We start from the raw sequence: 63,306 nt of genomic DNA, 5'->3' as shown, positions 1-63,306 counted from the left end.
CTGGCCTTATCGTACACCGTGATTTAAGCAACGCAGCTGCAGTTAATGGAATTAATAATGGTGTGTGAGATTTAGGTGGGCCTATGTGGACGCCAGGTTGTGGTTACTTATATTAGCTTCAGCTGCATTGTTTACATCATGGTGCACTATGAGGTCAGAATGCAATGTTTTTTACCCTTCTGTAGTTTTTAACCCTTATAGGAAAACAAACCACAAGCCTATAGGGTTTCTTGGCCATTTAAACACTGGCCTAAATTCTATTGATGGGGTGTGGACGCTGGACGGAGGGATCGTTATAGAAAACCTGTGTTTCTTTGAATGTTATGTAGGGAAGTAGTAGTATTGGGTGACACTCACTATGCGAACAAACTAGTTTGAAATCATCAGTTTGTGATTCAGATGAGTCTGTGAAAAGCAAACCTGGAATGTAGAACATGTTGAGCTTCCATCATGTAGCTGTAATATTGAGTGCCTGTTTATATTGAGACACTGTAATCTTTTTTTATGGTCTATATATTTCGGTAATTAATTTGCTCATTCAAGGGTGGTTAAACTTGAGTATTACCCAGCTAAATGGCACTTCTGAATTCTGACAGGTGAATTTAATTGTATTGCACCCCTGAATGTGCACCACTGTCTGTCTGTTCTTGTGTGTGTTGTAGGATAAAGCTGTGTCTGTCTGTCTGTCTGTTTGTCTCTGTCTCACAGCTGTGTTCTCAGCTAGTGTTTTTTGATGCTCAGAAATGGTGTTAGTTTGTATCTGTGTGCAACATAATCAATTGTGAAACGGTTGGAAGAAGGCATACAGAACATCAATAAAGCTTCCCCACATTTCAGAAGCAATCTCCTCTCTTGTGGTGGTCTGTCTATACAGTTTGTGCCGTGAGTCGACTCGTGAGTGACACAGCGGTGTTTTGTTGCACTGTCATGCTTGACTCACACTCCGTCGTACGATGGTGTCGCGCGCCAAAAATATCAGATCTACAAGCTCACAATGCCTCTCGTCTATGATGCATTCATTTGTGAGCCTGTAGACCAGCTTGTAGATACTGTCGTACTACAAAGCATAAATCTGACTTCCGTCCACTCCCCTTTCTGACACAGCTCTGACACAGACTGATGCACAGTGGCTGAAGATGATTTGTATTGATACCTCCCATATCTACGTGTGTGTGTGTGTGTGTGTGTGTGTGTGTGTGTGTGTGTGTGTGTGTGTGTGTGTGTGTGTGTGTGTGTGTGTGTGTGTGTGTGTGTGTGTGTGTGTGTGTGTGTGTGTGTGTGTGTGTGTGTGTGTGAGAGACAGGCGACACCACGGACGTGTGTGAATCACTGGAGAGGTGGCACGACAAAAGCCTCACTTATGCATCATCACATGGCCATGTCGCAGAAAATCAGTTATTTTCGGCGAGTGACGTGGTTGTCACGGTGACGTATGGTAAATTAGCCGAGAGGGACACATGCCAGACATGTAGAACACAAGACCATAGGGAGCAGTCTCATATCCTCCACATCTGTGTGTGACTGTGACCGAGGTTGAACACAGAGCTAAGAGCGGATGAGAGACCCTGTGAAAACCGGGTTGTTGTCCCTGCAAATTATGCCTCCGTGTTGGCAGTCCATGTCTGATTAATTTCAAATGAGCTCTCCGCAGGCCACTGTCGCATTGGCAACCGCTACGTTGCGACCCTACAGGCAGGGCGGGACGTCCCCTGGGTGTTACTCTTTTAATTATCTTTTCTACGGGAGCTCTCCAGGGTGCCCTTCTGTCGTTAACACCGGAGCACTTCAGGGCTTTTGACCTATGCGCGATAGATATGTTTCTCATCGCTTCCTGTTGTGATGTAATGGCATCACTTTCCTGGTGCTACTTGCGAAACATGATGATGGTCGTTATTTTACCGTTTTTTCCCTCATAATACAAGGTCAAACGGGTAGGATTCCTATACATTTTAACCACATGAACCCTATAGCATCTGGAGTGAACATTTTGCTAATAAATAGGTCTATAAGCTCACTGCAACGCATTGCAATATCTTGTAGATCTACTATTTTTTGCAAAGAGATTTGCTGTTTAGGGCCAACAAAAAAAGTTGCAGACCTGGTATAGAACCCTGGGGGAGGATCACGGTCAACTAAATAGGGATTAAGTGTTTTTTTTAATAATATATTGATATTGTGATATGAGACTAGATATATATAATATCGTGATATATCATATATGGCATACAGTAAGTGCTTTATTTTCCTTTTTTATGCTGTGGGACTCAGTGGGTGTATGTATGGAAAAGCACTGTGTAGTTTCTGATAGAGGAATGAGGAGTGCAGTGTGGGATTATGTCATCTACGTCTGCAGTGGAATGTAAAGTGTCCCAGTGTAGAAAAGATTCTCTTCGAGAGGCGAATCCAACAGGAACTCAAATTGTATTCCAAACTGTTGAGGCAATGCACCTGAAACCAAATCTGTCAGCATAGGTAATGAGGAGGGTTTTAGTTTTTTGCATGAAATGTTCTTGGGTCTTCAGTGCTACTATCACACAAATACTCCAGCGTAAAACACACATTCACAGCTATATGTTGGACCAAAATGTGTCATTGAAGCATACTGCGAAGATGCTTGACTTGCAGTTTTATTGCAGTGCAGTTTGAAAACATGAGTTAACAAGTTAGAATATGACGTGCCATGGAGATGTCATATTTAACACAATATATCTCACAGTTTGATGCCTTGATTCTCTAAGACAGGGATGGTTTGAACACAAGTTGCAGTAGGCAGCTTCTGCAGAGTTTCATTATATAATGTATGGGTTGTTAGCCTACCGAATTTGTCCATCCATCCATCCATCTATCTTCAACGAGTCGCGGGGGCAGCAGCTCCACCAGAGAGCTCCAGACTTCCCTCTCCAGAGCAACATTAGTAACTTCCTCCTGGAGGATTCTGAGGCGTTCCAAGGCCAGTGAGTCGATGTGATTCCTCCAACTGTGCCTTGGTCTGCCCCGTGGTCTCCTCCCAGTGGGACGTGCCTTGAGGACCTCCCTAGGGAGACGCCTGAGAGGCATCCTAACCAGATGCCCGAACCACCTTAGTCCTTTCCAGGCGAAGCAACAGCGACTCTACCCCGAGTCTCTCTCACGTGACTGAACTTCTCAACCTATCTCTAAGGGAGATGCCAGCCACCCAACAAAGAAAACTAATTGCGGCCGCTTGTATTCACGACCGTATTTGTGTTATTTATTTTATTTTATTTACAATCTTTTTCTGATCTATTTTTGACACTATTGGGAACTCGATATTTCAGCTTTTTTTCACGAAAGTATCAGAAATAGTAGATCTACAAGCTTGTAGAAATGAAATGAAATAATTACTATATTTACCCAGGGTATCTGGGCTAAGCTCAAGAACTTGTTTCCAGCCAGGCCCTGCTCATAGAACATTTCATCGTAGTGGTTCAATGCCTTGTTCAAGGGCACTTCAGCGGTGGTAATTTGAACGTGTCGGACCGCTGATTCGAACTGGCGACCTTCCGGTATCAAGACCGCTCCGCAATCCGTTCGGCCACCGCTGCCACTTCCGTTCGGCCACCGCTGCCACTATAAAACGTTTGCCTATTGCCTGTAATGATGAGCCTGCATGGTGCGTTCAGACGGGCAGATGAAATGATGCAAAAACGCATCACAACATAATTTGCGGCAGCTTCACGCGTCATTGCTGCTTCATGTCGCTGGCTTCCATTGACAATGAATGGCAAACTGCATCGTTTCATCTGCCTGTGTGAATGCAATAAGATTATCAGACTGAAGCTTTGTGAGGCAGGTCCACTCAGCGAGTGGGCTGGGTCTATGTTCTGGAGCCAGGATATATAATGACATGACCAAAATAGGGATGTCAGGTGGTGGGTCTGTGGGTTTATTTAACCAATGAAACACAGGCTCTGGGCATGCAAGAGCATGAATTAACTGGTCTGGTCCCTATTATATACCTTATACCAAGATCATGACTAAGATGTAGAAAACGCATTCAGAACAGATCCATGACTGTAAGGCAGGCTGTGCTTACAGCATTATGTCATCAGCACTTCCCTGATTAATGCTCACAAGCTGTTCTGGTCCAGTAAAATGTCAGTCGCAATTATTACACAATCGCCTGATCGCAATTATTTGAGATAATCACAATTATTTTTGCATAATGGTCGCCGTCTTTTCCTTTCCGCTGTTCCCTTTAGCTGGGTCGCCATGGCGAATCATCTGCCTCCATCTCACCCTGTCCTTTCACATGCCAACTAACTTCATGTCCTTTCACCACATCAATAAATCTCCTCTTTGGTCTCTTCCTCTAGACCTGCCTGGCAGTTCCAACAGCAGCATCCTTCTACCGATATACTCACTATTCCTCCTCTGTACATGTCCAAACCATCTGGCCTCTCTGGCATGATCTCTAAAACATGTAACATGTGCTGTCCCTCTGATATACTTGTTCCTATTGTTACTTTGATTGATTGAAATATGTATTAACAGTTTGCAGAATTACAGTACATTTCAAGCACAAACTCAATACAAAGACTGTTAACTGTGAGTGGACGACCCAATTAAGCATTACACTTGTTTACAAGAGGGTCCACCATGTTCAATTCATCAAAATGCCAGAGAGAACCTCAACATTTTAGTCTCTGCTACCTCCAGCTCTGCTTCCTGTCTTTTCCTCAGTGTGTCATGAAAAACGAATGAATGAAATTGTGGAAATAGTAGCTCTACAAGCTCACAACCCATCGACGCATTGTGACCACGTAGGTCAGCTATTTCCAATCATTTTAATTATAATTTTTATCCCACGATTTTCGCAACCCATTTTCTCACCCAGTGTCAATAATTATTATCCAATAATGTAATCCTGGGCGCTACATTTCCTCGGACTGACCTCATGCTTCCTTCCATGCATGAGGAGTCCAAGCTGCTTCTTTTCACCTGACGGGGGAGAGTTTCCCCGGCCGGACGTAGCGCGTGGAAGGAACACGTTATTCCTTTCCCCTCCATCAGGCGCCCCGGCTGGCCAGGGGGAGGTAGTTTAGAGACCAGGATTACTGCATGTTTTTTGTGAGGGTACCTACCCTAGGGCCTAGGGGACACGGGCAGAACATGCAAACTCCACACAGAAAGGCCCTTTCGCCAACCCCGCCTCGGGTATGGGCACTGATGACTATTTCCAATAATTTTAAACAATTTTGAAAGTAAAGATAATAAAAATATGCCAGTAATGTCTTTGTATATTTTAGGAATACCTGCCCTGTGCCATTTCTGTTTACGGACCCTAAAAGCCAAACAGAAATGTATTTAACATGTTCCAATGTTAAATGCCAAAAACACTTACATGTTAATCATCCAGTAATATTTCATGATCGTGACAGCCCTATCTACTAGTAATGTTCATAATGGAAACTCACAGAATTAGACAACCGCTAAGCTTCCTGTAGGCTACAGAGCAGAACAATGCCTACTGATGCATATGCTCTGTATGCATATTATAATTGAAAAGGTTACTGTAAGCAGCTTTTCATATTGTTCCCCTTCATAGCAATCATGCATGTTAAACAATGGCATATTGAAATACAGAAATTCCTTTGTTGGCAATAGTGTAATATGTCACTCCTCCTGTACCTGCTATGTCATGTGCTGGGTAACCATTCTCAGATGAGTATTCTCCCGAGTTTAGCAGTACTGATTTTGCATCATAATTATTATATGCTTCTTTCTTCCTTTTGGCAGTCTATTATCCCGACAGTACTCCCCACTCACCATCGCAACATCCGTGCCTTTGTGTAAGTTTGAAAAAAAAAATCTGATTTTGCTCTGTTGTTTTAATTTAACCTTGATCTGCACAGCACTTTATCACTTTATCACTAGTATTATTCTAAAGATAATGGATCTTAGTATAATATTTAACAACAACAACAACAATACTGATAATCTTGTTAGCCAGTGTCTATGTCAACCACTTTCAACCTGGCATCCATATTTTGGCCCTGTCATATAGACAAAACAATGAAATGTCAAAATGCACTGCAAAGTGTTGTTAGCTTGTACATTTGTACGATGAGGTATGAAGTGTTTAAGTGGAGCTACTAAACAAATGGGTCTTATTTAGCTTGTTTGATGAAACATCTTTATATCTGTCATATCTGCACTCATCAGCCTGGGTTCAAAGGTCACAAGGTCAGCCATGCATGGCCTCTGGCCATAACTGTTACCTCTGATAATATACCGCACGCTCCTGCATCGACAGATGTGTGGTCTCTCCAGCAGGCAGTAAGGGCTTATTGGAATGATGTCAGTTACTCTGTGTCATCTTTATTTATGGACACCATTGTAGTGTTATATTCCCTCTCCAGGTTTCCCTTTTTTCCTCGATATATCACTGTAGCACTTGCCCTAGCCTTGACGACCTTGCAGGCTTCTTCAAAGGCTAAGATGTAGCCTTAGATAGCATGTTGTGTAGATAGATGCCAGGTCATTTGTAGACCTGGTATTCTATAGTCATAGTGTGTATAGTTTCAATAAACAGATTTCTTGATATTATACTGTTTACTTTAGATGGATCTTGGTTTACCTATGATCCTATATTACTATTTATATCTCGTGTTTTCCTTGCTTACTGTAAATCACTCTGGATTAAGAGGGTCGGCTGCTAAATACCTGAATTGAAAATGGTAAACAAAATGGTGCTACTACTGTAGCACTAAACATACTGTATGTTTTTTGCCTCATAACAATAATTGGGGAACATATTTTGGAGCGTTAAAGGCACCTATATCTCAATATAAAAGCATCAGATGTGCCTAAACTATAAGCTGAACGACCAGGATAGAACCGTAAAGAACTATTATGCAGAAATGGCAGCGCTAGCACAGTATTATAGTCAACACCTCAACCACCCCAAAGCACAGCTGAAGAACCACCGTGTTTGTGTGCATTGCAGTGTGTGATACTGTGTGGGGCTTTTCAGTATAGCAGCATAAGAACAAATCCTCCACACACACACACACACACACACACACAATCCAAACAGGCGTCCTCAGAGCGAGTCAGCTGAAAATAGCCGCGAGTGGCATTCATTGTGTAATGTGTTCTCTTCTCTTCTCGTTGTGCTGCTGATGAGGCTGCTCTCAGATCAATACACCTCCCTCACACACTGCTCTAGAAAGCACACGGCCATGCAGGCTGCTCTTGTTGTTTACATCAATGGTTCTCAACCTGTGGGCCGGGGCCTACTGGTGGACTGTGAGGCAATACTAATGGATTATTAGTATTACATTTTTTAACAGTATACACATTTCTAAACCTTGAAAATTGATTCTTCATTGTGATACATTCATGTGATGCATAATTTTAGCATTGGCTATTCAAAAGTACGTAGCAGATAATACAAGCTCGCAGCGTGTCGCTTCGTGCCGCGAGCTTGTACATCTGTGTACATCAAGTGTGAGAACTACTGATTTAGAAGGTATTTGAATAATCAACCTCAGGTCTTACACAGACGGTGATTTACATCCTGTGGTCTTTTCAGTGGTTTATGATAGATAGATCGATAAAACCGATAAAAATGAAAAATGAACCAGACGTGAAAAAGACCATCCGCCTCAATGTAAACAGATTTGTTTAAATGCATTTATCTCGGATCAATCAATTGATTGATCATAATATGCTATGATATGAAAATGGGGCCCAAGTGTGATGAGTGGGCCGCTAACCCTTTTGAGATTTCCAAGTGGGTCCTGATCCAGAAAAAGGTTGAGAACCACTGGCTTCCACCTCATAGTTAACACGTGTGACCACCAAGGGATTCTGTTCAGACTCCAGTCTGAACTGTAGTAAAATTCTGAGTGTTCATTTAACTCTGAGTGTAAAAATGGAGCCTTACCGTATAGGCTACTCAAGAGCTAACAACTATACTTAGTTAACCGGATTCCCAAGGGCTCTATACTAGGCCCCCTCCTGTTTTCACTCTACACTAAATGGTGGCCGAAGCTTAGTGGGTAGAGAGGTAAAGAGGTAAAGGTAGAGTCTGGTAAGCATGCCATCACCGGTTCGCCTCCCAACCCCAGTCTGTGTGTGTCAAAGTGTCCCTGAACAAGACACTGATGGCCATCTGAGCAGCCATCAGCTGAATGAAGCTAAAGTTGAATATCCCCCACAGGATTTTTGATGAAAATAGACGATCTACAAGCTCACTGTTAGGCCCAGAATAGGGATGCTTGCCAGCAGCCAGGGCTCAAGTGGTCAAGTCAACACAGAGACATCAATATGTCTGTTATACTGTTCTTATACGGTTCCGTTATACTGTTCTTATTTTGATATAGGACCCAATTACTGAATGTCAAGTCTCCAAGCTTTCTTCAGAATATGTCTGACACTTATTTACTACGACACTGTAATATGTATGGCATATTAGGAGTCCCAACTAGTGGTTCTCTAATGTTTTATTTGCAAGGACCCCCTTAACCCATTCAGGCCTGACGTCGAAATTTAAAAAAAAAAAGTTTTCTAAATCATGACAATTTTCGGAAAGATTTGAGGCACATTTTAACAATTTTTCAAAAATAGCAGACCTACAAGTTCATAGCGCGCCACTCGGTGGCGCGCTATGAGCTTGTAGATCTGCTATTTTTCAATAGCTAAATTATAACAATGTTTAAAACACCAAAAGGGATTCCCGCCCCAAAATGGGTTAATGGTTAATGTGGTTAAACGCTAACGTGACATGGATGCGTTCCAGGTCTCAATGGATTAACTCTGAGTGTACAAACGGAATCAGATGGACGCATAAGGGTCCATTTGGTTGGACGCATGAGGGTCCATTTGGTTCCAGTTGTACACTCCAGGGTTACAGACCTGTTATGGTCATTCATGATTCAGGGCTAGCTCTTTGTGTTTCTGGTCTGCTCATTTTGTATGTCTGTGGCAAAAATGGAATTTTGACAACAAATGACCCCTGCACAGAGGATGTGACTGTACTGCAGTTCACAGAGGTTTGATGCTGTAAACACATTGATCTGATTAGATCAATGTGAGGCCAAAGACCTCAGATTGGTCGTAAAGCGGCTGTCCTTTGGGCTGACAGAGCTATTATTAATGGCTGCTTCAAATCAATTAAGTCCAAGGGACAGTTGAGATGAATGTTGCCAACAGCCATCTTTAGATCCATATCTATGCGGTATGTCACATTTCATTAAAACCACTCAAGCCATATACTCTGATGAATGTAAAAAAAATAGCCTATGTATGTAAGCCCATCGATTGTTGAGTTTTCCCCCCATTTTTGGGACAATTTTCACCTATAATGACATACCGTACAAATAAGGATACCATGTGAAAGTGGTAAAAGACCACCATGGCGTTTTTAAAACAGATGTCTATAGTATCTATTATATAGGACTAGAATTATTTCTAATTTAATACCGTACGTAAAATAACATTGAATATGGATCAGCTTTGAATGTTTAGCCTGTAAACTATTATCATAAAACCATAGCAAATTCATAATTTTATAAGGATGTTTATTTGCATCTTGTGAGCTATATATAATCTATCATACATACTGTATATTTAATAAAAAGTATCTAATTACACTTAAAGTTCATCAAGTTCAAAAGATGTACACCTGCTTTATGTACATTACCAAATACACATGACATTTACATACCGCGGTTATATCCACATACCTGAGCGTAACTCAATAATGCAGGGTCCTCTACCATACGAGTCCAGAATGTATCCATGAAAATATAGAGCCTATAAAAATGCAATAATATAATATGCAACATTAATTTGAGACCAGTTGGATGGCAATGATGTAGCTTGTTGTGGTCCCATTAAATCTGTCAGGTTATATGCCTGCGCCTCGAGTCGTGCAAATCAAAAGCCTGTATTCTATACTTAACAAAATAATGTAATTGTGTACACTGAGATCCATATATTGACAGGGTATAAGAGAAGACCCGACACACTTGACCTAAAAGAGAACGCATTGTTCTCTAGGGACTCGGGGAGAGCCGATATTAATTTGAAGCAGTGAGAATTCTCATTCATGGATATTGAAAATAACAGTTTATAGGCCTACAGTGCACGCGGCCTGTGCCATTCAGCATCCATACAGTACATCCATAACGCGCTCTACAAAATGCTTCAAGAAGACCATCCGACCGGCGGCGTTTAGTCCATGAAACCCTCCTGGTTCACCAGAGCATACGGTGGCTTTCAATGTGAGGGTCCAGGCAGGGAGGGACCCCCATCCCCTTGTTTCCTTGCGGGGGTTCCAAATGGACCCCAAACTCAGGTATACATCTAACTGAGAGCTACAAGTGGAACCAATGGTTTCATCTGTATTGCTCTCGGGGTTCTGGTATGGGGGTCCTTGGCTTGAAATGAAGAGGCCTGGGCTGGGATGTGATGGGATGTGATGGGATCAGTCTGCTGTGCGCTGCAGGCCGGCGCGCCTCGTCGCGGCTGCGGGCTCATCGGCAGAACCAGCGGCCGTATCTGCGGCTGTTTGCGCAGGATTGCGCTTATTATTGATCGACCTGCTGTGCTCGCCAGATACCTGTTGTTGAGATGCATGTCTGTCCCGTATACTCGCGGCGTCCGGTCTCGTCGTGGTGGTGGTGGTTGTTGTTGTTGTTGTTGTGTGACCGAGAGAAGACTCGTAGAGTCCCTTATTCTCCGAGTTCTCGTGTTGTTGTTGCTGCTGCTGCAGGGGGGAGCCGCGCGCTGCACCTCCCGAGGACACCGCCGCTGTCTTCGCCCTGCTGTCGTCCCACTGGAACGCACGGCTCTGCCGCGGGACCGATGTCGCGTTCAGCGTGGCGTTTATAGTCTGAGTCTGCGTGGAGTTGTTCCACGTCTCCGAGACATTGCTGCTGGAGATGTTATTAGTTGAGATGTTCGCGGGGACGGCGGTGACCTCTTCGTGCACCCCAGGTTTCCCATGCACGGTGGAGGAGGATGAGCCGGTGGGCTTCCAGATCAGGCTGTAGTACACGGCCAGGATGATGGCTGCCAGCGACACGGACAGAACATATGCAAAAACTGTGGCCAGTCTCACCCACTTCTTGTTGGTCTTAGCTGCCATCTTAGCCTTTTTGTCTCCCGTGTAAGTGGCAGGTTTGCCCCTCTCCATATTGGGCATGAAGTCCCGCTCCCTCATGTTGCCCCTGTTTTTCCCTCGATGCTCCACCACCCCGTCCGTCTTGAAGCCGTCTTGTTAACCACAATCCAGGAGAAGTCAGTTGAAAATCAATGCAATTATACAGCCTCTATGCCCGTCTCGAACCGCCCGCAACGCTGCACTCTATTTGCTCCTCTCTCAATTGATTTGTGTGCAATTCATTTCATGGCAGAAGGAAAGGAAGGCTCGGCACTGCGCCTGATCCCAGTGCAGCATTGATGCGTGTCACCGTGCGTGGACACGGAGCGCATCCATCCACCCGGCTGCTGTTGCGCGTTTCAGCATCCGACAGGCGACATGCAGTGATGCAGACAGCTATAGCGACGAGACGAGACAGGGACCAGCCTGTTGCTGCATGTATAAGGCGAGACGTGCGCTAGATTTGATATCATTTATTAAAAAGAACCTAAGTGAGATCATAACGGTACACAACTGCCTGTGGAGTGTGGCTGCCTGGCTAAAAATACACGAGAGGGGCGGGCGGAGGCTCTTAAAGACGCAGCATCTGTGCAGACGCAGCCTTTAATTGAGTAGCCTTCTAATCTAACCCCATCGTGAAACGGAGCATAAACTAGAAAAAGTGCCCCTCGGGTCACAGGTCTCCACCAGGCCAGGTCGTGGCCTCCTGGTGGCGCTATAATAGGCCAATGTGAAAAGCGTGCCATTTGTTCTTAACACCATTGATGGCAATTGGATGATTTGAGGCATTTTGTTCCAAAAATGTGTTTTGCAAAAATCCACCTGTTGGTGGCGCTATAACAGGTTGGCATCCAGGGAGTGTGTGTGCAAAATTTGGCATCGACTGGGTAAACGGTGCCGGAGATTAGCTGTTCACGGACGAACGGACGGACACACGGACGGAGGACGGAGTGCAAAACATACTCTCCCCCCATGCCTTCGGCCTGGTGGAGACAATTAGGCATGAACCCAATGGATGAAAATGATGCTGCACATGGCCAGCTGCGGTAGGCTATAGGCCAATGAGGATGGACATTGACATTGTCTATTATTAGCCTTCTTGTGATTAAGTGATTCTATTTTTTGCCATTTTAAACCATTTCATTAAGCTATACAAGGCCAATTCGTGTCACAGACAAAAAGTAACTGATTAATCTCCACTTAGATGTTATGATCTATTCTAATGTAACTTCTGCCACCATCAGTGGTGGAAAGTATAGGCTACTACATTATTTTACTCAAGTATAGGCTACTCTACTTAAGTACAATTTTGAGGTACTTTTACTTTATTTGAGTATTTTAACTTTTGGGGTTAAAAAAAAGGTTCAATTATTACAACCTTTGTCGATTTTTGATATTTTGATGCCACATTGTAAATTGTAATAGGATTTTTACTTGTAAGAGTTACATTTTAGTATTGCTACTTTTACTTAAAGGGATATTTCACTTTCAAACATGTTTGGGGGTAATTGTAACGTCTACTCTATGGCTTTTGTGTGAGGGAATGTCAGCACCCCTGCAGACAGATTTAAAGTTTCTTGATTCAGTATAGGCATGTGATATACATTTTTATCAGACATGCCCCTTCCTATACCCACTGTATTGGGCTACCTCAAAATTGTACTTAAGTACAGTAGGCCTACTTGAGTAAATGTACTGAATTACCTTACACCACTGATCAGGTAATACTAGTGTGTCTGTGGTAAACAACAAATGTGTCTCTGTCTGCAGCTAAATTAAAAACGTCCACAGCCTAGCTGAAGAATTAATCCTGTCAGTAGATGAGGACAGCCTCAGGTTGTGAGGTGCTGCAGGTCAGACACATAACCACATGCACGCATGCATGGATAGGCCTACACACACACTGGCAGAGATGCAATGTTGGTGGTGAAATCCTATTCACTTCATAGCCTAGCCTAGCCTAGTCTTTATACCTAAAAGGCTGCATTAAAGCTGTGAGGACTGAACAACAGGTCACTGTTAATGGGTAAGTTTGATGATTTTAGAAACAAGAGTTAGCCATTTGCTGTAATCATGTGGTGTTAGGCTAACTTGCTAGCATGTTGTTAAAGACATGGCTAGTTAAACATGTCTTATAGGCCTACCGGTATGTCAAAGCAACTTTAAAAAACTAAGTGAGCATGATGTGCGTAAAAAGTTGAGATTCGTGTACATTATTCAAATGAGTTATGATTTTTGATAATGTTAAACAGGAATAAACTAAGGATGGCAATGTCAGTTGCTTGGTTTGTCCATCCAACACACTTCTTCTGTTGGATTGCCATGGCATGTACTGTACCATCATGATCCCCAAAGATCCCCAGAGGGACATTACAGATGTTTTTATGAATGGCCTTGTGCTACCATTAGGCCTAATCTTCCACTTGCGCAAAGTTTGTAATTTTGCTGTACTTGTAATTTTGCTGTAATTTTGCAGAATGGCCCCTATTGTAGGGACCACTGGCCTTTCCTTTAGTGCTACAATTAGGCCAAAATGTCCAGTTACACACAAGATATCTCAAATTGGGCAGATTGCCTTGAAACCTTCCCAGTGCATAATGTGCATTCATGCTTCCCTCAGTTCCTGGAGGAAGAGCCCTAACTATTTGATCTTTCCTCTAGGCCCAGCCCTGAAACATGACTGTCGAGCATCATGTGAACCATGGCTACTCTAGGCCAAGATGTAAACTCTTGATATCTCAGGATGATCTCTACTGATTTTGGTGTCCCCTCTGGTGTCATCTTAAGACCAACATTTGGATGTAAGGAGCAACATGAAGGGCTGCTGCTGAAGGGATTTTGGACTGGTAAGGCATTTCACACTGCAGGCACGATGAATAAACACTTACAAATGGGCTAATTTATTTGAGGTGTGCACTGCAAGCTCTGAAAATCAAGCTGGTTCTGAATAAAACATGTCACTTTATCGCTGTTTAATATATATTATTTGTGAATGGACTCATGAGTCATGATACAAACAACAGTTTGGGGGAAAAAAGCATAGCTCACAAAGTAATTTCAGGGGAAAAAAATCCCCAATGTGTAAGGACCTTTAATCCATGGTGCAGCATAGACTGCTGCTAGTGTGTTTACCACTTAAACCTTCCAGTCTTAGAGAACCGGACTTGAGTTACAAATGACAACTGTAGGCCTACTTGACCGTTTCTTCTGTCTCTACACCAGATTTCTTCACCCAACATAGCTGATCTATAGCCTCGGCCCTCGGCCCCAGCCTTACTCATCTGCGAAGAGAAAAGGCCAATCTACAAGCTCACAATGCGAGCTGTGAGCAAGTTGCTTGTAGATCAGCAATTTTTGTTGAATGTTCCCCAAAGAATATGGATGCTGGGGTTCAAGTGGTTAACTGTGTAAACTGCAGTAAGGTCAGTTTATAAACAATACCATGTTGAGCTGGCTAGCAGGAACAGATTGTCATTTCAGATCTTTCGGATCCCGCATTACTCACAACACAACTCCCACCCTTGTTGGACTTTTAACAACACACTAGCAAATTGGCACTCGTCATTCGAGCGGAAAGGGAAAAGAATGTTTGCAAGAAAGTGCACGGAAGTACGTAAGAAAAAAAAGTGTAAGAAAGTTTTCAAAAGTTTCAGTTCAAGCTATCTTCAAATATGCAAATAGTTATCCACAGTTAATGTTTAGATCGTTTGTCGTGAAGTGAAGACACAGAGAAAGTTATTTAATGTTATGTGTATTTTATACAGAAATTCCAGGCAGAACACTATACATTATCTTTGTAATCATATAAATACGGGGATTTCACCTCATTAACTGAGTCTGAAGTGATTTACTTGGTGCCAGTCCTCGTTTGGCTTACATTTGCATTAGATATTGCAGTCTCCGGGTTAATTTGCATAATATTCAAATGACAGGGCTCAGTCTGTAGACACTGAGTATGATACAGCATTCTGCCCCGGATATTGGCATGCCTCATTTATTACGATAAGTTATCAGGCAATTGAATTGAAATCTAGATGACTTGCTGTTTATGTAAATATGTAAAGCTGTAGCATAAAAAGATTTTGGAAGAAAACAATGGAACATTGTTTTCAACTAAGCTTGCAGTAGGGGTTTCCATACTCCGACTACGTATTTGTGTTGTTGGTTAAGATGGTGCTTTCTCCAAGTAAATATAACCAATGTACAAATACAATGAAATCAGAGTTCGAAGTTATTTCTGTCTGTGTCAAAGTGTCCTTGATGTGCGTGCGTGCGTGCGTGCGTGCGTGCGTGCGTAAGAAATGTACGAGGTGTAAGAAATGTCCCACTCCTAAATAATCCATTCACCTGAATGTTTTTCCTTTTTTCTTATGTTAATCCCATGGGGGATTCACTTTCTGTTTCATCCAGCTGATGGCTGTTCAGAGTGGTGTCGGTGACCTTCTGATTACCAGACCCCTCTCTACCCACTACACTACAGTCGCCCGCCCCATGTGACAGATGAACAATTAGTACGACCCAATTAGTCTGACCCTCTCTTTTTAAAGATATCTAGGATAAGACACACCAGCTGGTCAGAACAGTGGCATCCCTGCAAACAGAAAATCGCTTGACTTTGAAATGAAAACCCTGTTTGAGAACTAACCAATGGCTTTCTGTTTCATACACTTTCTCTTGCCAGCTTTGATGGAGTGATTCATGGGAATCAATCTGACCAAAAAAATAACGATAATAATAATCCAGGAACCAGGGTGAGGTTCATGCTGTTTTTCTTTCAACTGATGTGGTCCTGATGGCACGGTCCGAGACCTTCAGCTCTCACTAGACTGATAGTTGTACATTTAAAAAGTGTGTACATTGGTGACTATAACTATAATCTATCTGATTTTGAGGCCTACAAAAAAAAACACCTTTTTTTTTCTTATCAACTAGTAACAACAAGGTCGACTAGTGGATTTACTAGTCGACTAGTTGAATAGTCGACTAGTTGCTTTAAGCCCTAGCCTGCACGGTGTGTTTTGTCACTGTCAACTTCATTTGCAATGCATATTTGTTGGGGTGCGTCCTGCCATGGGCAGCCTGAGGTCAGCACAGCAGTGGAACTCCTGCAGTTCATCCTATGAGCAGGAACTAAAGGCTCTGGCTGCAACCAGTAAAAAAAAAAGATGGTAAATATGTGTTACATATAGCATTGCACTGGAGAGCACGTTAGAGAGGGACCGAGAAAATGAACAAGAAAAGATACTCTCTGGATCCTCCAGAGATTAAAAACTACCTGGTCAAAGGGGAGAGGTTTACGAAATGGTCTGAGGTGAGTGAAGATTTCATACATTAAGGACATGAAAAGGATCAGCAGTCATTGATTTATAACCACAATAACCATGGCAGTCCTATTTTTTTGGTTTGAACATTTGTTTTAAATGTTCATCAAAACATAGCAATACAGTGGCATAATGAATCTTGATTTGATATATGGTTGGTATAAGTGTGAATGTCCTCCCCAAAACTAGGATTCGACCAAGACCAGCCCTGTCACCATGAAGATGGACAGTAAAGGTTATTATGTCTACTGGACCAACCAAAGCAAGGTCAGAATATTCAAGGTTTTTGAAAAAGGATAATGGCAGTTTGGTCTCACAATTAACCCATTAAAACCGTGAAAATATTTCAGAATTTTGCGTTGGCTATTGGAAAAATATCAGATATACAAGCTCACAGCATACTTTTTTGTCATTTATTTTTTTAAATCTTGAAAGTGATTGAAAAATCTTGAATACTTTTGAAGTACGAAAAAGTTTGAGAACTACTGATTTAGAAGGCATTTGTATAGAATTGGCCTCAGGCATTAATGGGTTATGGTGTTTAAAGGTACTAAGGTCTACGACGTACAAGCCTCTTATTCCTGAAGTGTAAACATCAATTTGGGAGAGTGTCCTTGACATTGTTTATTATTCACATGTGTAACTCAGCTGTAGGATAAACAACAATTTTCATACCAAAGGAAACGGCTGAAACCGAACACAGCAAAAATCCGGAGTGCACTTTATCTGTATTCTTCCCTACTCTCTGAAACTGATTGTGGGGTTCTGTAGGGGCAGATGAACCATTGATTTAGGCACAGTCCCTCCAGAAATGATTTACATTATTGAACGCCATTGTACAGCCATCACCTTCATCATATTCACAGGGTGTTAATAATATTAATGCTTGAGAACAGGGCCAACACTTTCAAAGACAGGACCATTTTCGTTCCATTTGTACACTCCAGGGTTAAATTGACACCAAGGATTTCACTGTGTGTACTGAGCCGAGACTTGCATTGAGTCTCCCAATCCCAGCAGCCCGCCTGGCAGAGGTTATTGATTGGTGCAGGATCTGGCTTCACCAGCCAGCCTCGCTGTGTGCTCGAACCCTCACTGTGATGCTGACTGGATTGGAAGAGGGCTATCTGTCTTTATACCTATACTTTATGTTGTTAGTTTCTCTCCGCCCACCCACTCAGGCAGGCAGGCAGGCAGACAGACAGACAAGAAAGACACACACACACACACACACGCGCACGCACGCACGCACGCACGCACGCACGCACGCACGCACGCACACACACACACACACACACACACACACACACACACACACACACACACACACACACACACAGAAACGTATTGCTTTATGATACTAGTATACACACAAGAACATACAGACAGTGGTGCACATTCAAGGGTGCAATACAATTAAATTCACCTGTCAAAATTCAAAGTGACACACACACACACACACACACACACACACACACACACACACACAGTATACTCTCTTTCTCTCTCCCCTATCTCCCACCCCCATTTGTTCTTATTTTCTCTCTCCACATCTTGTTCTGTCTCTCACACCAAGAGACAGAAAATGATGTGTCTGGATTTCAGGTAATTGGTCTGAAATTCACAGGAGCTTAAAATCTAGTTGCGCATGCATTGTGTGAACTCTCACTCAGTAACATGCACGGCTGTGAGCAGACAGACAAAAAAAACCTTTCCTTTTTTATGTTTAATTTAGTTATAAATGAATGTGAAAATTGCAGATCTACAAGCTTGTAGATCGGCTATTTTAAACATATTAAAATGTTTTTGGACGGTTTTACTTTTGGACATACAAGGTTTAGACTTTCCACCTGACAGCAATGATTACACCTTCCAACAGAATTAGATGAGATAGAGACTAGAGATTTAAGTTGTTTAGGCTTTGTTCAGACTGAAGGCAAATCCGATTTGTTTCTCAAATCTGATCTGTAGTAAATCTAGACACAGTGTGTCTAGATTTGGATGGAAACAATAGCCGCTCTAAAACTCACGGCACGTCAGATCATGATGCATTGTGGGCCTGTAGATCGTATATTTTACAGAAGGCGACGTAATGTAAATGTAGTTCCGGTGTCCATCCGCATTTCAAAGACATGGTTCATATCTGATTCACAAAAGTTTCAGTGTTTTTAGTTTTTAGTTTTATTTTTGCTGTTCAGTGTTCAGCAGTTTGTATTTACACAGAAATAAAAATATGCTGTAATTAGTGTTTCACCAATCACCAACTACAGCATAACATGAGAGTACTGGATGTGTATTTCTCGTTCTTAGGAGAGTACTTTCCTGGATGTTGCCACTATCAGAGACACCAGAACAGGAAAATATGCAAAACTTCCTAAAGTGAGTATTATTATTATGTGTGTGTGTGTGTGTGTGTGTGTGTGTGTGTGTGACTGTGTGTGTGTGTGTGTGTGTGTGTGTGTGTGTGTGTGTGTGTGTGTGTGTGTGTGTGTGTGTGTGTGTGTGTGTGTGTGTGTGTGTGTGTGTGTGTGTGTGTGTGTGTGTGTGTGTGTGTGTGTGTGTGTGTGTGTGTGTGTGTGTGTGTGTGTGTGTGTGTGCCTACATTAGTGGGAGACCAGAAGTGGTGTATTTGCATTGCAAAAAATGACATACACACAGCATGCCCTACCCCTCAAAGATGCACGCATGCTGCGCGCACACAGACACTGCGTGATGTTGTGATTGCCGTATGAGTTAATCTGTAGGATTTCAGTTCATCATAGTTTTGCAGCAGTGAGGGCTGATCCAGTTTGACAGCATGAAGCCTCTGGTTCCCTCATGGTGTTGCTACGACGGTGGATCCATCATTTGGAACTAAATGGACCCTTACGGGAACATTTGGTTCCATTTGTACTTACTGTATGGTGGTCCGTGAAATGAAAACGTTTGAGGACCACTATGTAAGGAGTATAAACTCAAATATTTCAATATATTATGTCCCTAATAAAGGGACATAATAGTTGTAAAATTAGTTGAGTTGTAAAATTAGTTGTGACATAATTTGGCGGTGCAATTTCTGATCATTAGTTGCCACTTGGCAACCCTAATCCTCCATCTCTCTCTCCTGCCATTGCCTCCACTGTTGCTGTCAAATAAAGCTCCAAAATGCCACCCAAAAATAACATCTCCATCAGCTGCAGAGTTTAGATCTGTTCCACAGGGACAGGGAGAACAGAACAACAGAACAAACACAACGACAGCTCATGTCATTCTCTGTTTGTCCTGTAATGTACTACTGTGCCAACATTAACTCCGTGGTCACGGGGGGACTGCCCATAACTTCAACATCCCATTAGTCCGAACATACGTGGCTTCTGCGTGCGGTTAGGGTTAGGGTTACAACAAGTGAAGTCACTGCTGCTTTGCAGGAATAGGAATACATTCCTATTCCTGCAAAGCAGCAATGACTTGAGTAATGTAAGAATGCATTGCACGTGCGCATGTGTGTTTGTTTTGCATGCTCTGATCAGTAGATTTGCCTACAATGTACAAGCTCTGCCCAGGTGCTCAAAAAAGGTTCGCCTTAGCACCCAGTCCCATGCATACTACCTGCATAATATGGGACTTATGGATTATTGGCACAATGGATATAAATTGTGAAAAAGTGAGAACACCAACATCAAAATTGCATTTTCATGATGATGATCATGATAGGTTAAGTGAAGTAATCCATGACCATGATCCCTGATTCCCTGTGGATCTTGAGCTTCCATTACAGTCTTTCAGTTTTTATTAACAATGTCACTGAACGTATATTCAACTATGAAAACGTCCATTTCCCGTCAGTCAGTCAGTCGGTCACTTATTATCTCCATAGATGGTCTCGTGACATCACGTGACATCATAGTAAATGTGACCTGTCACAATTAAGCCCATATATGGAGATCCCTGATGTCATCAATATTGGCCAGCAACTCAATATCTGACCTCAAACCCTTAGATCTCCATATTATATGTCAGAAGTTAACCTGCTCTGACATTCCATATGTTGATCCTTCCCCATCCATCCTTCCCCTTCGATGTCTCCCTTTTAACTGATACCTGTCCATTCAAACTCTAGACGGGCCTGCCCCAAAGTTATTAGTGCAGCCGCGCCCGGCAGCCGGCGAAAACTAGAGTTCTCGACAGGCCCGAAATCTTTGGAGATGATATGCAGCATAGACTCTCGGGTCGGATTTGAACCTGAGCCACCTGCAGGAAGGACTGTAGCCTTAATTATGTCATGTGATATACTATGCAGTATGTGCTCTTACCAGGTGATTCTCCGGGAACCCTCGATTTATATTTTTGCTGAAATGCGTAACAACCTGCTTCATCTCCATATCCACAGCACCCCAAGGTCCGCAACGTGTTCGACATGGACATGCCAGACAGCAACCATCTGGCTAAAACCCTGACCATTGTCACAGGCCCAGATGTGGTCGATCTCACCTACCACAACTTCTTTGCTTCTAAAGAAAAAATGACACAGGTAATAATGTGTACTTCCATCAAGCCCTATTTCAAAAATCTTTCAAAAACAACCAAAATGTTCTCTAAATCTCTTTATAATATATTTTCTGAAAGTAGTACAAGATCAGTTGCATCATGGCTGACTGTTATATTTAAATAAGTTTTCTCACCCACAAAGACATGCCAAAAATAGGAATACCAGCGTGCTAGTGATTACCTCCCTATTAACTATCAGTATCTGTTTACTATTCTAGTCTCTCTGTCCCAGATCCATTTTAATTGCTTAAAGACAGCCGCAGGCCGTCATACATTATACAGTGAGCCTGCTCTTCCTCTAACAAAACTGTCCCTTCACTCTTTATTGGACTTTATGACTCCAATATCCAGATTTAATCAGCTGTATGTAATGAAATCACAATTGTGTTGTGTTCAAAGTCAACATGCAAGTCTCCTGCTTCCTGAGGCATTGATCATATCAATACGCTCTAGTAGTTGATATAAGGGCTTGATATTTAGTGTTATGTAATTGCCATTTAAGGTTGTTTTTTTATTGTGGGAGGGGGGGACTTTTTGTGTGGTTCTATATTTAGATAGGATAGTAGATGGACAGGAAACTGAGGGCAGAGAGCGGGGAAAGGACATGCAACATAGGTCTGCAGCTGGAATTGAATGGAATTGAACCGGTAACATTGCAATGGAGTGGTTGACTCACTATTAAATGGTAAATGGTGCATTTATATAGCGCCTTTATCCATGGTGCTTTACATAGATTGTGCATTACATTCACCCATTCACACACACATTCATACACCGATGGCGGAAACCATGCAAGCCACCAACCTGCACATCGGGAGCAATTAGCGGTTCAGTGTCTTGCTCAAGGACACTTCGACACTAACTCTGGGGGAGCCCGGGTTCGAACTGGCAACCTTGCGGTTTCCATCCAGCCACTCTACCCCTGAGCCACCGCTGCCACTATCCGGTCAGCTACCAATGTGCTCCTTTTATGTTTTCTTGCAACACAAATCATTGCAGAACTGGGCAGCCGACATTCTCACCATCGCCTACAACCCTGCGAGAAACAACGCATGCAGACAAGTGTTCCTTGATAAAATGTGAGTCACCAAGGTCGACGGTGTACACATATAATTATGTTATGTTCTTGCATGTGCTGATCATGGACAACCCTCTGCTTTATTTGTCCCAGATATGTGCGCCTCTCTCTTCATACCAACAAGGACGGAAAGATACCGGTTAAAAAGTGGGTATACTGTGCTTTTGAATTGCTGTGTAGCCTGTGTTAGTGCAGGGGTTCTCAACCTGTGTTAGTGCAGGGGTTCTCAACCTGTGTTAGTGCAGGGGTTCTCAACCTGTGTTAGTGCAGGGGTTCTCAACCTGTGTTAGTGCAGGGGTTCTCAACCTGTGTTAGTGCAGGGGTTCTCAACCTGTGTTAGTGCAGGGGTTCTCAACCTGTGTTAGTGCAGGGGTTCTCAACCTGTGTTAGTGCAGGGGTTCTCAACCTGTGTTAGTGCAGGGGTTCTCAACCTGTGTTAGTGCAGGGGTTCTCAACCTGTGGGTTCACATGATTTTGGCTGGGTCCCCAGATGACAGTGAGTGACAATTTAAGACTTTTTATTTAATACCTAAACAAAAAAGAGAGAGAAAATAAAAAATACCATTGCATCAAATGTAATCAACAAACTATACAATAAAAACAGGTCAAACATTGGCCAAATTGTCAAATTATAAATGAAAGATATAACAATCTATTAATTCATATTGTGAAAATAGCCGATCTACAAGCTCACAACGCCACAACGAGGCGTTGTGAACTTGTATTTTCACAATGTTTATCTGTGGAAAACTAAATGTAATGCCTCAACTCCTACAATTCCTGGTGCTTATCAGAATGAGGGAGGGGTCCCCAGTTCATATATGATTATTTCGATTGTGTCACAGCCTGAAAAGGTTGAGAACCACTGCTGTATACAGTATTTATGTTAGATTCCTATCCCCACTATATTAATGTTCAATGGCCTTGTGCTGTATCTACTGTATGTCGTCTCCCTCAGTATCTACAAGATGTTCCCGGCTGATAAGAAGAGAGTAGAGAGTGCTCTGTCCGCTGCACACCTCCCTAAAGGAAAGGTGAGAAGAGGGATATCCTTTTATTTACTGTAGCCCTGTATCCAAACGGCTGCATGTTCATTTTTCTCTCAGAACAAGCCATCTGCTGGCTGGCTGCAGAAAAGTATTCAAGATTCAAGAATGTATTGTTACATCTTTAGAATGATGTTGTTTTGGTTCCTCAACATTGTACTGTAGCATGAATAACGACAATAATGAAGACATCACAAAGAATAGGAAAAAATATATACAAAATTACATTATTCATAGCACACTTGGTGCTTGAAGGTGCTGCATGCAATTTATACTCAATGTTATCTATTTGACATGTTTATCTACACACAATTACAATCACCCAGCGCCGATACAGTACTTCCATTATACTCGTTTCTTCATGGCAGATAAATCCTAATTTTCTCCTCTCAGTTCTTTAATTTGCCATGTCTCTGACAGCTGTCCGTAAATTCCACCTACTTTACAATCCCACACACACACTGTCCTCCTCGCAGGCACAATGTCAGATAGAATAAATGATTCTCTTGACTCCTTCTTTCCTCTCTGACGTACACCTGCATAAGAAATATCGGATGTCAATTATTTTCTTTTTTTTCTCTCTCTCTCCTTTTCCTACCAGTACGACACCATGAAGCCTGACGTGTTCAGCGAGACGGCCTTCAAGACCTTCCTGACGAATCTCTGTCCCCGGCCTGAGATTTATGAGATCTTCACATCCTAGTGAGTCCTCGTGAGAATCTACTTTGTCACATCACAGGTTCACAGGGTGTATAAAGAAGTGGGGGAAAGTAAATCTTTGTTCAAGGGGACAGGAAGAGCAAGGAGAAAACGATAAAGAAACATGTCAGTGAGAGGCAAAAATCGAAGATATCTACATACTGTATATAGCATGAACTAGAAGGTACCGTACTGTACATGAGGTTAGACATAAGGTGCAAAGTGGCAACACTTTAATAGGTCCACATACTGTAGCAGCAGGCCAGGTAACCATACAGTATGAGATTAGACATTAGGGTGCAAAAGAGAACCAAGGCATTATACATGAGTTTAGACAAAAGACTGTCAACACATTGTCAGGTTCACATAAAAATGTAGAATAGAAGACCACATTCGGCGGTAACTTTCACATAAAGTAAACTTTACTCCACATAGTAGAGCCACGTCGTACGAGCAAAAGTAAGGACCATGGCCAGTCTGGTGATAGGCGGTGGTTGGGTGGTTGCCGCTGTCGTGTGATATATTTTTGATTACAAGCAAGTACTCCAGTATTTTAGTGCAAGTACACGTTTGGCTGAGCAACCTTGACTTGCAGTTGAGTGATATCTGACCGGGAGTATCTATACTTTGACTCAAGTACTGGACTTGAGTACTTTGTCCACCACTGGTGCCTGTCATCATGGCTGACTAACGATGTGTTTCCTAAGCTCCTCCAAACCCTACATGACCAAAGAGAACTTCACCAAATTCCTCAATGAGAAACAGAGGGACTCTCGGCTCAATGAAGAGTTGTTTCCTCGCCTCCGACCGGACCAGATCAAGGCTCTGATTGACAAATATGAACCCAACACCTCCAACTCCAACAAAGGTGAGCCGCACTGAGGGACACAGCGGATGAGTTAATCACGGCACGTGGTGGACAGTAACAAAGTCCAGTAGTCCACCTACTTGAGTACTGTATTTAATTACATCTTTTGAGATCCTGTACTTTACTTGGGTTCATTGAGTGTAGCTTTTGGAAACATAGTTTGGCGAACCAATAGTGAGCCGTCGTCCGTTTCCAGTGCTAGTTTGATAATAATAATAATAATAAACCTTTATTTATATAGCACCTTTCAAAACGAGGTTACAAAGTGCTTTACAAAAAATAAAATAAGAACAAATGCAGTGCACACCAAAAACAGTTTACAATAAAAAATAATCTGCCCCTCTATGCCAAGAAAGGGGAGCGTTCTTTTCAGGCTACCTAAACTTTGACTCAAGTGCGGGGGCTGAGTCCTTAATTTTGTCCACCACTGTCCCGTTGTGAATTCATCCATGTTGTTTTGTGCAGGTCAAGTGTCACCAGATGGCCTCCTGTTCTACCTGATGGGTCCAGAGACATCAGTGATCATACTGGACCACCTGGCTCTGTGCCACGACATGACCAAACCCATACCGCACTACTTCATCAAGTCCTCCCACAACACCTACCTGACAGGTCACTCACATCATCACAATTCATTTCAAATTGAAGCTTGCAGATGGCCTATTTTCACTAGTTTGGGTCCCAGGCAAACGTCTAATTTCTCCTTCGGGTCTCAAGCTAAAACGTTTGGGAATCACTGACTGTAGGGAGTGTAGTCTATGTAACGTGGGATTGTGCTTGCGTGTGTTGCCGTGCAGCTGGCCAGCTGTCAGTATGTAACGTGTGATTGTGCTCGTGTCTGTTGCTGACTGTGCAGCTGGCCAGCTGTCAGTATGTAACGTGTGATTGTGCTCGTGTCTGTTGCTGACTGTGCAGCTGACCAGCTGTCAGTATGTAACATGTGATTGTGCTCGTGTCTGTTGCTGACTGTGCAGCTGGCCAGCTGTCAGTATGTAACGTGTGATTGTGCTCGTGTCTGTTGCTGACTGTGCAGCTGGCCAGCTGTCAGTATGTAACGTGTGATTGTGCTCGTGTCTGTTGCTGACTGTGCAGCTGGCCAGCTGTCAGTATATGTAACGTGTGATTGTGCTCGTGTCTGTTGCTGACTGTGCAGCTGGCCAGCTGTCAGTATGTAACGTGTGATTGTGCTCGTGTCTGTTGCTGACTGTGCAGCTGGCCAGCTGTCAGTATATGTAACGTGTGATTGTGCTCGTGTCTGTTGCTGACTGTGCAGCTGGCCAGCTGTCAGTATGTAACGTGTGATTGTGCTCGTGTCTGTTGCTGACTGTGCAGCTGGCCAGCTGTCAGGCGTGTCTTCTCCAGAGATGTACCGTCAGTGTCTGCTGGCGGGGTGCAGGTGTCTGGAGCTGGACTGCTGGAAGGGCAAACCCCCGGAGGAGGAGCCCATCATCACCCACGGCTTCACCATGACCACGCAGATCCTCTTCAAGGTGCTTGTTGTCGACGCACACAATACCTTAAGGCCTATTCATTCATACTCCAGTTTTAGCTGATAAGGTGACCACCGTAGTAAAAACAGAGAGACGTGTTGGGGTGAGCGGTGAGTCGCTTATCACCGCTGCGTGACGTACAGTAGTTTTCGGTGAGTCACCTAAAACTGGAGTATGAATAGGCCTTTACTGTACTGTACAACAGTTGGTTCTTAAATGTTTTTTTTTGTGGCTTTCGCCTTTATTTTATATTTTTTTATGGAGGGACAGACAGTAGGCTGACAGGAAATGGGGAGAGAGATGGGGGGAAGACATGCAGTAAAGGCCGTCGGGATCGGGAGTCGAACCCGCGGCACACTGCCAGACTGGATTACCAGCCAAGGTGCCTGGACCACTGAGCCATCTTAACCTTTTCTGGACCACCAGGGTCCACTTGAACATCATGAAAGTGTTCGTGGCCCACACGTCGGATGGATGGGTGGGCCGCATGCATTTTTAGAGCATGTTTATTTTAAAGGAGTTGTTCACCCAAAGAATGACTTATTTTTATGACCTATTTTGACTTCGCCTGTCATCAGATTATTGGTTTAGGAATGTGACAAAAGTAAATCTCCATGAATTCAAGGCTTCATGGGGTAGTTACTTGATAGAAAATAAGTAATTTTTTATTGGCTTGGACCAATGGGACTAATGTAGTGTACTTTCAACTTCTTATTTGGTGTCACTAGGAAAACACCTTTTTTAACTTTTTTAAGAATATAGAAGGAATAAAAGGAATACAAAAATACCAATAAATATAGCCAAATTGTGTGCTTGCACCTGCATAGACCGTAAATAGTAAAACTGTGATCCCGTACTGTCATACAGTACAATAGGCTATACTATACAGTAATATACAGTACATACTGTAGCTGTGTATACATAACTATTTAGGAATACACTAACAGTAACATACTGTACTCAAGTGGCTGCGGTGTTGATGTTCAGTGAACATTCTAAAGTGCAGTTTGGGCACGTCATTATCTAGAGAGGAAGATTTATATTTATTTCACAAGTAGTTAAAAAAAATAGCACATCTACAGCCTCACAAGCTTGTAGATCAGCTACAGTATTTGCACTGTTCTTCATACGATGAAGTTGCCTATACAGTATACTGTCTGTCTTTCTGGAGAGATACTGAAAGAAATGGCAATAAAATAGCAAAAGGGCAACACAAAGTGGATACTCATGCACCTTGCTCACTCAGCAGGATTCAGTCTCTTGACCCTTGACTATGAAATGCTAACTAAATCTATGTAATATTTCACATTAACATCAATCTTCTTAAAGACTTTCAACCTGGGATCCCTGGGCAAGTCATTATAAGTGAGAGTTTGCAAAATATATATATTTTTTAAACAAATCCATAATAGATGATCTACAAGTTCACAATGTGTCATGCCACAACGTGCACTTGCACTAGCCTCGACGACGTTACAGGTGTATACAAAGGCTAAACTTATGTAATTTAGATAGCATTTTATGTAGACATAGCTCTCTGTAGTGTACTCATAGCTTCATTGCGCTTGCTTATGATTATTGATTACTATTTCTATGTATTTTGTATTACCAAGTCACTCTGGATTAAGAGCCTCTGCTAAAAGCCTAAATTGTGTGCTGAGCTTGTGGATCAGCTATTTTCACTGCGGGCCAGTATAAAATGGTACAAAAATAAAGTAGTTATTATCCCATTATCCTCACATTCCTTTGTAAACAGCCTTACAATTATACTATGTTGTATTTAAGTAATGTACAGTACATCATCCACAGCCAGTGCATTGAACACATCTGTACCTCGCGTGATGATGTGTCATCAATTCTGGACTCCATGAACAAAACTTTAGCATCACGTGAATGGAGTGTTTTTTGCCTCAGGACTTCCTGTGTGTAGACTTTCCAAACGGTGTCCGTACTCGCTGCAGGCGACTGCAGAGAATGTCACGGTGTGTATAGGCTACTATCATGGGAGGCTGTGCGTTCACTCCAGGAGTTATTTATGTTCACGTTAACTACAAAAGTCACAGAGTGAGTAACACTTCAATGACTTATGGCATATAAACAAAGACATCCACACCCACATGCTCAAGTTACATACAGGCAGCAGGTTCCCAAACTTTTCATGTCGACGACCCCACCAAATGTATTTGGGGGTATGTAAAAAAATAAATACATAAATAAAGAAATAATGTATATATTCAAAACATTTTCTATATTTTTCTAAAAATAAAATAAAAACAAGCTTGTAGATCTGCAGTTTTTGAATAGCCAACATATAAATGGATAAAAGTGGTTAATATATTTGCAATGCTGTATTAAAACATTTTTCTGGGGACCCCCTGGAACCCCCCAGACCCCACTTTGAGAGAGCACACACACACACACACACACACACACACACACACACACACACACACACACACACACACACACACACACACACACACACACACACACACACACACACACACACACACACACACACACACACACACACACACACACACACCTTCATCATCCCCTCTCATTCGGGCACTTCCATTTAAGGGCCTCTCTCCAGAGCTCCAGTCTGGCACAGCATCAGAATCCATCAGTCCGGTTTAGTGTCAACCTCTGGATGAGTCTCCACTGCTCTCCAGCTCCAACAGTTCAGTTGTGCTGTTTGTCATCCTGTCCCTGCTCGTGTTTGGGGACTCTCTTCATGAACACTTCTGTCTGTGTATATTTCTTACGTGTGTGAATTGCTGCGTGTTATTTGTTAGTGTGTTTGTAAGTATGTTCTTTGTGCGTGCGTGCGTGTGCTTGCGTGCGTGTGCGTGCATGCATGCATGCATAAAATGACCCGTACACCGTCTACACTTGCACAAATTTGGACAAATTATCTATTTCGGTCAATAGATCTTCTTCAGGCATCCATACTTAGGCTATTCAAAAATAGCAGATATACGAGCTTACTGTATAGCCGCAGCGAGTCACTTCGTGCCATGATATGAGCTTGTAGGTCTGCTATTTTGGAGAAAAGAAACGTGGGAATTTGTGAAAATCTTATTTTGAACATTTGCCTTCATGGTGAATGAAGAATGCAGAAATGGATGACAACAATCTCACACAACTCTCACAGTATATAAGTGTCTTGTATTCATGTTTATACTCGGTACTTCCAAAACATTGTTTTCACTCAAACGTAACTTTCTAAAACACTTCCGGTGTAATCATGCACGAACGATGGCCGTGCCTTAGTTGGCGAGTGCATGCCTGTGCCAGGTGCCTGCGAAAATGGTCAGTGTTTTGGAAGTACTGAGCATACAATGATACAACTGAATAGACACCGAAAAGACACTTGGATTATACTGTGAGAGTTGTGTGAGATTTGATAAAACAGATACACAGATTTTTCATTTCTTAATTTTTTATCCCACATTTTTTCACCCGGTGCCAATTGCCTAAGAAGCTGTAATCCTGGGTGCTACTCTCCCTCCGCCAACCTGGGGAGAGCCCCGAACTGAGCTCATGCTTCTTTCATTGCATGAGGAGTGAGCAGGCCGCTTCTTATCACCTGACGGGGGAGTTTCCCCAGTAGAACATAGCGCGTGGAAGGAACACGTTATTCCTTTCCCCTCCATCAGGTGCCCCGGCTGACCAGGGGGAGGCAGTATAGACTCTATACTGCCTCCCCCTGGTCTCTATACTATAGAGACCAGGATTACTGCATGTTTTTTGTGAGGGTGCTGCCTAATGCCTATCCTAGTGGGACACGGTGAGAAAATGCAAACTCCACGCAGAAAGGCCCTCTCGGTAACCCCACCTATGGTATGGGCAGCTAGATAGACAGATATTTTTCGTTCACCATGCAGAATGCGACATGAATTCACCATGAATTTAATGCAACCATGGGGTGAGTAATTGAGAGAAGAAACGTCCTTCTGGGAATGAAGTATTCCTTTAAGTGAAATAATATAATGTCCATGTCTGCATGTTCGTGTGTGTTTGTGTGTGACAGGATGTGATTGAGGCCATCGCTGAGAGTGCCTTCAAGACGTCACAGTATCCTCTCATCCTCTCCTTCGAGAACCACGTGGACTCGTAAGAATGACCCCCCCCCCCCCCCTCATAATTGATCAAATGTAATAATACTTTAATACTGCTGGATATGAATGAGCCTCCGGCACTGTGAATCAAGCGCCACTTACTGTACACTCTGTGGTATGAAAGTGTCACTTGTGTCGGCATTCTTAAGATTAAAGTAAGGGTTATTGTTCTTTTGATTCAGGGTGAAACAACAAGAGAAAATGGCCAACTACTGTAAAACCATTTTTGGTGATGCTCTACTAACGGAACCACTGGAGAAATACCCTGTGAGTAGTAGATTGAAAGGATTTTTTTAGGACAAAAATGGTATATCGTATGATGTGGACTTCTTGGAGTATTATGAAAACTAAACAAACTGCAAAAGTACACACACTATATGAGGTGGAGATGTCATCCCAAAATGTTTATTAACCAAATAACCGCTAACCAATTTTGTGTGGGTGAAACAGAGGAAGCAATGAGCCCAGAGATGAGCTCATGCACGTAGACATCTGTACACACTACAGCAGGGGTTCTCAACCCGTGGGTCGCGACCCCTCGGGGGGTCGCCAAATTATTTTAGGGGGTCCCCAAATTATAAAAAAAAAAAAAGATTTATTTTTAAAATTTTATTTTCACGATTTTTCAAAAATAGCAGACCTACAAGCTCGTAGTGCGCCACTCGGTGGCGCGCTATGAGCTTGTAGATCTGCTATTTTTCAATAGCTAAATTATAACAATGCTTAAAACACCAAAAGGGGTTCCCGCCCAAAATGGTTTAAGGTTATTGTAGCAGTCAATTTATATTGGGGGGCGGGGCGGGGGTCCCGAAACATTGCCAAAGAATTTCCGGGGGTCCCCGGCCAAAAACGTTGAGAACCCTGCACTACAGTATGTGTCTACTCAATCGTTGACCACCAAACTGCTGTTTATAATTGGCTCCATGCTCTAGCTGAAGCCTGGCCAGCAGATACCCAGCCCATCTGAACTCCTGGGGAAGATCTTAATCAAGAACAAGAAAGGCAGCCACGGAAACCAAAACCAGCCAAAGAAAGCCTCTGCGACGTTGTCTCCTACCAGTGACCAAAACACAGCACCACCACCACCGACCAGTGACACGGCTCCGCCTGTCTCCACCCAGGACCCTAACACCCCCAGCCCTGACCCCGAAACCCCAGAAGCACCCACCACCCAGGAGAACCAAGGTATGATGGAACGTGACCACTTAAACCCATAGAGTATATAAAAGGATAGAGACTGAACTGGCGCGAAGCTCCGCCCCCCCAGCTATTCATGTCAGTGGAAGTTGCTCAGTGGCGTTTTGAAGCACCCGGAAGACTGCCGGAAGGACCGTCTCAGAACGTCTACTTCCGCATTTGACCACCAAATTTTGGTGGTCAAATGCGGAAGTGCAACCGAGCGCTCAATGTTAAAGCCCAGCTGCACGGGGTTTCCCGGTCATGAATCCACGGGTCCGCCTGTAGTCCCTCCTCCTACCACTAGGGAGGAGAGCTTCAACGTTGAATAGCCTCACTGGCCCCTTGCTTAAACCCTGTATACGAAAATTGCTGATCTGAAAGCTCAAGACGCGCCGTATCATGATTTTGTGACATTCCCAAAACACCAGGGGGAAAATGGACACGCACGTTTTATGTGAGTGTCAGTTAATTGTTGATGGACTATCGTCATAGTCCATAGAAATAAGTACATACAGAGATGATGAGATGATTTCATAGGCAAGCATCGTGTCAGCACGCCTGGTCTATTGGCTCCAATACAGCTGATGAATTGAATACTCAGGACCAGGAGTTCAAGTCTGTTGCTCTCCCCCAGGTTGGTGGAGGGTGTGTAGAGCCCAGGATCACATTAGATAATTGACACAGGGGTGAAAAATGGGTTACAAAATCTTTGTGTTATTATCGCGTTAGCATCATTGTATAATCGTACCACTGTACTGTTGCAAACACAGAACGCTTTAAGACCAAATCAAATCAGCATACTTCATTTACAAGCATTATGTTTGGCTGGTGTGTTTTCCTCATGTTCTTTCAGTAGTGATGTTTTAATGGCGTGCATAATGTGTTTGTATTTACTACTAGACGTTGTTTATGTGGTTCCACAGAGGACAACGAGGAACAGGAAGAGACAGAAGAACAGGACGAGGAGAAGATGAAGAGTTCAGACGAGGTGGAGGGTGACGCCATCATCGTTCTTCTACATCCTCTTGTGTCCTGTCTAAATATTTCGGGTGTCGGGCTAACATCCTGTCAATCCCCCATAGGGCACAGCTGGACAGGAAGTGACAGCGTACGAAGCCATGTCTTCCATAGTCAACTACATCCAGCCAGGCAAATTCGTCTCCTTCGATAATGCCAGAAGTATGTCTATAACTTATTTGTGTTTGGCAGTGACTGTTAAACACTTAAACCCAATGTACTTAGTTGACCGGGGTCTCCCAAAGCTCTATACTTGGTCCGCTACTTTTTTCCCTCTACACCAAATCTCTACAAGCTCATAATGCTTTGTGACACACTGTGAGCGTATAGATAAGCTGGCATCCCAAAATAAGGATGCCAGGATTCATTAGAGAGATGAATGCTACTGTATGTTCTGCAAGCCTCCCTCACATTTGCCTCTGTCTTTCGTAGAGAAGAACAAAAGCTATGCCATCTCATCTTTTGTGGAGACGAGAGGGGAAGCTATGATCTCCAAGACAGCGGTGGAATTTGTGGAGTATCTTTCAAAAGCCTGAACTCACCAGTGTGAATTAACATATAGAGCCTGGATACGTATCAATGGTCCACCGTGTTACCTGCTAAATGCTTTAGTGTAGGTGTAAGCTACGTGCGTGCGACGTCATTAAAATGCCTTATCACCAAATATAAAAAAACACCACTACACCACTGCTCCTGACACACTGAAGTTCAAGTTCTTTACTGTCACATGCACACCACGTGCACCCCATAATACCTACTGCAGCAAGAATGCAGGCAGTGTTTGTGCGTGTGCTTGAGACTACATATATACGGTAATTAGGGCAAGCAGAGACAGTGGCGTTGACCGTAATGGTAGTAAAGTGAACAAGTAAGCGATAATGCGATAGTGAGGCGGACATTATTGGAAAATAAACTCTTGACAGGGTGAAGCAGGACCAATGCAACGCCATCATGGGCTTCATTTTCCAATTATGTCCGCCTCACTACACAATATCCTGCTTATTACACGGCTACTTAAGAGCAAAATCAATGCATTTGACATGAAATATTGATTTTGAAACTTTAATAGCTTAAAAGTTTTCGCTTCCATAGCACTGCAGAAAAGAGAGAGCAGCGGTCAGGCCCTAATAGACTGCAGGATGCCATCATGGTTGACCAATCACAATTGAGCATTCAACAAAGCCGTTTAATAACAGTTATTGGATTGTGTGTATCTGATTGTTGGTGGGTGGCTGTTATGTTCTAGCATATTCTAAATCATTGCTTCTCAAGCATTTTCATATCACAAATCCCCAAATTGATATTTTAACTTATATCCATGGGCCCTCATCTGAAAATATCTTGTGCCACAATAGAAGATTTATGGCGTTGTTGAAAATGTTCAAAACGGTTGAAAAAAATAGCCATTCTCACAATACTGTACGTTGCATCGTGACACGTTGTGAGCTTCAGAAATGTTTGAATAGCTTCTGCATAAAAATGTGGTTAAAGTGGTCAAACCACTTTGAGAACCACTGGCATAAATGGGCCGGAATCATTACAGCCGTTTTGAATGTGGAAAACCTAAGGATTTCAGCGGTCACATCTCATCTGTAATCCGTCACATGGTTGGTTATAGATCCATCCATGATCCTTAACCAGATGCTCCAGGTACAACAAGAGACAGATGAGCAGGATCTACCCTAAAGGGACCAGAATGGACTCCTCCAATTACAATCCCCAGCCTTTCTGGAACGCAGGCTGCCAGATGGTGGCACTCAACTACCAGACTATGGGTAGGAAGAGACACTTTACTGGACACTGATGGCCAGGCAGGCCTTTGTGTGAATATGTTATAGTATCTGAGCAGATGTATCTGTTTGTGGCATTTGTTTGACCATTATAGATTTTTTTTTTTTTTTTTTTATGTTCTGTGGCTTTCGCCTTTATTTTATATTTTTTTATGGAGGGACAGACATAGGCTGACAGGAAATGGGGAGAGAGATGGGGGGGATGACGTGCAGTTAGGGCTGTCGGGATCGGGAGTCGAACCCGCGGCACACTGCCAGACTGGATTACCAGCCAAGGTGCCTGGACCGCTGAGCCACGGCCCAGGCCCATTATAGATTGAACGAGGTTGCACTTTTGTTTTTTGGACACAATTGCACATTGAAATTCATTCATCATTTGTTTTATATAAATAAGTTATATCCATATCAGACTGGGCACATGTACAGTAACCAGTTAGTTTGTATGAATGTGTTATATTAGCTGAGGGTATGTCACCATTGAAGGCTCGCATTTGAATACCATGCCTAATGCAGCTAACATCTGTTTACATTGAAGCTTGTCATTCTGTTTTTCACCACAGTGTGTCAGTGTTGCACCTTTGTGACTTGTGGCTCTATCTTCTATGGTTCTTTGCATGCAAGATTCCCTACTCCCATTTCCAGTAATGTTTCTGTTATGTAACTTTTCCAAGTGTTTACATTAACAATAATAATGTTTTTTTTACCCATCATCTCCCTCTACCAGCAGTTATCAGCAACTGGAGTAGTGTGGTGGTGCTTACGTGCAGAAATACATCGCCCTTTCACTGTAATTTGGTGTTTACCGTGTTTTCACTGTTGTTTTGGTAGACAGGACACCAAAACAAAAGGTGAAAACACCAAAGTATACACAGGGCAAAGTTACATATTAGCCAAGAATGCAGAATGCGAAATTCTTTCAAAAAAAGAAAATTGATTAATTTGCTTTAGAAATTCTTCGAAAAGAATTATTTGAAAAAAAAAAAGATATTCACAATAGTAGGTTCCCGACCTACTGTTTGGGAAACCATTTGGGATGCCGTTAATATCGTGTGTGTGTGTGTGTGTGTGTGTGTGTGTGTGTGTGTGCGTGTGCGTGTGCGCGTGTGTGCGTGTGTGTGTGTGCGTTAGACTTCCCCATGCAGCTGAACATGGCTCTGTTCGAGTACAACGGGCGGAGCGGCTATCTCCTGAAGCACGACGTCATGCGTCGCAGTGACAAGAAGTTTGACCCGTTCTGTGACAGGATTGACACCATCGTGGCCAACACGCTGACCATAAAGGCAGGTTGAGCCTCATCATATAATTTAGCCCAGTGCTTCGCAAACCTTTTCATGTCAAGGACGGACCCCTACTTGTACATTAATTATGTATTTCAGTTCAGACACTTCAGCTCAGGATTAACAATTTATTGCAATGATATTGCATTCAGTTTGGCGGTGTGGCTCTGCTCCTGTCAGATACGTATAACATCAGATTACCTGCGCAAGCATGACACATAATCTGAGATCACAAACCCCCCCCCCCCCAGGAGCAGAGCACAAAATACAGTTATTACATGAACATAACACTGAACCTTCAAATGCATGAGTTAAGATACCACATATCATATTAGCATGTTATGTAGACAGCACTATAATTGCATTGCATGTAGTCATAGCACGTCATAGTACATATGTATAGCATAGTATAGTATATATACATTTTATATGTATAGTTTCATTACATAGATATTCCACTGTTACGTTCTTAGCTTACGCATGTTTCATGATAAATGCTTTTTTATGTGATGTATTCCCATGCTTTTTTGTTCTTGCTTAATGTAAATCGCTCTGGATTAAGAGCGTCTGCTAAATGCCTAAATTGTAAATTATATCATAACACAATCCATAGAATCGCAGAATCATCCAGATCTGTGACAGCTAGAGTGAATAGTGAATAGTGAATAGGGGGTGGGGGGGTTCCGGGGAGTGAGCTTCCAATGTACACCTCCCTTCCGTGCCTACCTGCACTATCGTTACGCTGAATTTAAATGTTAAACCCTCAATACTTGGCCTTGACCTTTGGCTCTGTATTTGGCTTCTGTATCATCTACAAAGCTTTATGCCAAAAAATAGCCGATATGCAAGCTTGTGGATCTGCTAGTTTGGGGCGAATGTTGCCCCCCAGAATGGCCATGCTGGGGTTCAAGTGGCTAAAATGCATCATTTAAATTCATGGCATGTCTCTCTCCACCACTCCCACTCACCCTGTCCCTGTGAAATCATCACTACACAAACCAATCACTGGAGGCTGGATTGTTTATTGGAGGAGCAGGTGTATCGCTGGCGGCTATTTCCCTACTTGTTTTGAAAGTACAATCACCTGAGAGTGCGTGCGTGCGTGCGTGCCTGCGTGCGTGCGTGCGTGCGTATCTGAGTGTTCACAAATGCATGATTATACTGTATGTGTGTGGTTCATTATGTACACTACAGTATGTGAAAGTGTGAGCACATGTGGATTTACACGTGTGTGTGTGGTCAGTGTGGAGTGCCCTTGTTCGCCTCGTTCAACTGAGGCCGCCTGCTAATTTGTTCCTCTAGTCTAAGAACAGACATGTCCAGTAGAATACAGCCCCTGCTGTGTGAGTGATACCTGTTCCTCATGGCATTCAATAGACAGACCTATTTATATCCATTACACTGCGACCTCCACATGTCCACAGCGCTGCACGTGTCAAGGGCTGCAATATCATGTATTTTCTTGACGATTATTCCTTTTAGTCTCCCCCTTTTTTTCTCTTTTTTTACATTATATATAATAATGAACCACGTGAAAAATCCAATCAACTAAATTGATTAGTCTGATTAACTACTTATTAAGCCCTAACCCCCACACCCAGGGTCCATTATTTAATACAGAAAAATGTATAATCGATTACTGTACATTGTCCCAGCTCATAGACTCCTGTCCTCCTGACAGATCTATTCAGGCCAGTTCCTCAGTGACAAGAACGTGAAGACGGGCGTCGAGGTGGAGGTGATCGGCCTGCCTGGAGACCCCAAGAAGAAGTACAGGACCAAGTGGTCCACCACGCCCAACGCCATCAACCCTGTGTGGAATGAGGAACCCTTTGTTTTTGAGAAGGTGCACATTTCTGTCTGTCTGTATGTCTGCGTGCATGCGTATGTGCATGCGTGCGTACATGAGTCTGTGCGTGCATGAGTCTGTGCGTGTGCGTACGTGGCGGGTGCCCACACACAAGATAAGATAAGGACGATAGGACTTGGGGGCACGGTGGCGCATGTTCTCCCCGTGTCCCCATAGGTACTAGATTCCCTCACAAAAAACATGCAGTAATCCTGGTTTCTATACTGCCTCCCCCTGGCCAGCCGGGGCGCCTGATGGAGGGGAAAGGAACTGTTTGGAATAACGTGGTTCCTTCCACGCGCTACGTTCAACCGGGATAACTCCCCCCTCAGGTGAAAAGAAGCAGCTTGGACTGTCCGTTGCTCTCCCCAGGTTGGCAGAGGGAGTGTAGCGCCCAGGATTAGACAACGGACACTGGGTGAAAGAAATGGGTTACAAAACTCGTGGGATAAAAACATTTTAAAAGAAAGGAAGATAGGACTCACAAACTGAATTGAGTGCCCAAAATTCAGCTTTATGTCTGCACAGTTAACGTTTCGAGTGTTTCAAGTCTTCATCAGTGTGCGTGCCATGCACGTACACAAATACCGCATACTATATATTTTTATATATATAATCAAATCAAGTGTGTGTGCATCCACCCTTCATCAAAAGCATTCAGGCACAAATAGATCTGCTCGGGTAATTCTTTGTTTTTAAATTTGTGTAATATGTGTGTATGTATGTTAACTTAAACCCTATACACTACTTACAGTAGTCCTACAGTAGTCCTACGAGGCTCTATAGTATTAGGTCCCTATCTGTTTTTGGCTCTAAACTAAATAACTTTCCCGAAAATAGCCGATCTGCAAGCTTGTAGTAGATGTGCTATTGTCGCTGAATGTTCACCCCAGAATAGAGACGCTAAGGTTCATGTGGTATGTTGACTCTTACGAATTTACGATGCTGTTACGGTGAACACCGCTATAGATCCTGCTCCCCGAAATGGCCTCGCTGAGACTGGTGGTCCACGAGGAGAACGGTAAATTCCTGGGACACAGGATCCTCCCTCTCGATGCCGTCCAATCAGGTCAGTGGGAGAAGAACTGAGGGTAAAAGCTCAAGTCTCGACTAAAAAATCAGGAGCTATAAATACTCGGCTTAAACAGCACAAGGTCCTTCCAGTTCTCTGACACAGTACACTGGGAACTCCTGAGTGCTCTATTAACTCAGAGTGTACACCAATCTGGACTCGTACGGGTCCAGTTGTACACTCATGGGTAAATGAGCACATACATTGTACCTGCTATATGTGCATTGTACGGGTGATGGATTGCGCACATCATGCCTATATTTATATCAGCACATGGATACCCTATTGTTTTTTATATGCTTTAGTTTGTATTTATTTTTTACATTTTTTTAGAACAAGCAGGTCATGTTGGGTATCACAATTCAGTTGTTCCATTTCAGTTGTCTAAACTCATTATGTTACAGGCCATTCAGTCCAGAAAGAATGTGGGTTCCATATTAAGGTGGTTTCCTTCACAGTTTGATCATTCATAATAAAGAGTCCATGGTTTTTAGACATCAATATTCCTGTGATTCACTCCCAGTATTAACATTAAGATGATAAGATCTTCATATTTAACGGAAAAATAATAATACAACTAAAAATGACATTAACAATAATCATTATAACAACAATGACACTAATAATGACATCATACCCTATTCTAACCCATCCAGTAAAAGTGCAGACATCCAGACAAGATGTTGCGACTGCAGGTCGCATTTACTATGAAATGCATTTCCCGTCAGTCAGTCAGTCAGTCACCACATCATCAGATGTCATCAATATTAAGCCCATATATGGAGATCCCTGATGTCATCGATATTGGCCAGCAACTCTACATCTGACCTCAAACCTCAACCCCTTAGATCTCTATATGGAGCTGACCTGTTCTGACATTCCATATGTTGATCCTTCCCCATCCAGCCTTCCTCTTCGATGTCTCCCTTTTGACTGATACCTGTCCATTTAAACTCTAGATGGGCCCGCCCCAAAGTGCAGCAGTGCCCGGCAGCCGGCGAAAACTAAAGTTCTCAACAGGCCCGAAAATTAAGGCTTGGCCCTACCTGGGCCCTCATCAAACCCTGTACACTCAAGACACTGGCCCCGCTGCCACCCTTAGATCTCCATATATGGAGCTGACATTTTCTGACATTCCATAGGCTATGTTGATCTGACCTCATCAAACCCTGTACACTCAAGACACGCTCCATATATGGCCAGTACAGAATTCAAAGTGCCAGCGCTTGCCCAGCAGTCTGCTGTCACCCAGGCAGATATGTTGATCTGACCCCCCATCCCAAAGCGCCAGCGCTCGCCCAGCAGTCTGCTGTCACCCAGGCGGATGCGTGCACGCAACCTCTCACTTTAGGACGAGGTCGCTTTCTGGTTTAGAGTTGTTTAGGTCTTTAAGTGTGTTTATATCGTTGTTGTCGGGCAGAAACCTCTTATCTCTTACATTTTTGTGTTCATAAATGAATGCCTTACCTGATCATATTTCAGCATCACACAAAAGTACAAGTAGCAGAGTCGCACGCTCAAAGCGCAAAGCCTCGCTACTTTTGCTGTTTTGGAATTTGTCAAATCTTCCAAATTCTTCTCACTGAGGGGTGTGTTCCTCTGCAGGCTTCCAGCACATCTGCTTACGCAGTGAGAGCAACATGGTGCTCACACTGCCAGCTCTCTTTGTGTTCATCGAGGTCAAGGACTACATCCCCGCTGCCTTCGCAGGTGCACCGCCGTTCTCTGTCTGTTCTGCCCCAACAATCGCCCACTACACATTACTTGAATTCTTATCGGTGACTTGAGTTTACTGTGCGCGCACGTGCGTCCGTGCGTGAGTCCGTGCATGCTTGCGTGCGCGTGCAGCTGGGCATGTGGTATGGGATGTCAAACTCAAATACACAGTGGGCCAAAATAAAGAAATTGGTACAAGTCGAGGGCCGGACTGTGTTTCAACACACGGGCACCGCGGTCATGAGGACGTCCCAGGCAAACAGCAAAAAAGTAAATGCATTTAAAACTGAAAATGCATTATTATTATTAAGCTCAGTTTCCTGTTCTATGATCCTCACCAAGCACTGCTTTCATAGTATGTGATATGTGCCAATGCACTCACAGTGCATTGTCGGACTTGTAGTATTATGGTGGTCCGTGCAATATACCAGAGGGCCAGTTCTAATACTAATTAAATATCATCCCGCGGGCCAAAGATAATTCATTCACGGGCCTGATTTGGCCCCCGGGCCTTGAGTTTGACATATATAGCCACTCATTTCAAACACTGCCCTTTACAGCTTATACACTAAACTCTTGGGTGTTATTGTAGAAACGGAACAAAATGGACCCATACTCTCATAGTTGTGTTCGTATATGTGTACACTCACACACGAATGCGCAAACATGTGTATAAAAAGACACATGTTATTCAGGTTTTACTTTTCACACATTCAGACGTTCATTAACACGTTTCCCACACACAACTGAACAATGCATTATTGTGGACATTACACTCATGCTGTCCTTTGATCCCACCTCAGATTTCACAGATGCCTTATTCAACCCCACAAAGGGTGAGGAGAAGACAACAAAGAACCCAAAGGTAACGAAACAATAATAATAGAAGAAACGATAAACAAAACAATATACCAAAGCGATAAACAAAACAACGATAAAGAAAACAATATACCAAAGCGTTCAAGTCACTAAAAAGTCCAAAGTATCAGTGGCGTATCCAGGAATTACGTTTTGGGCAGGCAAGATAAGTGTTAATTGTCGTCTCCCCGCGCACAATCGTAGCACTAAAGGTTTTCAAAGAGATATACCTGCCAGACGAGTAGGATACAAAGGCTGAAAGGCATGCATTTACATTCCAATGGGTGATTGAGGGTCGCGCTCTACCGCAACGGCCAATTAGCTGTCCAGTTCTCAGATCTTGTTTTTGTCGTCTTTTTTTCTCATTGTATGGATTTTGGTCAGGCCAGAAATGGATTTGGATAGGCAGACGCCAGCCCTCGCCTTATTGTAGATACGCCTCTGCAAAGTATACCGGCCTTTATTAAAGTGACCCATCCTTCATGAACCCATGAAGGAACCTTTTCGTAGTAAAAATTACCTGAGTTGCAACTGTACTTGGACCCCTTTTCACTCTTATCCATGCAGAAATGTATAAAATATATACAAATCCTTTGAAAATAGCAGATTTATTTAATCAATTTATTATTTATTTTCTAACAAAACAAGCATGTAAATCACCAATGCACATATGGCCTTACAGGTGGCTATTCAAATGGCCCAAATGTAGAGCTGGTATGTTTTCTAATAATTAAAAGTAACTAGTAACTAAAGTTTTCAAATAATTGTAGTGGAGTAAAAGTACAATATTTGTACATCTGAGATGTGGTGGAGTAGAACTATAAAGTATTGAACATTGCAAATACTAAAAATGTAGTTTAGTTACTTTTGACCACTGGTCTGACTCTGCACACGTTCCCAGAAGACGGCGCACACATGTCTTGTGGAACACTGACGGTTCCTTTGTAGAATTTGATGTCCTTGTCCTTATTTGCACCAAAGCCATCATCCTCAGACTACGTCTCCCCTTATGAGATGCCCATTGTGGTCCAAACCCCCACTGAGAAAGCTGAGGCTCAGAACAGCACAGCCTCTGCTGCAGGTAATGACAAGCACTTTAAGCTGACATGTTTTTTTTAGGATGTCATAGCAATATTTCTGTTATTTTATGTTTTTTGGGCGGCTTTATTGAGACTCCCAGTATAGTAACACACCTGCTTTGTATACTTTAAATTAAGCTGAAGCATACAGTGGTGGAAGATATAAACTGTCTTATTGATTAATAGCATCATCATTATATAGTTGTTGATTTAAATTTTTAAATGGTAGGGTATGTGGCTAAAGCACTATATTCTGATATAGAGTGTGAGTTCTCTATCTTGGTTAACATTGGTATCCTGACCTGAAAATGCATTTTCTGTTCATTAAAGAGCTGAGAGACATGGAAACTACTATTAGTCTGAACAAACACTTTTTGCAATGAGTACTAGCCTATCTAGTATCAGAATATAGAAATATTGTATCATTTATTTTAACCTAAGAAAATACCCTACCTAATAGGGTAATATTTGTTTGCTTAGTTACTTTCGCTTAGTTACCTTTTACTTGCTTTTTACTTACTTTATGCTTACTTAGTTACTTAGTCACACTTGCAGTGCTTTCTTTGTTGTCAATCTCTTCCCCCAGAACCTGAAAATGATGTTTCCGCCATGCCGGAAGATCAGGCTGACATGACTGCAGACTCTGCACCTCCCCCTGAAGATTCTCCAGCCCAATCCGAGACCTCCGGGGAGCCTGTTATTGACCGCGGGGGAGAAGGGGACAGCGCTCCAGATACTACCCAACCCGTTGACGACCCTCCCCAAAGTTCTGATACAGCTGGAGACCCCACCACTGTGGAAGCAGGTCCCACACCTGAACCCGAACCTGAACCTGCGGCGGGTGTTGATCCCACCCCTGATACTGAAAACACCACCCTGACAGCAGAGAAAGGTAGTTTTGTGTTTTGAGTGTTTTTTGACCATTTTGACCATCAGTTTAGTTTTTATTAGTGTTTATTTTTATGTGTTTGCTAGTTTTTAGTTCATATTTATTATTTATGTTTTGCAAAGGCTTATTTTGATCACGCGTCGTAAGAAAATAATCATATCCACCCAAAATATTAGGTTGTAATAATAAATAAATAACACATCGATAAATGAACAGTGTCTCAGGCAGGAGGTTGCGCTCTTTAAAGACTGTGAAGGCCCGACACTCAAATAGCTTTTTCCCCATGGCTATCCTGCTCCTCAATGCTGCTGATGTTCCCCCCCTGACCCCCCTCTTTCCTCCCTCCACCCCCACTCAGAGTCCTAATGTTGTAACTGATTCTGATTCTGATTCAGTGTCTGCCCCTGTGTCTGACACACGTGCCAAAATGATAGGCAATAGACATTATGACTTTGAACTAAAATGTTTCTTTCAATTCTAGTATATTTGTTTATTTGTAACCATAACAACCTCACAGAAGAAGAGCTACTATCAGAACCCCAGGCAGCTCCTGAAGAACTCGACGGAGAACCCGAGGGAGAGCCTAGTCCAGAACCCTCGGATGAAACCCCAGACACGGATGTGGCCAATCATCCGGAGATGGATTCGGCTGCTGTGGTGTAGGCCTGTCACAATTATTACATAATCTCATAACGCAATTATTTGAGTCATAATAGTTTCCATGTTAAAAATTTAAAAAAAAATGGCCTGGGCCGTGGCTCAGCGGTCCAGGCACCTTGGCTGGTAATCCAGTCTGGCAGTGTGCCGTGGGTTCGACTTCCGATCCCGACGGCCTTTACTGCATGTCACCCCCCCATCTCTCTCCCCATTTCCTGTCAGCCTACTGTCTGTCCCTCCATAAAAAATAAAGGCGAAAGCCAAAAAAAAAGAAAACATTAAAAAAATAAAATAAAAAATGTTTCAAACATTTCCAAAAATATCAGAAATAGCAGATCTACAAGCTATTTTTTGTTTTTGTTTTCGAGGCTGCCATGATGATTACACGCTATTTTTTGGAAAGTATACAATTATTATAAACTTAGCAGTGCCCGTTGGGCACTGGCCTACTTGGAACGATGCATGCATGCTCTTCTACCCAGTTATTATGCATGTGTCCCTTTTATGCCCATATATGGAGTTCTTTGTCAGGCATGTCCAAATGGAGTCTATGCCGATGTCAGAACATATTTGTGATGTCAGAACAGGCCAGCTCCATATATGGAGCCTGGGCAGGGGCCTTTTGTGGCGGTTCTGGACAACCGTGCGTCCGACCGACTCGACACCGGGCACTGCACTCCCTGTGGGGGTGTGGAACGCGTGTGTCGAATTTGAAGTTGGCGGGCCGAACGGTTCTCTAGTTACGTGCATTAGAGACATTAGAGGCATTACAGACGTACAAATATGTGGTGCATTTATAGATAGATGGGTCAGTAATTACTTTGTATTTGAGTTATTTGTCATATCTGCCTTGTGCAATTTGTGAAACCACAATAAACAAAAATATGTTCAAATGTTCAATGCCAAAAACACAATTAAATTGTTAATCGCAATTATTTAGTTAACAATTAATCATCCACTTAATTGTGTAATCGTGACAGCCCTGCTGTGGAGGAGGAGGTCAATCCTGCGGCAGGTTCTATCGCGGTCGGTGTCGCCACCGGGCTATGTGAGCTGCCTGTGCCTACGTGTCCAGATGACTCATCTCAGCCGCTGTCAAACGGAGGTGAGCGCCTAGCTAGCCTCACCATGTGTAGAGAGATTCTAACCGTGTGTAGAGAGATTCTAACTGTGAAGAGAGATTATAACCGTGTGTAGAGAAATTCTAACGATGTAGAGAGATTACAATCCGATCACGTAATTTTCAAATGATCGGAATCGGGAGCCAACAAACGTGATCAGGACAGTATCAATATTATCCCATTTTGGGCGGGAACCCCTTTTGGTGTTTTACCCACTCAGGCCGGGAACCCATTTTGGGGTTCTGTACAGTATGTACAGTATTCAAAAATGTAATTTTTTTGATGCTGCTATATAAATATTTGAAGTTTTTCAGAAAACTTAGGTCAGGTTTTAGAGGCGTTTTTAGAATCGGCCTCAGGCCTAAATGGGTTATTATATCCATATCATTATATAATAATATCATGATATTAGACTGGAGTTTGTCTGTGATTTTGGATATTGTGATATAGCATTAAAAAAAATCGGCATCGGCAGATTCTCAAAATCAAAGGATTGGAATCGGATGGTGAGCTAACCGTGTGTAGAGAGATTCTAACCCTGTAGAGATATTCTAATTGTGTGTAGAGAGATTCTAACCCTGTAGAGAGATTCTAATTGTGTGTAGAGAGATTCTAACCCTGTAGAGAGATTCTAACCCTGTAGAGAGATTCTAACCCTGTAGAGAGATTCTAACCCTGTAGAGAGATTCTAACCCTGTAGAGAGATTCTAACCCTGTAGAGAGATTCTAACCCTGTAGAGAGATTCTAACCCTGTAGAGAGATTCTAACCCTGTAGAGAGATTCTAATTGTGTGTAGAGAGATTCTAACCCTGTAGAGAGATTCTAATTGTGTGTAGAGAGATTCTAACCGTATTCTGTAGAGAGATTCTTACCCTGTAGAGAGATTCTAACCCTGTAGAGAGATTCTAACCCTGTAGAGAGATTCTAAACCTGTAGAGAGATTCTAACTGTGTGTACTGAGATTCTAACCTGTAGACCTGGGGTGCCCAAAAGGTAGATCGCAACCTACCAGTAGATCACAAAGGCTGTGCAGGTAGATCACATGCATGACATGCCCCTAACGAATATGAATTGAATTAAGTTGACTTGATTGATTGACATCAAAAAGGGCCTAGCTGTCATGCTCAAACCCATAATGCAATACTTTGTTTTCAAGAGTGTTGCTGCGCACAAATGTCTGTAGCATTACACATTCCAAGGTACATATACAGTACCTTCTGCATCAGGTACATTTTTAAACTACAGTATTTTCAGCAATGGTATTATACTTTTTTTTCAATGGGTATAGATGATTTTAAGCCGGTCATTTTTAAAGTAGCTCTCAAGTCCAAAAAGTCTGGGCACCCCTTGCTGCAGACAGATTCACATGCCTCGCGTCACGTGCCGCCAACCGCTCCAATCACTCCAATCTTTGGACTTGAAATGAAAATTGCAGAGCAGCGCCTTCCTTGAAGAGAATGTATGTCTAAAAATAACGCTGTCAATGTCATCAGAGCTAGGAGAAGAAAACTTGTGTGCGTGTGCGTGCGTGCGTGTGCGTGTGCGCGCACGCAGCATCCGCTGTTGGATGGGGGGAAAAACAATTGCTTTTCAGGAAATGGAAAAAAATTAACCTATGTTCCAGTGTTTATATATATAATATATCCACAAGTCCCAGACTCTCCCTTCTGGCTCCCAAACTATGGAATGAACTCCCCATTGCAATTAACTGCAGACTTGCCCTATAGCCTCGACGACCTGTAGGCTAAGATGCCAGGTTATTATTATTATTGATCTGGCATCCTATACTGTTCATAGTTTCAATGTACGGATATTCTACTGTTCTACTGGATGATATGTTCTTGGTTTACTCATGATCCTAGATGACTATTCTATGCATTTGATGTATTACCTTGTGGTGTTCTTGCTTCCTGTAGGTCGCTCTGGATTAAGAGCGTCTGCTAAATGCCTAAATTGTTTAGTCACAGGCTAATACAGGCTAATACTTTTCATTGGTAAAATATACATCAAGCGTCGACATGTCTGTCTGCCCCCCCCCCAACATGATCAGAGCCATCCACAGTGACCTGTGAGGAACTGACGCAGCACAAGAGGTACCTGAAGACAGTCAAGCACCAGGAGAAGGACACCAAGGAGCTGGACAGGAAGTTCCAGAAGAAGAGCGAGGACCTCATTCAGAAACACGCTGAAGCCTTCAAATCCGTCAAGAAGAAGGCCTCGCTGAAGAAAAAAGAGTATGTGTACCTCTTATGTCCTAATTCTAATTCAAGTTTTTTCGTGAATGTACGTCTTAATTGATAAATGCTAAACAGCGTCACACAAAAGCATCAAAAGTAGCAGATCCACAAGCTCGAAGCGCGGCGCGAAGCCGAGGTTTCCACCCGACAGAGACCATTTCTTCTCTCCGCATGCCTTAGTTTGTGCAGTGGAGAGATAATCTGCGCTGTCGAGTGGAAACCTTGTCCAAAAAAACATTACACTTTTTTAGGAAATGGAGAAAAACAATTGGGAGGGAGTGGGCGGGTAATGTAGTGACACCACAAGCGGATAGCGAAGCTAACATAGTTTGAATTCCCTGCAGCTGAGTGAGTCTTACGGTAATATTAGGATGCTATAGGCATTTAACATATTATAGTAAAATGCATAGAGCATTGTGCAATCATGGAGTACACACATTTAGATACCGAATGAATACAAAGCAATTACATACAAATCTATCATCACATAGATCCCAACCCTCTACAACAATAGGCTTCTCTCTCTCTCTCTCTCTCACTGAACATGTTTCATTCACCGTGGCATACCTACTGTATTTTGGGTAGGCTATATATGTCACTATCGGCGAACGTTTTCCACAATATAAAAAGCAAAAAAGAACGTATTCAAAAATGTCAAAATTGTAAAAAGAAAAAATAGACTGTAGATGGCCTATGTTTGCAATTCGATGCATGACAAAACATATACATAGGGTCATCCAATACACTGTGTGTATTGGATGACCCTGGGTGCTCTGTTTTTGTGTTGGTGCCATTATGTGTTGTCCTTTACAGCATACTGTAATAGTCAGCCACAAATGAAGTTGCGAGTTGTTCTGGCCACTTCATATAATTAGAGCATATCTAAAAAAGCGTAGGAGCCAAATGTGTTTTTCCAGGAAAGCGGAATGCCAGTGGATGAAAATACCAACTACAAACATGAGTCACTTTTAAGGGGTTTGCACAAGTGGGTTATTACGGCACAATGCTACATGATTGAGAGTAAACACGGTTAATTTAGGTCACAATGACCCTGTTCTGTATTCACCAGAGGACCTTTTCAGGTAATTAAGTATATTTACTCAAGTACAGTAAGGACAATTATTGGGAACTTTTACTTTACTTTCTTTTAAAAAATGTCAGTACTTTAATATACTTCCACTCCACTACATCAACTACTTTTTAATCCACTACAATGATTTGAACACATTTTTTAGTTGTTTTTTTTTTAGATTTTGAGTACTAACTATATCTTGATGGAAATACTTTTACTTTTTGGAAAACAAGTTAATTTCTCCCGTTCCAATGTACAATGTGGCCTTTAGCAGACGCTCTTATCCAGAGCAACTTACACGTTCAAAAGCAATCAGAGTAAGCATGCCATGTACTCTAGTCTAGTCAATAAACATCGAGGTAAATAGTCACATATTAGAGTGGAAAGAGTGTTGTGCCTCCGAGAAACTAGGATACCAGGTAAACAATGGACCTAGCATCTGTCTAAACAACATGCTCTTTCATCTGTGTTCAATCAAAACAAGTCTTAAGTAACACAAATGTGAACAAAGGGTAACAAACAGTAATAGTAAACTAGCATCAAGAAGTGATACAAGGAGACTGGAGTGCTTTAGGCCGGGGGTGAGGTGGTCTGAAGAGGGGAGTCTTCAGTCTGGACTCTGGAGCATTGTCCAGGGTGTTTTAGGGAAGGTTCAGACACCATTCTTGTGTTGTCATAATAATTGTATACTTATGCTACTTTCATACTACTGTGATGTTATCCTGTAATATCAGAGTTTCTCATAGTGTGGTCCGGGGACTCCCAGGGGTCCTTGAGGGGGTTCCACGGGTCCCCATGTTAAATGATTGACAGTTGGGATAAGGAACCAAATGGTTACATGGTCTGCAACTCAGAGAGCGTACCGATGGAACCAAATGGACCCGTAAGGAATGGATCCATTTGGTCCCATCAGTACGCTCTCTGAGTTGTCCATCTTATGTCAACCGATACGGTACTGTATGTCATTTCAATTTGACACCCTTCATTAAGTGTCACCCCCACCCCAGAGGTTCTAGTGACAGCACTGACTCTGGCGTTAAGAGCGAGCGCGTCCAGGAGCAGAAGGAGAAGCTGCAGGCGGAGCTACAAGCTCTGTGGGAGGAGCATCACGACCACGCCAAGAGGAGGAAAGAGCAGCATGCTACCGAGGTGAGCCGCGACCAGAGGTGGTGTAGACTAGGAGAACTAGGCAGAAAACAGCACTCCAGCGCTGTTCATGCAGCCCTGGAGTGTGACAAGCTGGAGTTTTAAATAAATTGTTTTCAACGAGGGCGGTGCAAATGTCAGCAATTTTAGGCATGTGTGCAACATGCCAACTGTTTAAAAGTATTGTACAGTAACAAGTTAACTAAAGTCTATGTTGTACTATTACTACTATTACTAAATTATTTTTAAGATCACAAGGGATTTAAGATCATTAAAGCTGGGCTGTTGCCTGAGTCCAGTGCATTCTGTCAACTTCCGGTCCAGGACTTTGTCACTCTTCGCCATGCTCTTCGCCAATAGAAGTCTATGTAGAAGAGCCGACATTGGACTGGCCCCGTGAAGTGAACAGAGTTGTCACAACTCTAATCTAAAGGGCGCTGGCCGCGACCAGGCAGGTTCCATCAGCCCATAATTGAGAACAGTTCACAGCTTGAGCTGTCACACTTCCACATACCTCAATAAAAGGAAATAAAATGACAGGAATTCTGACAAACGTTTTAAACCTTTTGAATCCGTAACTTTTCTTTCTGACCTCCTGACAGGAAGACGTAATTGTGGCGGCTATAGCTTAGTGGTTACTTATAGTGGCATAGTGGAAATACATCTGACTGATGTTCCGGCCCGACAACTTCCGTCGATAAACTCTCTGCCTTAGGTTGGGACCAGGCTTTTCTCTTCGCAGATGAGTAAGGCTGGGACCAAGGCTACTGACCCCACAAGACTAACAATGGTCCCGCTTCCTCCCAATTGCAACAATCCCCGAACTACAATAAAGATGGTGGCATCTAGTGTAGTATTGAGTGCCCAGTCTAAATGTCTCAATGGAAGAGATGAAGAGTAGGGAGACAACCTATTTTAATTGCATTTTATTCATTACATTTAGAACTGGCTTGTATCTTTAAAAATATATATATATATATATATATTGCTTATAATGACTCAGTGAGCCAAATTGCTTCAAAATGTATAATCTCAGCCATGTCTTGATGTTATCGTGGCTTGGCAAATGTTACACCCATTAAATCTTTATTATTATTATCAATATAATTCTCAAAGGATATTATGTCAAAGCACTTAAAGGGGCATTCCACTCATTTTCAACATTTTACTATGTCATTAATATACCTTAGAGCTGTTGTGTGGAAATAATAAAAAAGTCCCCTCATTCTGTGTTTCCTAGAACTAGAGGTCTGAAAAAAATCATTAACATGGTGAAATACATCTTGATGATGTCATCAAGATGTGTTTCACCATGTTAATGATTTTTTTCATAATTACAGTTCTAGGAAACACAGAATGGGGGGACGTTTTTATTGTTTCCACACAACAGCTCTAAGGTATATTAATGACATAGTAAAATGTTGAAAATGAGTGGTTTTCCCCTTTAAGGTAAGATGTTTCAAGACCCTATTGTACACAATAAAATCCTTAGAAATATTTTAACTGGTAGTAATTTAACTTTAACTGTCATTCTTGCTATGCATTAGCCAAACTATTAAAGGCTTTTGAACTTTTCCAAAAGTGTGCCTTGGTCTCCTCCCTTTTTGAGCGGTCCCTAACCGCTCCAATGAACAGCTATGGGTGTCCCTATGTACTGTATGTCCCTGTATGTATGTCTCTACTCTATGTCTGTTTGAGTAGTACGGACTGCTGCAATACCGCTGGGTGGCCCAAAGTGTCACTGTTTTTTGTTTATTTAACCAATGGACACATGTACAAATGGAAAAGAATGGACCCAACGGTTCCATTTGAACACTCTCTGAGTTAACACTAAGGACTTTACAGTGTACATGGTCCCCGGTCTCCCCGGACACCATCCGGCAGGCTCCTTGAACCCTCTTCAGCTCTGCAGTGCATCTATCGACCTGCCTCTGAATCCTTCTTACAGCTGAGGATGCGTTCTGTGCTCCCCGGTCGGTGCACCCTCCTCGTCTCTCCTCTCTGGTGCCGTGTGGCGCGGCAGACCGCAGGCGAGCAGCCAGAGTTTTACAGCCTCTATTGATTACCCATCAGCCTCGGGGGCTCTGGGGTGCTCTTAGCATAAACTGTGGGCCCTGCATGAGATTGAGAGGTCAATCGGGTAATTTTGGAAGGGTCGCAACCTCTCCGAGGCAGAGTGCAGTCCACGTCGCACCAGTATGACTGGAACGAGGTGACGGAGAGCATCTCGTATAGGGCCAACGAGAGCTTTAGCATACTTAAAAGTCGGAGTGCATGCAAATGAACAATGGTCTGATCTGGGTGCACTGCTCGGATTAAATAATAGGAAGCTGTGTGCACCGTCTGCACACACAGCTTGCATATTGAAAACCACTTAAGCCCATATATCCTTTATGGTGAATAGAGAAAAGAGACGATCTACAAGCCTGTAGATGCGATGCGTTCAGCTGGCACTTAAGGGCAATGCTCGTCCAGATTGGACTTTTCCCCCCCTCCCCCATCAGGATTGGCCAGTACCCTGCCAACATAAATATTAATGCAGACTAATATATAGGCCTACAATACTGTGCAGTTTAGTCAGATTAGTTTTGTGCCGTTCTGGGAGAGATGGAGGTTCACATGAACGTACATGTACTGTAGGTGTGTTGTATTTGTATTAATTTGGCTGATTGCTGAGCAACTGTCCGTGGTCCTGGAATCACTCACTCACTCACTCACTCACTCCTGCATGCTTTTGGGAGATTTGTCTTTCTTTCTTTTCCTTGCCTCCTGTCGTGGCGGTGGCGACACGTTACATTAATGCGCTAAGATCACTGTGTGTGTTAGTGTATTTTCTGCATGGATGAGAGCTTCTTTATAATTATGTGTTTATGTTTTAGGTAAGTCTACTAATAGGCATTTACGTATCGACTTGTCTGCTAATGCTTTGATCGATAGCCTAATTTGATGGCGTTGTATTGTTTGTTGTCTGTGCATAATTGCACATGTTGTTTTTCTGTGCATCACTGTGATCTATAGCCTATCTAGGACACTTTAAAAAAGTGTTATTTTAACACGTTATTCGAGGAAATTACAGATCTTGTTTGTGTTGACATGGAAAACACTTCCACTGTCCTGTTTCCCATTTGACAGCGTCTGACCAAGCTGTTGGAGATGGCCAGTGAGAGACACTCCAGTGAGCTGAGGACCCTGGAGAGGTGGGGACAACACGCAGTACTGTACGCAGTACACGCAGTTGTGTGTGTGTGTGTGTGTGTGTGTGTGTGTGTGTGTGTGTGTGTGTGTGTGTGTGTGTGTGTGTGTGTGTGTGTGTGTGTGTGTGTGTGTGTGTGTGTGTGTGTGTGTGTGTGTGTGTGTGTGTGTGCGTGTGTGCACGTAATGTGCAGTGTAGATCTGCTAGTGGTGGTTAAGTCAGGTAAATCTTTTCATGTTTGGGAAGAGACACACACCACTTTTATCTTTTGCAGTACATTCAGAAGAACACACAGTCCATTCATACACACACACACACACACACACACACACACACACACACACACACACACTGCTGACTAAATCAAACGTTCTTTGATGAGAGCGTCTCTGTGCGTGTGTTTGTGTCTGAAGTTAAACATTTCATATTTCTCAAAGCACAATATGAGTCACCTCTGCAAGCTGGACTCATTCACTGTTCTTGGCGGTCGTGCGTGTGTGTGTGCTCGTGTGCGTCTGTATGTGTACCCACATGCACGTGTGTGTTTGGGCGTGCGTGTGTTTGTTATCCAGTGTCTCCAGCTGGCAGATGGTCATCTAAGGACAGCCATTAACCAACAGGTGTTTAACCCATTCTGTACGGGAACCCCCTGTTGGTGTTTTAAGCATTGTGTTATACTTTAGCTGTTGAAAAATAGCAGATCTACAAGCTCATAGCTACGAGCTTGTAGGTCTGCTATTTTTGAAAAATCGTGAAAATGTGGCGCAAATCTTTGAATGTATATTCTTTCAGAGCGAACCGCTTTTAACTCAAATCTTTGCTTCTGAGGGGTTCCTGGAACAACATATTTTCAAATGGGGGTCGGTGGCCAATTACATATCATTTGGGGTCCTTGACATGAAATATTGAGCACCACTGAAACATATTTCAGAAAACTGTCAGGATTTAGAAGACATTCTTAAAATGTCGACGTCAGGCCTAAATGGGTTAAACAGCCTGGGGACATGCTGTACTGTCCCTGTCACCTACCTGTCCACGCAGCCACTTTGACACAGCATTTTGCCTCGTGTCTCGGTCTGACCACTGGAACCAAAGGTCACATCGTCCCCAAAACCTCACGTTGAACGGGAAAAGGCTTCTTGTTGTTGTTGCACAGAGAGAGAGTTCATTTCAGGACGACTTGTCCTATCTTGTTCTCTAGAAAGTAACTTTGGAAATGTATATTTACTCAAGTACCGTGCTTGACCACTTAGTTAAACCCCATTATGGTTGAGCGGAGTCCCTCAGGGTGACAAAAATGTGACCCAAAAAAGAATCTCCATGAATTCAAGCCTTCATGGACATGGAGTGTGGTTGTGGTGTCTACTTGATAGAAAATAAGTAATTTGTTTGGTGAACTGCTCCTTTATATTCTGTCCATTTGTCCCTTCCCCAGTGAAACCAAAGAAGCCAAGAAGAAAAGCTTCTCAAAGCGCTCATCAGAGAAGGCCAAGTGAGTGACTTGATTTCAAACAATTTCTGGAGCTCAAAATGGCTTTCTCGTCCGACTGACAAAAAATAGCCGATCTATCTGCTATTTTTAATATGTTTTATTAATTCATTTGAGAACTTGTGAAATGGAACCTTCTGCATAAGGACTACTTTCTACTTTTGGTACTTTAAGTACATTTTGATACCAATACTTTTGTACTTTTTACTCAAGTAAAATTTTAATTCCGGACTTTTACCTTTAACGGAGTATGCTTTTTTACATTGCAGTAGGCCTATTGATACTTTTACTAAACTATTTGAGTACCCTTTCCACCACTGATTATCATCATCGTTATCCATGCTGGAGTCGTTCTAACTCGTTATTATCCATCGGTTTGGTCAGGATCAAGAGGTCAATGAGCATCGACGCGCTAGACGAGCCCGATCAGCCTGACGCTGCGGTGAGTATAGGAGCATTAGTGCATCCAGAGGTGTACGTAAAGTAAAGTGCTACTTTGTTCATTTAGTTGACTACTTTTTTTGAGGATCTGAACTTTATTTGAGTATTCATGGTTCTACTCCCCTTTAGTGCACATAGTAATCCACTGCTATAACATTGATTGGAAACCCCTTTTATGTCTGGATCTTTATTGGTCCCAAGGGAAATTGTTGAATTGAACATGTTTCTGGTGCCTTTAGAGCATGTGCATAGCTACTTACCTTTTTATTTTACTAAATAAAATTGGTGGTCTAGACGGTGGTTCCCAAAGTGGGATCCGGGGACCCCAGGTGTCGTTGAGGGGTCCCCATGCTAAACTAATAATAGTTAGGAACCAAAATGGACCCTTACAGGTCTGTAACTTTTACGTTAAATAAAATATAGTGTAGATTAGAGTCCCAATCGCAGAGATAGAAATTCTATATCAAATGGGGGTCCCCCAAAATAATCATAATTGAACCGGGACCCCCCCCCCCACCCCCACCCTGACAAGCACTTGGAAAATACCCCAAAAATAAATAAAAAGAAAATGGTGTGGGGAGGGGGTCCCGACCCACAGGTTGAGAACCACTGGTCTAGGATTCTCCAAAATGGGGGTGGGCATCGGACCCAAACATCTGGCATCGCTCACGCATTCCGCCGGCCGTTCTGTTCTGTCGGGCTCGTCGGAGACCAAATCCCAAACGGCCTCCAACATGCGCCGCTGCCAGCGCCGCATATTGCATCTCTGTTTCCATCCTCCTTTAATCAGCGATTATACCCATTAATTACAGCGACTATTTATAACACAATCGGTTGTTTAATCAGCATGGCCTCTGTATTGAATGGCTGGGTGCATTAATCCATTAAAACCGGGACAGCATTCCCACATGTCATTTTAGATTTGTACCACTTTAACCGTTATTTTATACTTTGGCTATTCAAAAATATTATATTATAGATATTTTTAAAATCCTACCCGTGTGAAGTGAGGGGCGCTCTTATCATCGTACATCATCATGACGTAAGATAGACACTATGCCTATTTGCTCAGACACTATGACATATAATTCTCCATTCATTGTCAGTGGGAATATTTTGTAGGGCAGAAATCTACACTAATAGCTGAATATATATATATATATATATATTTATATATATAAAATAACTCAAATCTTTGCTTTTGATGGTCCCTGGAACAACATATTTTGAGATGGGTGGTCCACAGCCATAAATATAATTTGGGGGGTCCTTGACATGGAAATGTTTGAGCACCACTGATATAGAAACGCAAGTTTTTCAGAAAACTGTTTGTAGACATTTGTACAATCAGCCTCAGGTCTTTCTGGGTTAGGCAGTGTCTGATTGAATCGGACAAGTCCAACCTGCTGTGACCCAAACTGTATTGATTGTCTTTCTCAGGTTGCCTCCCGCGGGGGGCACACCACTCGCACGCACACACGCACACGCACGCACACGCACACGCACATGCACACGCACACGCACACACTGAAACATGATCAGATGTACTGTTTATGCTGCAGCATACGGAAACACAATCATTGTTCTCACTCGATAGGGGAAACAGACATAGCTACTGTAGTGCGGTAAACAGACCAAACCGCTAACCACAAAGTGGAATCCTTTGTGTTCATTTAAATAGAAATGAACTCTCTGAAAATTGCTACACAAGTGCGTGATTGTTTGGGAACTGGGGCATGTGTTGTATTCTTACAGATCCCAGATTACAGCCCTCAGCAAGAAGCTCTGATGAAGAAACAGGCTGCTACAATAGAGGTGATCAAAGCCCTTGCTAATCAGGTACCCACGCGCACACACAAACACACACGTGCACGCACACGCACACGCACACACACACACACACACACACACACACACACACACACACACACACACTTATTTATTTTGTACAGTATGTATACATGTTTTCTCACTATACATAATTGTACTTTTTGTTTTGAATAAAATACAATTGATAAAAAAACAAAAATGTATGTAAAAATAAAACCCTGTTGAAGACCCCTGCTCTACAGGATGCTTAGCGTTCATGTGGTTAAAATATGCTATGCCGTAGTCATGCTTGTATTATATATTATCAGTTGACCTCTGCCAACCAGTGGTGGAAAAAAGTACCATACTCAAATGTTTTACTTAAAGGACAACTTTAGTTTTTTTCAACCACGGTTCATGTTTTAGGTTGTTATTAGAGAAAATAAAAGGTGAGTGTAATTTTTTTTTCATTTGCTGCTTTCTTTCCTTTTAGGGATTTTAGCTGTTTTTGACAGGGGGGCGGGGGCATTCCAGCACGGGGCTAAATATGTATTTCTTTACAAAATTTGATTGTGATTACTTTTTTTATAGTCCATTACATTATTATTATATTTACATTTGGCCACAAAAGATCACGGGATCTACTGAATGTGTCAAACTGGCATATTGAGCCTATGACACACAGTGTGGCTTTCCCCCAGTAGGCTACCTTCACATTCAGTAGACCCTGTGATCTTCTGTGGCCAGATATATAAAGATAAAAAGAAATCACTATAACATTTGCTAAAGAAATACATATTTAGCCCCATGCTCAAATGCCCCCGCCCCCTGTCAAAAACAGCTAAAATCCCTAAAATGAAAGAAAGCAGCAAATTAAAAAAAAAATAACACTCACCTTTTAGTTTCTCTAATAACAACCTAAAACATGAACCTTGGTTGAAAAAAACTAAAGTTGTCCTTTAAGTAAAAGTATCAATACTGCAACGTAGGTGAAGAACAAAAACGATATTCTCAAATATCACACATCCGTTTGACGTGAACTTTGGCCCTTAATTGTCACTATATAGCTAAACCAGGAGGCGCTGAAGGAGCATGAGCAGAAGATGAGATCTCTGCCAGGGGAGGTGAAGGAGGCCGTCAATGCGTGCGTGGGAGCCCACTTCCCTGACCAGGTGGACCAGAGCGGGGACAAGAAGGTGGAAGGAGTGGGAGTCTATGGAGACGTGTTCCTGGGTTAACTGAGAGGACCATTCTAAAAAAATGTCTTCTAACTCCAGAAAGCCAAACGGTTTTCTGAAAAAGCTCATGTTGCTACAGTATATATCAGTGGTCCTCAAAACATTTTCATGTCAAGGACCCCCAAAATGATATGTATTTGGCCGCCGACCCCCATCTCAAAATAGGATGTCCCAGGGACCCCCAGAAGCAAAGATTTGAGTTCAAAATGTTTGCTTTAAAAAAAAAATATATTAAAATATTTGCTCAAATGTTAGTTCAGGTTTTTTATGCAGATCTAGAGCTTTATATATCTGATATGTTTAATCCCTAAAGTACAGTGTATGAATTTACATTATTTATATGAGCATGCTACATTGCTGTAGGCTACTGTATATTCATGTCACTCTTTGGGTCTCTATGGGTCTTCAACAGGGGGTCTGCAGCCCCTAGGGCACCCACGACCTTTGTAATCCATTTTTTTCACCCAGTTTTTTTTTCACCCAGTTTGTCATTGTCAAACTAATGGAATCCTGGGTGCTACACTCCCTCTGCCAACCTGGGGAGAGCAACGGACTGACCTCATGCAATCAAGTTGCATGCATGGAAGGCTTTCTTAAAAAAATAAAAAATAAACGTTTTAATATGCAACAAATGTATTTAGTGGGGGTCCCTGCCTCTCTCTCTCATCTAAGGGGTCCTTGGCCTGAAAAACGTTGGAGACCCCTACAGTATAATTTATTATTGGCACCCCTCCACATTTAGGGTTGTGGCCTAGTTATTAAATTCATATCTTATGGCCATGCATAATACATAACTCTTTCATACAGCTAATCTCACTGATTTGGAAGACTTTCATTGTCTGCTTTTATTTTATTTTTTAATTTAGAGTAGCCAATTCTTTTTTTACCCCTTTTTCTCCCCAATTTAGTCCTTATGCCAATTGAATCACACACACACACACACACACACACACACACACACACACACACACCAGGAAGACGTAGAGCCTTCGTCCCTACTCCTCCCGCCCGATACTCCCTGTTGACGGGTGCCACCCCAGCCTGTAGTGGGAGTACCGCCAACACGGGCCAATTGTATTCGTGCAGACGCTTGACAAAGCCGGATGCACCACATGTAGTGGATTCGAACCGACAACCTCCGTGGTGGTGGGCAGGGACTTTACCACTGCGCCACCCGAGGGCCTCACTCTCTGCTTTTGATTGCGTCTCTCCCTCCAGGCTTTGAACCACTGTAGGTCGTGCAGCGTGAAACACCTTTCAGACGTGGGTGGGTGTCAAAACGCACTCACAGTTCTTTATTCTGTACTCGCTCTCAGTTCCCTTTCAGCCTTAATTAGTTGGAGGTCAGCATGAAATATCCGAGCCGCCGCCGCCGCGAGAGAAACGCAGGTTTCTACAAAAATGTTCAAGGGTCCACAGGCTGACTCATCTGCAATGAATCATCTGTCACACTTCAATGCCACATTTTTTCTTGAATGAAACTCCCACACGGTTCTCACAAAGCGTGAATATGTGATTCACTTTGAGGTTTAAATGGATTCTAATTACAAAGAAAGTAATATGGAAGAAGCATATTATTCACTCTAACTGGGACATAAAGGAGGTCGGTCACAATCAGTGGTGGGCAAAGAAAGTGTTAAAGAGTTAAAGTACTGGGGTTTATTTGAAATAAGGCTTAAGGCTATGGTCACACCCAGAGCCATCTAATAATAGTTACGATATTGAGGGGGCAGAAATTGAATGCTGTTCATGCAGCCTGAAAGGGGGACAAGCTGGAGTTTGAAATACATTGTTTTCAACGAGGGCGGCGCAAATAAGAGCAATTTTAGGCATGTGTGCAACATGACAACTGTTTTAAAGTATTGTACAGTAGCAACTAAAGTCTCTGTAATGATTATGTTGTACGATTACTATAAAACAATCTAAAATAAAAGGATTTAAGATCATTAAAGCTGGGCTGTTGCCTGGGTCCAATGCATTTCTGCCTACCGGAGTCCAGGACTTGTCCGTATTCTCAATAGAAAGAGAGCCACCATTGGACTGGCCCCATGAAGTGAACGGAGTTTTCGTAACTCTGTCTTACTCTATGGCTCTGGTTACACCTACTGTAACTTTGTGTCTGCATATGTGGCCGTCTTTTTGCAATGGTTTTCAATTGGAACAGAGTGTAGCATTCTGCGTGTCGCGCAGGTTACACGTTCTTCTTTGCACCAGGGTGCCTCAAGTAGTAGTAAGTAGTAAGTCTATTCGAAGGAGATAAATGCTTGAGACTACTTTTCCCCCTTTCCAAAAATACAAATACGCAAGTATTTAAGTACAGATAGGGTATACTCAAAGTACACACATAAAAGTACAGTTTAGTAAATGTACATTGTTACTGTCCACCATTATTTTGGTCACAATGCTGTTATCTGCTGTGATTGGAAACCGTCTTATATCCTAGCACAGTGGTTCCCAAAGTGGGGTCCGGGGACCCCATAAGGGGTCCTTGAGGGCCAGCTAAATGATAGTTAGGAACCAAATGGACCCTTATGGGTCTGTAACTCAGAGTGTACAAATGGAACCAAATGGACCCTAACACTTGTACACTCGGAGTTAAATTAACTTAGATTTTACAATATACATTGGGGTCCCAGAGATACCGTAGCCTAATTCAGGTCAAATGAAATGAAAATGGTTGAGAATCACTGCTAGAGCCATAAAAAACTTCTCTTATGGGGGTCCTTGGCATATATTTTCAAATGGGGGTCTGCGGGACATGCCTTTTATGTTTTCCCTGATAGTTGACCATAGAGCACAAACAAATTATTTGAGACACATATACGGGTATTTAGAGTCTTGGCCCAATCCGCCATTTCATCGACGGGTCAAACTAAACTGCTTGGCATGCAACAGCATGGCGCATGATCAATAAGTAACGGTTGCCGTCACTATAGTCAGAGGAATACTGGTTCATAATGAATTGATGGTTCAATTCAATTGTCTAAAGTTACAATTTACAACTTAAGTTAAGATGTTAATATACTAAATATATTCTGCTTTTGTGTTTAAAACCTTTCAATAAACTTCCAATAGATCAGTTTACTCGTATGTTTGATATGTCTATGAAGTGTGAATGTTGTGTTGGCATGTGAACATTACTATTATTATTAATGCTAATTCATGTTACGAATGAACATAACAAATTAATTAACACTTTGATGGCAGGAGGCCATTTTAAAAAGTGGCAGAGAGGCTCATTTAATACTTGTGTATTGACTGGCTATAAGGGAGAGTGAAAGACAGTGGGTAACTGGGTATTATGTGAAGACAAGTCTGTCTCTCTGTCGCTGTCGCTGTCTCTCTCGCTCTCATTGATCCAGAGCTACTGTATATTGGGAATATTGCAATTTCTTTTTCACAACAACGGCAGCCAGGTCTAATTCATAATTCCACATAGTGTAATTGTTTTTCCAAGTACACTGCAGGCTCCAAAAAGACCAACCAGCCTTTTAAATACGGAGAGATGTACAGAGCGTCACGTACAGAAAGGACAAATGCTTCAGCAGACATTTGTGGATAAGTCAACGCCTGAGAAGTCCTCTGAGTCCCTGTGTGTGTGTGTGTGTGTGTGTGTGTGTGTGTGTGTGTGTGTGTGTGTGTGTGTGTGTGTGTGTGTGTGTGTGTGTGTGTGTGTGTGTGTGTGTGTGTGTGTGTGTGTGTGTGTGTGTGTGTGTGTGTGTGTCTAATCTCACAAACAACTGGACCAATGCAGCGCCAAACGTTGTACTTCCAACTGCCAGTATGTCAGTACCACAGTAATATAGTAAGAGAGTGGCGACACTAGCGTTGACTCCCATTGTAACAATGGAATGCGAAGTGCTCATTCTATCTCAATGGGATAGTTCCAGCCATAGGAGCAAATTAGCAATGTTTGGAACTATAGCCCATATAGGCACCCGCTTTGCGGCGAGATCAAAGCGCGTCGCTACTCTCCTACTCTACACTCTGGTCAGTAGGCTACCTCCTCTTTTTTCACATAATTATACTTTTTTAAATATTTAACCTACATGTTAGAATGGAAGTCTACTGGGCCTTGATTGCACTGAAACCTTGCCCAAATTTGGAGTCATAAAATAGGCTTTAAATACAAGACGACTGGCATTATACATATACTGTAGATCAGTGCCAGGGACCCCCAGAAGAGAAGAGCTCTCTAAAAGAAATTCAGAATTATTCAGAAATGTTTTTTTGTTTCTTTTTGTAATTTAAAAAAAATCACACCTGTGTGAAGTGAGCTCTAATCAATTATTGACCTTATACCAACCTTGAAACATATACCTTAGTTACGTCACCAAGAATGGTGGTCCCTTTTTGGCCGAGCTTGTAGATCTGCTATTTTTTGAACAGCCGGTATAAAATATGGATGAAGATGCTGTATTAACACATTTCGCAGGGGACTCCCTGGAACCCCCACTGCCCCCCAGGGACAATTTGGATCCAGAGCAGAAGAGTTTAGGGTTCCAACCACCTTTTCATCTAAAAAGCAAGTACTGCAATCCATAATGTTTGTGTGTGTGTGCGTGTGGGTGTGGGCGCGCGTGTGTGTTTCTGCTCAACAGGGACACTTTTGGTCACCCAGTGGTATTGCAGCTGTTACTCTAAACGGACATACGTAGGGACATACACACACACGGTGACACGGACATGAGTGGTGTGCTCAAAAAAACAGCATGAAACCTGGGATTGGGAAACATTCATGCAATACTGTTACTCAACCAGCAGTGGTCCTACACGAGTTACGACCACAGGATATCAATTTGTCAATAAACAAGGAGGTAGACCACTTGCAAGTTGTGTTCGCTTACAGTAGCTATATTATACTATGCTGGGTTGCTGCCAGAGGGTGTCTATTAGCAGGTTTGTGAGGACTTTGAGCATGTGTGCGTGCGTGTGCCTGCAAGCATATGAGTGTATGCGTATTTGTGCCCAGTCCTATCTTCTCAGTGCATAAGATGTGTCTACAACTTCTCAGAGGCACAAATCGTGTACCTCCTACAAGTGGGTTGGTTGTGTGTGGTGGCCAGATCATCCCCCCCAGGCCCCCCCCCACACACACACACACACTTTAATGCGACTCTGTCCTGGTGATTTATACTGCTCTTCATCTGGCTCCCTGCACAATCAGCAAACGCTGTTGCCTAGTGATCTCCTTATAATGGGATACTCAACCATCTGAGTCACTGTGAGTGCCTGGAGGATAGATAGATAGATACACAGGAGTTTAGGGACAGCTTGACAAGGTGACAACAGCAACGAGAGTCGAATGGAAACCCTGCTACAGTTGCTGTGAGCTGGAAGGCGTACATGTTGTGAATGGTACTACAAAGTCGTTGACACAAACTACCAGTTGTCCAGCTGGTACAGTCCATCAGAGAGGAACCTCAAACTACCAGTTGTCCCTGGTACCGTCCATCAGAGAGGAACCTGGTACCGTCCATCAGAGAGGAACCTCACAAAAGATAAATGAAATGGCATCAAAGAGAATACAATCAAACACACGATTGAATTACAGTATGACAAGAAGTACCAGATGTTCTTCAGTCACAGGAAAATATTGAAATCACAATGTGTTAAATTGACAGTGTGTCTCTCAGGTAATATCAAAGGGGAAAAGCAATTTCCGCTAACTTGGTTGGTTCAGGTAGGCCTACTCAAGATTATACAGTGAAACCAGAAAAGAGCCCATATGTCTCAAAAGCACTTCATAGCATACAGGGAAGCTGCAAATAAAAGTGCTGAAAGGGTTCAAAAGTAGTGCCAAAGAAATGATTTCCATTCCGTGCAGGCTTATATTGTCTCTGTTGTGTTAAAACGGGCATTGAGGCTATTTTGAAAGCTGTATAATACCAT

At 42.7% G+C, this 63,306-nt stretch overlaps 2 protein-coding genes across 2 annotated transcripts; one reads left to right on the top strand and one right to left on the bottom strand.

Annotated features, from left to right (window-relative positions):
• Positions 1-10,453: 10,453 nt before the first annotated feature.
• On the bottom strand, positions 10,454-11,591 carry LOC306941886 (uncharacterized protein; the record flags this gene model as incomplete). Its single annotated transcript, XM_079527526.1, has 1 exon — positions 10,454-11,591. The coding sequence occupies exon 1, from the start codon at positions 11,189-11,191 to the stop codon at positions 10,454-10,456; it is 738 nt and encodes a 245-aa protein (XP_079383652.1). The 5' UTR covers positions 11,192-11,591.
• A 4,744-nt stretch (positions 11,592-16,335) lies between these two features.
• On the top strand, positions 16,336-57,414 carry plcb2 (phospholipase C, beta 2; the record flags this gene model as incomplete). Its single annotated transcript, XM_079527525.1, has 34 exons — positions 16,336-16,442; positions 16,642-16,719; positions 18,763-18,831; positions 20,822-20,962; positions 21,979-22,058; positions 22,151-22,204; positions 23,016-23,091; positions 23,705-23,805; positions 24,510-24,670; positions 25,136-25,282; positions 26,003-26,160; positions 30,197-30,279; positions 30,467-30,551; positions 31,217-31,481; positions 32,387-32,451; positions 32,546-32,642; positions 32,913-32,997; positions 34,131-34,255; positions 35,399-35,550; positions 37,229-37,393; positions 38,366-38,465; positions 40,074-40,178; positions 40,988-41,049; positions 42,024-42,123; positions 42,708-43,013; positions 43,528-43,669; positions 44,648-44,772; positions 46,840-47,023; positions 49,106-49,247; positions 52,377-52,441; positions 53,873-53,929; positions 54,311-54,368; positions 56,123-56,206; positions 57,244-57,414. Exons 1-34 carry the CDS (start codon positions 16,359-16,361, stop codon positions 57,412-57,414), a joined length of 3,972 nt encoding a protein of 1,323 aa, XP_079383651.1. The 5' UTR covers positions 16,336-16,358.
• Between the last annotated feature and the right edge of the window lie 5,892 nt (positions 57,415-63,306).

This window comes from Electrona antarctica (genome assembly GCF_951216825.1).
Source record: "Electrona antarctica genome assembly, chromosome: 18".
Taxonomy (NCBI): Eukaryota; Metazoa; Chordata; class Actinopteri; order Myctophiformes; family Myctophidae; genus Electrona; species Electrona antarctica.
Note: the sequence above shows the minus strand (reverse complement) of the source record. Positions and strands in the feature narration are given on the sequence as shown.